The sequence below is a fragment of the Patella vulgata genome, chromosome 4 (genome assembly GCF_932274485.2).
Source record: "Patella vulgata chromosome 4, xgPatVulg1.2, whole genome shotgun sequence".
NCBI classification, from domain to species: Eukaryota; Metazoa; Mollusca; class Gastropoda; family Patellidae; genus Patella; species Patella vulgata.
The window spans coordinates 68708291-68769238 of NC_065882.2; the positions used below are offsets into that span (position 1 = coordinate 68708291).

Genomic DNA, 60948 nt, shown 5'->3' on the forward strand with positions numbered 1-60948 from the left:
AATCGGGTATAAATTGTAATTTTTGGTACACCCATGGTCCATAATCTAGGAGGTTACGGACCGATATGTGCGAATATGGAAAGAAACAAAAATCCGTGGAATATAGACATATATTTTAAGTTTGATCAAAATCGGATAAAAAAATTGTGACTTCTACAGTGTCCACAACCTTGGTATTATATACTTTTATACTATTTGCGAACGAGGAGCGGGCAGTTTCAATCCAATGTTCATGAAATTCAAACTCAACCATGGTGAGGGTGGAATGGTGATATGTTAGAACAGCTTTTAATATTGGATAAAATGCCAATATCGAAAGGAACCGCGTGTCCACAAATAAATTGTGGGCTGACAGGGGCGACTCAATACACGTCCAGTTGAAAATATGGGCGTACAAAAATAGCTCAGCATGATAAAACTTGGTTTTTGGAAGACTAAACAACTGATATCAAAGATTTTTATTTTAGAAATTAAAATGTTAAGTTATTTGATACTCCCACTGGCCGGTTAATAGTTGTCAACGCTTATGTAATTTATATTAGGGCAATGCTACTCAAGACGGACATGTTGTTTAGATAAAATCAGTGAACCGGACCAAACCCAAACATCCAAAATTTAGCACTTATTCCTAGATAGTCCTAGCACTAGATACACTTGTTTAGAATTAGTTTTGTTTTCTTCAATTTGTTTTAGAATGTGGTTTCGTTTTGTTGATTTTATCAATTTATTTTCTTCAGTACGGAGATTGTTGTATATTTGTCTGTTTATTTCAATTTTACTATTTCTCCATATTTTTTTCGCTGATTGCTTTTTACTTTTTATAACTAATATGTCCGTCGTAAACCATTGCTTGTTTGGTCGTTTTGTCAACAGTTTTGTTTGTTCAGGAGCATGTTTGTCATATATTGTAGCCAATTGTTTGTCATATTCCGAAATTTGATCGTCCAGATTACTTAGTTTGCTAAAATGCAAGAAAACGTCATTAATGTCACTTCTAAAACTGTCTATATTTATGTTCTTTGTATTCCTAAAAGTCAGTCTTTCTTTTACACTGCCAGGTTTGTTGAGCTTAAGGGAGGCACTGTGATGATCGGAGATACAGTGATCAAGAACATTTGTACCGGCTATATGTCATCAATATCTCTTGTAATAACTAGATCCAGAGTGTGGCCCTTTCCGTGAGTAGGAACTTGCACATGTTGTGTAAGGTTATATGAAGATAAAACATTAAGAAACTGAACAGATTTGCTATCACTGACATTGTCAATATGAAAATTGAAATCACCAACTATTAATAAATGACCTGTTGATGTCACTAAATTTTGCAGTAATTCAGAAAATTCGGCTATAAATTGATCAAATGTAACTTTGTTTTTAGGAGCTCGTGGAGGACGATATATAGATACAAGTCTAATATGTTAACTTTTGGTTGACAGTAATGTGTGTAATATTTCAAAAGTTTTGAAATCAGGATTTTTAATTTCAATTAATTTAATAGAATGTTTGTATATTATTGCAATACCCCCGCCAGTTCGCCCTTTTCGATTTGCAGTTGTACAGGAATAATTTGGAGGAACTAGTTGATTGATAGGAACACTGTCATTGTCTTTAAGCCAGGTTTCAGTCAGAGTTAGAATATCGATGTCATTATCGGTAATATATTCATGAATTTCGTCTGTTTTATTTTTGACAGATCGGACATTTAGTAAACAGAAACTGAATGTGTCTTTCGAGTCAAAATGTTTTTCTATGCAAGTGTTATTAGTATGGCTAGTATTAATTAGCCTCAAACTGCTGACACGATTTTGAACCCTCTCATTTATTGGTCTGGAATGTATTGTTATTTCAATATTATATACAGTTTCAGATGCATTTAACTGAACATGATTATTAGAATTTACACTAAAAGGGATATAAATGTTAACACCACAGGAAGAGTTAAGTGGGTTGTTCAGGAAACTGTTCATTAACAACACAGAGAATAGGAGAGTTATTTTGGGTTTTGTGACAATTCAGAGATTTCAGCTCACTGGTTTATTCCCATAACGCCGACTCACCGAGTTTTAGGGGGAAAATTTGGGTCGGTGTTAAGGGTCGACTGGCCAAGAACAATAGACCCAAGCTGGGGGATAAAACTAATTAAGCCGATAATTTTGGGAGCATTTATTTTTTACAAAAATTTATAACAATCTTTAACACATAACATTACAAATAATTTTAACTTTTGGCACGCATAAAATGTCCAACATAGTCCAAAAATTCTAACAAATTCAATCCTCCTTCTTCATATCTATGTTTTGCATCTTCGATCTTTCTGTTGATATCTGTGTATTTTTTCCGTTTAGGTGAAAGTCGCTGGCCACTCGAATACTGCAACAACTCAATTTCGATCGTCTTTTGCTCTTCTTTCAAAAATGCCATCACTTCAAAAATATTCGGATGAGCTTTTCCAATTAATTTTTTTAGACGCCCGTGCCACCCCTCTAAAGAATTGTTGGTTCTTCGCGTGGTTTGGTTGTGGTTCCATTGTACTTGAGTAAATTGACCGTCTAACCATTGGGTAACCATATAGTCGGCCAGTTGTTGAAATTTCTCATTATCTGGTACCTCGGCCATTATTTGGATCCATGCGTCATCAATCTGCAAATAAAAGAAAGATACATATAAATTATCTATATTTACAATATAGCTATATTTACAATATAGCTATATTTACAATATAGCTATATTAACAATATATCTATATTTACAATATAGCTATATTAACAATATATCTATATTAACAATATATCTATATTAACTATATACTTATATTAACTATATACTTATATTAACTATATACTTATATTAACTATTTACTATATATAATGAATACTTACATCAGTCACGGGCAGTAATGGTATCCCGATACACCGTCTAACGAATTTGCGTGTTTCTTCTTCTCGGTATGACGTTTGCAGACCCAGTTGTTGGACTTTTCTCCAAATACATTGACCATAGTGAAAATAACACCCTTTCCATTCTACCCCGGGAAAAACTGTCTCACTAGCATTCTTTGCGGCCAAATCAAAGTCCATCTAAAAAATAAGAAACACATTTAGGTCATACTACTATGTTATGGTTATACATGTAGATTACGATGTAGAATAAGATATTAATCGGTGTATTGTGCATTGATTAAAAATATTCTTACCTGAAAAATGGAAGGTTGAAGGTTGAATCCGTTTTCACTTGCCACTTGCTTCAAGAGACCAAAAGCTCTCCGGTATGTCGACTCTCTCTTGTCAGGTAAAAAGAAAATTACCAATGGAACAGGACGATCTTGGATCAGTGCGTGGATGGCGTATAGTTGATAAAAAATTCGTGGGCATATATAAAATGTTCCATCGCCAAAAAGTACATTCGAGTCACACAAAGATTCAAGATTCTGTCTTGTGGTAAATCCTAAAATTTTCTCATCGTCACCATCATTGATGAATAAAAACTGTTCTCCGCTATCTGTCTGTTGAAAAAGGTCGGGCACAACAATGTCACGTCGATGTTTAGGTAATGTGGGAAATTTCTTATTCCTGGCTCTATATAGGGTGCTCTTCTTGGAGTAAAAAGTTGGCATGTTGGCGATGGTGGTTCTATTGTCGTCTGTCCATTCACCATTCCGTTTACCGTTTATTTCTTCTTGGTAAAGTTGTGTAATCGGATTTGTCGTAGATTGGACCTTTTCCTTTAAGCACTGCATCATTTCTATGATCTATAAAAAAATAAGATTTATTTTATAATAACAATGAATAAATAGTAGAATATAAAATTAGAAGCTTACGACAGAAATTTAAAAAAAATGAGAATTCAAGTGTAATTTAAAAGATGCTTTTTATAACACAGTAACTTACTTGTATATCGGAATAGGCTGTTGGGTGGTTGTGGTCGACGTCTATTCTGCTAACTATATCGTTAATGGTAGATGCTGTAGCCCTTACATCCCTTGCTCTTTTCGCAGCACTGCCATATCACTAAGTCGTTATTCTTTCTCTTATTCATTCTATACTTAAAACCAGCAACACATAGGTAACTGCCACCTCTTGCTGTAGGAAGAAACTTAGATTGTAATTGTAATGTATATGAAATGTCTTGGGATTATTTACGTATTTATACTTATTTTGAGAAATAATCACAATGAACTGAATTTCGATCACTTGTCAGCTTCTTGTTGAACTGTCGTATATTATTTTATTAATTAATGAGTGGGTTGAATTTAAGTGAACTATATTAATAATCTGAACAAAGTAAAGTAAACTATAGATTAAGAAAACTATAGTTAGTGAGTTGAATTTAAGTGAACTATATTAATAATGACTGGTCCCTACCTCATTAACGCCTTTAATCCGTTCTTAACCCATCAAAGAGTGCCGCGGTCGACTTTCCAAACTCTGGTGAGTCGGCGTGATGGGAAGACACCAGCTCACTAACACTGTAGGTGATCATACTGATGATTACTATTCACCACGGTAGACTGTCAACTATATGCTATTTTCATCCAAAATACACATTTAAAATAAGAAAATCGTTAAAATAATTTTCAACAGGTATCCTTATACTATAAACCAAGTCCATGCAAAAACTAGCAAGTAATAATAACAGTTAAAACACATAAATTACAAATAACTAGCAGACAAGACACAGTGCAACCTCTTGGCAGGCATCTTATAAAGTAGCTTTTTTGTAAGGTTTATATTATTATTTCTTTTTACTCATTTTTCTTATGCTGTTTTTCATCCATGTTTGGCCTTTTGGCAAAACATGTGATTAGTGAAATTATTACTACATATATTTATAGAATTAGTGGCGATAAAATCGTCCCATTCCGTGGAGAACGCGCCCTGTCTCCGTCCTTCATACTTGGTATTTTTTATATTCCCAGATATTTCCATCTTGTTTTAGGTTTTGATAATGATAATTGACAGTACACGGGACAGTGGTCGCTACGAAAGTTGCCAAGGCATCCTGATTCAGTTGTAAAGCCCGAACAATAGGTTACAATCAAGTCAATTAACGATTTATTGCCTTTACTGTCATATATCACCTGATATATTGTAAGTTAATTTAAACAAAACGGTTAATGGCGTTATGTATAAAAGTGTTTTGTTTAAGACTCATATCAGTATTAAAATCACCCAAAATAAAACATTTATTTATATTATCATATACTGATCTTATTATTGATCAAACAATTTTATTATCGGTAGTTGAGGATTAAAGTAGACTACAATTCTTCTATTAACCCAATAATTCAGATTGTCAAATTTTAATCATCCTAATTTTAACCAGGAAGATAACTGAGACAGCAATCTATTTTATGACCACCACCCGGTATGTACTCGGTCATTCATTCATTGGTTTATACAAGAGGGTGGGTCCATTAAACAAGGGCTTTATGCGGGAACAAATCGTTAAAACACCACCTACTAGTGTACGGATGTAATGTCAGGGGCGGATCCAGGAATATTTGCAGGATGGGGTTTGCCAGGTGCCTGAGACAATGTATTCCCGCCCCTTCCCCCCACCCCCAAACCTTCGACCCTTATTATTATCGGTTTTAAAACCAAACAATGACATAAATAGTCTCAACACAATTCTTCCGACCTATAACATGTATCCTTTAGTGTATGGGGGGGATTGGATGGCCGAATGGTTAGCACGTGTGCGCGCTGTATCACACGGTCTGCCATAGAGTCAACTGTCGGGGTTTCGATTCCCCGGTTGTACGTGACAAGGAGTGGGGTCGTCTGTCCAACCTTGTGGGTTTTCTCCGGGTCCTCCGGTTTCCCCCCACTGCTAAAGACCCCTAGGCGCAAGCGAATTGTTGAAATAAAAAATTGAACCATGTGTTAGTCCCGAAATGACCTAGTTTATGTCGAGTGGACGTTGAACCCCATTTCTCTCTCTCCCCTTTAGCGTATCTATAAAATATCTCCTCAAAATAACTCATAATCGTCACCTATCCAATTCAACTGGGGTTTCAGGAATAAAAGTAGGCTCCGTTAATATATACACCTTAAAGATGCATTATGTATGAGCCAATTCAGATCTAGCGTTTGCCCTGAAATGCTATATAAATCATTAATAAGACATTTATTCACATACCAAGCCCATAATCAACTCGGATGGTTTTGATTTTCAACGGATTTAAACACGATAACCAGTTAATAATTTTATTACAAAATGGATAATCGAGGCTGTTTAGTATCTTGTTACTATTGACTTCATGAACGACAGGGAGACGCATTATCCTAAGAGGACGATTTAGCCCGAGATATGGGCATTATTGTAGATTTTTAAGCTTTATGTTTGTTTTGTATTAAACGATTATTGGAAATGAAATGAAATGAAATGGGGTTTAACGTTCTACTTTTCTGCACCGAACTGGGCTAATGAAGACGGGCAAACACCATACAATGTGCTATGAGGGAAATTTTGCCCGGACAGCGGCACTACGGCCTACGCTTATATCGAATTCCAACTGTCAAGGGATCTTTTACGTGCACGCCAATGTGTACACGGGACCTCGGTTTTTCGTCCCATCCAAACGACTAGACAGCTGTCCTGCATCACTGACAAGGGGGAGCCACGCCGGAAAATCTGGATGAACTTTCTCGGCCAATGCAGATATCGAACACCGACTTTCAGACTAGCAAGCCTGCGTCTTACCCATTTATGTAAAAACAGGGAATGTTTTATTGAAGATGAATTAAATGTGCTGAAATTATTCATAATCGTGTATCTCGAGTAAAAGCAAAACCCCTATTTTCATTGTTTTTATCTCCTTATTCTATTGTTATATATTTATAATTATTTAATCATATCAACCTAAAATTCAAGACACGAGGAAGAAATGATGATTAATTTCTTAATAAATGCGGTTCTCATAGAGGTAGTTGCACGCGTTGAAAGACTTAAAATAATGTTACGATCCACTGCATTATTAACACCCAACCTACCCACCGTCCCTTTAAATTTGTGCTTGAATAAACATGTTAGGGATTGCCATGGATTTATTTGAACACGTGATGATTCAAGTGATGTAAATATTTAAGTATGTATAGTATATACTGACATTTTCCTGGACGAATGTTTTATCCTGTTCAAAGCAAACACTGTGTTGCAATAATAGCTTTGGTAATGGTAATCAAAGATGTTACCATGGGGATAATGTTAGGTCACCGATTTTCGATTTATAATTCTATTTTGATCGTAGAGTTCTGAATCTATTAATACCCATATCGTCGGTGAAGATTTAGTGTCAAAAGGGTGTATCTCGGGAAATTAGTCAGATACACTTTTTTTGCATTTTTAAAATCTCCCAATTAAAATGCACATTTCTCTCTAAGCGGTGTATCTCTACGCCAATGCTGTTCTGGGTATCATGTGTCCAAAGTGTCAAAAGGGTGTATCTCGGGAAATTAGTCAGATACACTTTTTTGCATTTTTAAAATCTCCCAATTAAAATGCACATTTCTGTCTTAGCTGTGTTATCTCTACGCCAATGCTGTTCTGGGTATCATGTGTCCAAATGTTGTATCTTGATTTGTGGAAATTTTGAAATGCAAAAGGTTCTATTTCTTAATCTTTAGAAATCTTAGATACACCCTTTTGACACTTCACCGACGATATTTAGTTACAAAATTAATTTTTCCCTATACTTTATCAATTGACTGGGTATTAATACAATCCGTTCTATTTATTGTGACATTCAATGGTTCATATTAAGAGCTCTTAACAAAATTTATTCAATTATAGTTTAGGTTAATAAAACCATTGATGAACTGTAATCATACGGTTTATAATGTCTCAAGAATATGACGTTATCTTTCACGTCCAAGCTAAAGAAATAAATCTAGATAAGAAGTTTACTTCCTTCTTGTTTGTCGTACACACTTCACAACCAGGCTGTCTTCATTTGTATGTATTTAAGAATATGGTGTACAGATGTTCACTATGGATATACATGTATATAAAGTTGTTAGTATTTTATCAACAATAATAACCTGTTACTTTGGTAAGTTATATGTATACATGTATATAATGATAAGTCTTTGACCTAGTTATAGAAAGTACAGCTAATCACCAGGTAAAATGGGGTAAATATTTACCTATCGTATTTATCACTGTCCGGCTAATGAGATGGACGTGGGGGGGGGGGGGGTGCAGGAAAAATTTAATAATCTAATTGTTTCATGTAGCGTGCGGTAAACATTTCATATAAGGGGGAGAGGGATGGGGCAATGTTATGTCACTAAACCAAGAAATATAGCCAACTCGAACCATGACGTGAGATGGGGTCTTATCAATAACTGTATGATATGACAAATACTGATTTTGTAATATCATATTTGGTCTCTCCCCAGATTATCTATTTCGAATGAACTACGATAGTGACACATCACGAATACATTTCAGAGAAACTGTATCAACATTTTTTTAATTATCTTAACGATTAAATTTGTCTCATTCCGAAAATGGGCATTTTGTTTATTCCTACATAACGAAAACATGGTTATGAACCAGGACACGTATCTTTGTTTTTTTCCATGTAATAAATTTTATATTGTGTTTATCATACGGATACTCAGACAATTAAAGCCCTCAGATGTCCTTATCGCTTAAATACAAACACTGGTTAGAAAATAAAGAGGCGAAGTAAGGGTCCTTGGCGCTTAAAGGCTCAATACCACTCTTGTTGTAACTGAATAATATGTCCCAATCTTCATTCTGGTCAACAAAATGTACTATTTTACAATATTCCAATTAATTGATGATACAAATTTCATCTTAACACACTTAATTCAAAAAATTGGAAAAATTCAATTAAATGATTTGAAAAGCCTAACGTAAACCTTTTCAAATGTGACTTGGATTTAAAAATATTTTCGAACCCTCTGGACAAGTAAAGTAGGATGTAATGGATAATTTACACAACAGGTAGGACACTTAAACATCTAATACTTAGAATAAGGCTATTATTTATTTTCTGGAGCTGTCAAGCCAGCAAGGGTGTTATTGTCCCTTTATCGCTTCTAAACGAGTAGTCATGCGTTCGTCCTATTTTACTAAGTTTAGAGAGAGAGATAGAGAAATGGGGTTTAACGTCCACTCGACACAAACTAGGTCATTTCGGGACTAACATATGGTTCAATTTTATTTCAATAATTCGCTTGTGCGTAGGGGTCTTTAGCAGTGGGGGGAAACCGGAGGACCCGGAGGTTGGACAGGCGACCCTACTCCTTGTCACGTACAACCGGGGATTCGAAACCACGCCAGTTGACTCAATGACAGGCCTTATGATACAGCTCGCACTTGCTAACCATTCGGCCATCCACACCCTCTACTAAGTTTAGTTAAATTGCTTAATAAAGGAAGAAAAAAGAAATGAAAAGATAAAAATTTTGAGGCAAAGGTTTGAGCTAAAATATAAATTTTAAAACAATAACCAGTATCAATCCTATTCGTATTATGGTCCGTATTTTGACATTAAGAACCGTATTTTGACCCTTAAATCCCCCCACCCCACCCATTTACTTATTAGTGTTTAGCGCCATTCAACTTTATTTCATATTTCAAGGTATGTAAATATGATTGTGCCAGAAAATAATTTAAATTTTGAAAAGGTAAAGATACTTTCTTTACGGTGGTATTCAGGGTGATATTTGGAATTTCGTATATGGCCCGTATTTTGACATTAAATCTCCCTCCCCTCACATTTAATAGGGTTTATAGTTCTGCCAAACTTTGATCTTTCTTAGGTAATATAAATATGAATGTGCCATTACTTCAACCGTACATGTATTACTTAAAGACCCAAACTCGAAATGGACACAAATGGGTCGCAACGCATATGACAATGTAATATGAATGTATATAAACTGATTTACATTCAATCGTTTCTGTTTTTACTATAATTAATATCTAATCAGTTATGTTCGGCGAAATACGAGAAGAGTCAAAACTGAAGGGCATTCTTTGGCGTCTGGTTATTCTAATATTGTTTCTAAGGTTTTGCTCGGGTTCTGATATGATCAACCGTTCACAGATATTGGTTGAATTTTTATCGATGACAGAATTTGAAAGGTGGCCCATCACAGATACGTATGGTTGTTACATGGAAGTAATGTTTAGGTAATGGACGTCCTTTAAAATGGAAGGGAACTCTGCTGTGAGAAAAACGACTATCAACCATGTTTTCCTTAAAGATACATTATGTAAGATTTAGATAAAAAGCTGGCCGTTCATGCTGTAATAGTTCAAAATTAGATAATTCAAAATAAATACATTGGAAATCTCATTCAAATTACTTTATTCCGAGCCAAGTTATCACTGTTTGTAGTTTTGACAAGATGCGTGCATTGATTGTTTTTTATCGTAAACACGGTACTGGTATATTCGAGCCTTAGTCCACTTTTTCATTTTTTAAATTAAATCATTAATAAATGGCCGAACCGTTATAATCTTGTTAAAATCTCGAACATCCGATGGCATCGAGAGTTGATTATGACCGTTTCATTTTAATAAATGTCTAATTAACAATTTATATAACATTTAGGGCCTATAGAAAGACCTGCACTAGGTAAATGTATATGGTGAATAATGTATCTTTAATTTGAACCAGATTTAACACGCCTTGTCCAAAGAGCATATTGGAAGGAACAACCATCCACACCTTTGTGTTCTATTGCAGATCGTTCTTTTGGCTCCAAAGGTTATAAAAATTATCAACTCTCTAGAACATCGGATTGTTGTGAGTTTGGAAGGAGGGAAACAAGTTCGCCATTTAATAATTAAATTATAAATTGAATAATCAAGACTTTGTTTATTATCGTAACAACGGTAGCAATGAAAATCGAGATTACGCTATACTTCAAACAATCATAACCTTGCTCAGAATGTAGTAAATATGGCTGAATGTTTTAATATATTCCCATTTCATTATCTATTTATAAATATTGCGAGAACTGTCAGCTCTGATTCTACATCTTACATGATGCATATTTAATGATTTAATTTCGGTTTTAGTTATAGGGCTTGAATTCATGAACTGTTCTTGTACGACTATAAGCAATAATATGGATTTTATCGTTTTTTGTTTAGTTACCGCATAGGTTGAATACGTCTTACTGTACACATGAACGGCCTAAGAAAGACTTCCCATTGTGTATTTGCTACTAGAGTAATACAATAAAACCGTTTGATCGTACATGTTTGATTTCCATGTCCTTCATTAGCCTTTCTTCAGAGGATATATAGAGAATCACCTACGAGTCTTTTTTGATATCGAAAAATATCAACACAAGTCGATAAAGTATAAAAACCGAGGCTTTGTTGAGTTTTTTTTTTACTTTATCGTTACTATGTGTTGATAGTTTTTAATATCAAAAAGACGGGTAGGAGATTCTATTTATCACTCTACCCTTTCTTCCGCGCATAAAAACGTAGATATAATTCTTTGGTATAGATTTAATTTTACTGAACCTGGGGCCGTATTTATAAAAATTCTTAGAGTTTTCATAACTTTTACTCTAAGACATCCTAAAACAACATTTAGTTAAAAGTTACTCTTTAGAAATATTTATAAAGGGTCTTAGAGTTACTTTTAACTAAATGTAAGACTTGGGTCCTAACCAAACTCTTAGCGATGTAACCATGGGAAATCCGGGGATTCCCTGAAGTTATTTATAGCTCAGTGTTGATGTCCTGCAATCACTCTACTCACTGTAGGTTGACTGACGCCGAAATCGTCACCACTACACAGTTGCATTTTACCAGCAGCGAGGAAACGAAGCGTACTGGCGATCTTCATCTCAGCGTCGATTGAGAAATTTCGTTTAGTAGGACTCATAAGTAGATGCCGAACTAAATCTGTCACAAAAAGAATCCCACCCATGTCCATTCGATATCTCCTTATCAACTCGTCATTGTTGTACTCCACTAAGAAATCTCTTCTTGTTTTTAAACTCTCTTAGGCGGCGTACACGGACGGCCATGTTAACCAAGATAAGAGTACTTTTAACAAGTTAGGAGTGCTACAGGAGGACTCCTAAATATGTGTCATAGTTAGGAGTAATTCTTAAAGTAAAATGTTTTATAAATAGGTCTTAGGAAAATCTACAAAGTTAGGAGTAATTTTTGACAGTTAAGAGTTGGTTCCAACTCTTAGCATTTTTATAAATACCGCCCCTGATTACATAACGGCGTAGTGATACATGTATATCATTTTTTGACAGCACGTCACCTGATGCAAAGTCCTATATATTTACCCAGTGTTTCTTTTAAGGTTATGGGGAGAATTATAATTGTTTATAGTAATTGAGAACTTTTCTCCGACAATATTACTGGATCGAAAAAGTAGTTCCTTTTTAAATTAAAAAGTGTTCCTTTTTAATAAAAAGTGTTCCTTTTTAATAACAAAAAGTTGTTCCTGTTTAATTAGCCAATCAAATTTAGTAGATTATGAAAGTTATCACACAAGCGATATCTACTGTAGAATGTGTTATTGTGTGATAAAATGCAGTTGCACGTGTTCACCACATGGCAGCACATCCAAGTATTCAACAAATTTGGTGTACTGTCACAGATTTTGTCATCGTTACATATTGTAATATAATTCCGGGTAAGGTGGGTTACTAAATACATATATATTACAGAAGACGATTCACGTAATGTTTAGTTCAGTTGTTCTTAAGAAAGTTTATTTCACACCGTTATAAGTTCCATAAGACAAAACTGAAGCAAGGCTTTATCCAGATAAATGCCGGTAAAGGTTCCATTATCTTTTATCATCTTCAAATGTTCATCCAATAGTGTACATTTTATTTTCTCAAAAATCCCCATCACTGCTCAATATGTTTGCTCGAACCAGTTCAGTGGCCGTAAAGATCCATTAGTGTACATTTTATTTCCTCAAAAATCTCCACCATATATAGGTGTTGTTGGCATCTGGTCCATTCCGCCTAAGAGTTTTAATTCTTTGCAATTGCTGAATATGTGCATTTTCAGTTCTATTATCCTTACTGGACATCCATCATGAATTCTCATAACTTGTATTTATTGTAACTAGCCACAACTTTTGGATTGATATTAGTTAATATAAAGCTTTATCTGTACAACATAAAACCATGCAATTAGAAAAGTACAAAGTTGAAACAAATATATTAGATAGTACCAAAAGAAAACTGTTAGCTACTTGACCCTGTTATAGGACACCACCTCTAGTGACTGACATTTTGTCGTACAAACATGACCGGTCTAATGAGGACGGCATACGTCATCTAGTGTACTACTAATAAAAATTGTCCCCCGACATTAGCACCGCTGCGGGCTACTCTTGTTTAGAATTCCAACAGTCAAGGGTTATTCTACGCTCACCAGCGTGTATATTGTGTTTATATTTACAGCTTTAGATGTATGTAGAGATAACTCCAATGATTGTCAATCATGTGTTAATACAAGTTATCCAGTACCATTACCATACAGAGAGACATGTATGAAATCATGTAGTGTTTGTGCAGGTAATAATTATATGTATTAATAAGGGAACTGGGCTGGGGATTAGAAGAGTTCGGAATAAGCTGAGAAAATTTAGTTATATTCAAGTCCCAAGTACCACACAACTAATAGCACATAGTATCAGTCTAGAAAATCAGAGGGGCCAGAAAACTGCTGGTCTGGTTTACACATCAGCACTATTTGGGTTATGAGAATATGACAATTATACAGTATTGGTACCACTGTAACAATACAATACAATACCATTATCTATTGAAACTATTAAGTACCTATATATTAATCCCTCACTTAATGATTTGGAATATGTTATGTTAAATGCCAGTCATTCATTTCAGAGATAAATGTAGCCCTTGGTGAATCAACTGACCAGAGTTCGACAGGACATCCTTTTGGTCCTCCATCTAAAGCTGTAGATGGTAATACTAATGGCAATTTTAATACAGGCCAGTCATGTACTCTTACAAAAATGGGTACTCCTGGTTGGTGGTGTGTTGTTCTAGACCAGATATATAATATCAGTCGTATATTACTTTTTAACCGAGATAGTGGTAAGTATATAGCATCATAAATCCCGTTAAAACCTAACATATTGTAGATTATGGAAATATAGTCCACCTAATGTGTTTTGATGGATTATATATCTTCAATGTATGTGTAGGTTCCGAATTCAGGTGATGCCACACTGGCTCCCTTCGAGAAATTTAGACAATTAAGATGGCCGCCGTGAGGCATTGCCCTCGGTTTGAGGGTCGTTTCTAATAAGAACTCTACCAGCTAAATCCAATGAGCTTGCGTATTCCTCCCAAAACAAAAATGACGGCTAATAAGACTGATTGACTTAAGAAATAATTAATAGTGGTTGTAGATTAATTGTCTCTAGTTACACATTATTTTTGTTAACATTAAATACGAATGAGTTTAGATATATATATTACCACTTCTATCTTTATATAAGGAGGGGGGGGGGGGGTGGCTGTTGGTTTTGACAGAACTGGTTATTTGGCGGAACTCAGAAATTAACCGAGATACTCATTAAATCGCCTGTTGTCTATCCATCCTAAGGGCGAATATCATGCACGGACAAAATCTTACCATTTGGGCAAACAAACCTATAATTTATTTTAATTCTTTATATTTTAAAATACTATAACACGGTCTTTGAATAAACAAACCCATAATTTATTTAATCCCAGTTCTTTATATTTTACCATACTGTATGAAACTGTACTGTAATACTTCAGTCTTTAAGCAAACCCATAATCCAGGTTCTTTATTATATTTTACAATACTGTATGTAACTGTACTGTAACACTATCAGTTTATTCGAGACAGCCACTGGCACGGTGCAAGGTTAGATCAGGCGTTCAACGCCAAATGCAGAGTTCCCGCCTCGAAACCGACCCCCTTCGTCTTCAAGCCGAACTTCATCTCAGTTTGACTAAGCTGCATGAAATCGGGATTTTTATACACTTCGCCAAGTTCTCTACATTCTAACATCAATGAGACTGGCTAACGTTTTTTTTTATCAAGTATTATTGTCTAATTAACAGAACGTCTTGACCCACATTTATTTATGACTTACAATTAAATTCCATTTTATTTCATGCATTTTATTTATATCTATAGCATCAGAGAGATTGAGTGGATTTGTGATAAAGCTACTATCTGATGATCGGTGTAATGGACAAGGATTTACATCAGCTACATCATGTTATATAAATACACCACCAACAGTACAAGATGAATATACTATAGATAGATGTAATCAACAACCATCTACATCTTTATCTGCTAGAACAGTGTTTATCAGTGTTACTGATACACTTACATTGTGTGAGGTTAAAATAAACACAGGCATATTTTTTACATTAAGAAATATCTTTGTATGTTACAGATCAAGAAAGATTACAAGGATTTGAGATAAAGCTACAACCTGATGATCAGTGTAATGAACAAGGATTTATATCAGCTACATCATGCTATAAAGACACACCACCAACAGTACAAGGTCTATATACCATAAACGGTTGTAACCAACCTTCATCTGCATCTTTATCAACCAGAACATATTTTATCAGTGTTACTGGTATACTTATATTGTGTGAGGTCGAAATATACGCAGGCAAGTTTCATTACTTCACCAGCTAGAACAGGGTTTATCAAAGTTGCTGATGTACTTACATTGTTTAATATACACAGGAAATTGTAGTCTATTATCAGCTTATTTTTGCTAAAGTTAATCACAGGAAAGTAATATGACAGATGCATCAATAGCAGGGGTGTTATGGTCAATGATATCATATCTTGATAATGACTAGAGACGCCTCGGCAAAATGATACTCAGTAATAAGCACTTATAGTATTAGACAGAATTGTGACCAGTTTATTTCCAGATCAATGTATTTCAAGTACAGGTTCTAATTATACATATCATCTACATTTCAGTAAAATGTAATACAGGATACTATAGCACATCACATTCTACATGTGAACCATGTAATACATGTCTTGGTGATATATGTCATCATACTACCGGCGTTTGTACTGGAGATTGTAAAACGGGTTTTTATGGTACGAAATGTCAACAGATATGTGGTGCTGGTTGTTTAAACAACCAGTGTAATAAACTAAATGGGAGTTGTACATGTAAAGACACATACTATGGTGAACAATGCACGTCAAGATGTAGTAATAAATGTAAGAATAGTAGATGTTCTATTTTATCTGCATCACCACACTGTACAGAAGGTTGTATTGATGGTTATAAAGGTCCTTACTGTCAATCACCATGTCCTGGTAACTGTGCAAGATGTAATGAATCGTCGTGTTCCATCTGTAAATCTGATTGGTATGGTACAAACTGCGGTTCACCATGTTCCATTAATTGTAATGGAGGATGTGATATTGTTGATGGCAGATGTAATGGATGTAAATCTCACGCTGTTGGGTTGTTCTGTAATATAGAATGTGGAACTGAATGCCAGTTAGCTACAGGTGGATTAACAGAATGTGAACAAGACGAGGATTGTACCAGAATTTGCGGCGAATCAACTGTAGATGAGTCATCTAACATGGTGACGTTAAGTTGCTTGTATCGATGTATTGGGGGTAAGAAAGAAGCAGTTTGTTCAAAGAGTAAGTGAATAATAATTGAATCCATGCTATATTTACGAACACTGGCTATAGGAAATATTTTGATCATTCATTTATACCTAACCTAACTACAACTACTGTATCTGCTGTTTGTCTACGGGAGAGAGGGGGTGTATTTCGGGCAATCATCATATTATTACTAACATGACTTGAGTATAGAGGAAGGTAACCTCAGGCAGATCGTCTCAAACATTACCCGAATCGACGCATCCAACGAATAAGAAGGGTGTATCAAAATAACATTTTAAAGTTATAAAGGGTGGGATGTCAATATGAAATACACAGTAGCGTATGGGTAAGAATGAACAAACCAGAAGTACTCCCCTTTCCTTGCCGCGTTTCCTCCTGGGGACCTCGTTATAACCTTGCCAGCTCTTTATTTTATGAGCTTAGAATATGACAGATATTTCTATTATGACTAATTCAGCAGTCCTTTTTTGTCTTTCTGTTTGTGTCAGATGAAAAACGTCCAGTAACATCTGGTGAATTGGTTAGCCGCCCTGTGGCTGGAGTTATTGGTGCTTTGATTGGAATAGTTTTGACCTGGGCTGGCGTTATAGCATATTGTCTGTATGTAAAGCGGTAGGCGTTTTTGTTATTCAGTTTGATATATTATGATGTTTCAAATGAAGTTATTTCCATATAGATATTTTTCAATCAAAAATGTCCAAATCACACGCTGTTAAGTGAACTAGATAAAACATGCTTTATAAATTGGCCGAGGAAAAACTGGAGAGTGGTTATATACCCACCGCCAGGGTCCATGAGAGGAGCAGGGAGTCGGGGGGGGGGGGCTTGAGGTGCAGCTCGGACTATACCGAGTAATTTTTGTTTTAAAAATAAATAATTGTTTGTATAAATTAATCAGAAAATACACTGTTACTTGATCGCTAAGTAGAAGAAAACAAGTGATTTTTCTGTCAAAATCCTATACATCTGATTATTATTACATCCGTAAAACTAAAACGAAGTACATGTATTTGGTATGTTATATATTGTTGGGTTAAATCTCAGTTTCTGTGTTTTAGCAAACCTCCAGTTACCCCAGATATAGGCCAAAATGACAACAGAGATCGTGTTTCTTTCAAAAATTTTCGAGCCCAGTTGCTTGTTCCAGGGCCTGGCCCACGCCTAGCTATATTGTGTTATTGATAACTTTCAAACTGTTTACATTATGTAGAATTCCAAATCATCAGATTCTTCTACACGTGAAAAGTTAGCATATATGATGAATTCGTCCAGCAATATATTTATATAGATCATGCAAATGTTTTTTTTACAGACGAAAAGCAACAAAACAAAGAGAAAATGATTCTCAGTGTACCACAGAGACTGCAAATGTTGGACACCATAATTTATCCAACACCACCGATATTGTTTTGGGAAATCAATCAGATGACAACCAATCTGTTCGGTATGAAAACCAATCATTTCATCAACAAATTGCAGCTAATTTATATGATACATTAGAACATACATCGCCCGAAACGCGTAACATCTACAAATCATTAGAGTAAAGTAACTTGTCTATGAAAACCAACCAGTTCAACCACAAAACCCATTGGAACCATTTATCAACCCAATCTTTTGATTAAAATTGAAAAATAGTTTTCATTTAACAAATCTTGAACCAAACAAAATAGATGTATTATTAATTAAGCTAAATTCTGTGGAAAATTCACTATGACGATGAAAACTGTGCAAATAAAAAATGTCATGCTTTCTTTACCGAATTTATCGGTTATAGTTCCTATATAATGGAATGTTTAAGGTTTGGGGTTAGGGTTACTCTCCCACACCAATTCGACCGTAGCCAAAAATCTCGAATCCAACCGAGGAAATTGTTTCAATGGCATTTAGTAATTGAACTGGAATATACAGGTCAAAATTCTATGGAATACAGTTACTGCTTATTACAGAGCGAGATTTCGACTAGACTTCTTTATTCTTTATCAAGCAGAATTGTGACCTGTATAATCCAACATAGGAATCCAATCATTCCGAAGCAGCCAGTTACTATTTGCCGTACCACACCGCCCCCTCCCTTTGCACAAACTGATCGAGGTTATACACAAGATAGTCTTGTCAAGTGCCTACTACAAACTTATTTATTAATAATCTAGATGCTTTTACTTTTAACATTTATTTTTATTGATTCTATAAGATCTTGTGTTCTTATTTTATGTTTGGGGGGTTAGATGGCCGAATGGTTAGCACGTGCTGGCGTGGTTTCGAATCCCCGGTTTAGTATGGTCGCCAGCCCAACCTCGTGGGTTTTCCCAGGGTCCTCCGCTTTCCTCCCACTGCCAAAGACCCCTACGCGCAAGCGAATTGTTGAAATAAAATTAAACCATGTGTTAATCCCAAAATGACCTAGTTTGTGTCGAGTGGACGTTACCCCCCCCCCCCTCTCTCTCTCTCACGCTCCCTCCCTCTCTCTCTCTCTCTCTCTCATTCTCTCTCTCTCTCTCTCTCTCTTTATTTTATGTTTTTATATCATACAATTTGTATATCATATGTATTTTAGAATAACAACTCTGTAAATATATACCTTAGTTATCAACAAATAAAAGTCATACTCTCCTAACTGTTTCATAATCAGTTATTTCATTCAGTTTTAGAAAGTATATCTCTTGCTTATCCTAATCAGTTAATTACATCTAGGTTTATATAATTATCCCATATTATATTATAACTATCACGCTATTCTTATCTAGTTTTATATAGTATAATAGTCCAAGCCTTTTTTTAAAATCCATTTTCAGTAAATTATTTCTTACATTATAATTATTTGTTTTATCCAGTTTTATAAGTATTTTGGTGTATATTGATTGTTGTTACTAATTCTGTATTGTCCCTATTCTATTTATTAATTGTCACTGCTATGATTGAAATTTATGAATATTTATTTGCTTCGATATTTTATACTGGTACACAACCAAATGTACGGCTTAGAGGAAATATTGTTCCAATCTTTAAAATCAATGGGAGTAAATCCCAATAATGTTACTATCAACCATAGGGAAATTCTCAAATCTATACTCCCGTTGATATAAAAATCTTGCCGAACTCTCGATCTTAAATGAAGATCAAACTGTTTTTAGAGCTGACTATTAAGGATCTGATCATATATTTTCACTGTGTTCATTAAAGATACATTAGTTAAGAGTTTAATAAAGAGTTGGTCATTCTTGCTGTAATAATTCAAAAATAGATGATAAAAAAAAAAAAAAAATATTGAAAATTTCATTCAAATTACTTCATTCTCCGCCAAATTATCATTGTTTGTAGTTTTGACAAGATGTGTGCACAGTGGTAACCAGGGCAATGGTATAATCGGGACTTAGCCTCGCTTTCCCATTTTTAAATTAAATTTTTAAATGGCGAACCGTTTTAATCTAGTTAAAATCTCGAATATCCGATGCCATCGAGAGTCGATTATGATCTTGTTTTGTTAATAAATGTCTAATTAATAGTTTATATTACATTTCAGGTCTAAAGAAAGACCTGCAATAGGGAGATTTAGCTCTTGCATAGTGTATGTTTAATCGATTTTTGAAATCAAAAACTTGTTGTTTTATTGACTTTGAAATATGTTTGTCCTATATTATTCATAATACATGTACTGGGAAATCTAGGTTTTCAACCCATGTGAAATAGGTGTAAGACAAAAGTTGTCTCCCATTTTATTCTCAATACATGTATTTCTTAATGATATACAAGAATACGTAGAAAAGAAAAATATCACTAACATAAGTACCATAACAGATGAACCTGGAACAATGCTAAAATACCAGCAAATCAAAAATTATATTTTAAAAGTTGAAGTTCAAGGAAGTAGAGTCTTCTAAAAAAAAAAAACACCACACAAGATGTGATTCAAAGAGCAACCAATGGAATACAGTCTTTATTAAAAAAAAATTGCAGAAAAAAATATCAATCCATTTCTTGTCAAATTCAATTATTTGATACATGTAATTTTCCTTTGATAATCAAGATGTATGAACATGTAGATAAACAGGAAGAAATACAAACTTTTACACGACAATTCTAAATTTACGACAAACCATTCAAAATAGCATTATATACGCATAACTCGGAAAACTTCCAATACAAGTCCTTATTAAAATACAGATGATACAATATACATGTATAGATATTTAAACGGAAAACCGAGTATATAAACTTTTATTATATATAGTTCCAAATATAATATTGATATCAAATTGGGTTCTTTTCTGAAATATATTTTAAATGAAACCGGATTTTCCTACACACGGAACTGTCAAATACGTGGACTACTAAAAGAATTGAAACATCACTAATATTTACCCCCAAAAAAAATCAGCTGTGACCCGAATAATGTAGATTTATTAAAGTTATACTATAACAAAAGTTAATTCCACATAACGTTTTCTAGTACTCTCTACTTTATATAAACCACTATTGTTATTATTACTATTATTAATTATTTATTCGCACATACCATTTAAGTTTGCAACTTTAAATATAATTTTGCATTAGCACAATAGCTATATATATATATATATATATATATATATATATATATATTGGAGAATAAACAAGTTTATTTACTACCACTGTATGTAATTTCAGGATTTTAGGATCATTTTTATTCCTTATATATATATATATTAATGATATACTGAATAAATAGAACGTGTTCAGATAGAAGCAGGGCGTTTAATTTCTTCTGATAAATTCATTCATTCTGAAGTGGACCGGGAACAACTGTCTCAACGCAACTTGTGCATCTCTACCCCCCCCCCCCCCCCAACAAAAAAACCACAAAAAAACACCAAAAAACAAATAAACAAACAAAACAACCTTGAGTGTCAAAACAACACAAACCTGTGTTAAATTTTACCAAATAAAACAGGTTTTTGTTGAAATTTGTGTAAAAATTAACACATCACTTGTGCACATCACGTGTGTCAAAATTTAAGAAACTTGTGTTGTTTTATGGTAGAAATTGTGTTTACAAACATGTGTTGTATTTCGCCATTCTATATCCAGTACAGCAACATTTACCATGTTCCCGTGATTTACTCTCATTTAGTACTGGTTCCACTATAATGTTATACAACTAATATTGTAAGTGGTTTTTTTCATTTATTAAATTAATTAACACACCAATAATAAATCTAAATTGGAAAGGTTTCCTAATTGCATGCAATAACATTAAAAAGTCATTAAGTATAAAGTATGGAATGGGAAAATAATTGGTTTTTAAATTATTCAATAAAGGCTAAATAGCTGTGGTTTTATTCCCCGTCAAAGGAATTCGTAACACATCCTGACACAACTACAGTACTATTATCCATCGGATATGCTAAACCTGTCCTCACCTATTACCTGTTAAAAAGGACCCGAGACGATCTAGACCAATCACCCCCGTTCATTCGCCTAGTGCGTTACGGACAGAATAGAGATTCGGAAATTAATAACCAATGAGACCATCGGTTTTGATTCGAAAATTTGATGGGTCTGTATGGTGATGTATTGATTGATTAACGAGTAGCCATTTGACTTTCTCGAGGGTTATCAATGTAGTAATGCATGGGTTATAACTATCATATATGTGTTAATGGTGTCAGGGGTGGAGCCTTTTGGGTTTGACAAATATTTCTGAAGGATCCGATGTAATGCTATAGGGGTTATTTTAGTTCTATGAAAGGTGCTCTGTTTAATATATTGAAGTGGTTAAACAAATGGGTGACAACAAGAAATCGGCTCAGTAGGTATTTTGCAAGATTCAACTTTCTTATACACTCTCACAGACAGTCCCTGTCATCATCAATTGCTGAAAGTAGGTTACTATAGTCCAGGCATCTGGTGCACATATTATGCATGTTATAAAGATATAAAAACATAGTTAACCAACAAAGTGTTCCAGAGCCAATTGATCCTTGAAGTTTTATACACAACGTGAAGTCAAGTTAGTTCCTAAATGACTGTAATGTTACACCAGATCTTTCGATATGGAGGTCATTAGATTATGTCGCGGAGGTTACAAACAAAAGGCGCAATAGATGATGGGTGTCCTTTTCAAATTTTAACAGATCCAAGGTCGGAATTTTCAAAAGCAAGTTGTTGAACGGCTAATGTTAAGTAGGGAAATATTTGTATCAGCGAATTTAATGTCCATGGGATCGATATACACCAACAGTAAACAACTATTTGGTTGATTTATAGTGATGATACCGCAGACAAGTTGTCTTATTTTATTATGCTTAGCGTACGAGCATGTTTTTTTTCCTGGGATCGAAATATCGACCGCAAACCAGAGGTGACCGACCAGCTAGACCGCTAGGCCACCTCAACCCCCAACTTAACTATAAAATCAGATCATGGTACAATTTATAACCCCAACCCCTAGGGGGGTTCTGGGTAACCGAGACTAATTTGATATACATGTACGCATTTGATGTTTATTGTTTGTAACGTCTGTGTATGTTTTGTGTCTGGCAATGTCGGAGATCTACCATCATCACAATGATTTCATGAATGTTTCTGTTTACCGTTTCTCTAGTAATTTCAGCAGTACAGAGGCTGACATACCTTCAGGGCTCAATATTGCCGATCGATGTAATTTTAACAGAATTTAATACCATTCTATTTTTGTGAAGATTACACGGCCTCTTTGTATTGTTAATTAGAAAAGCAGCATACTAGGCGTTACGTTTATTGTAAAATATTGGTAGCAGAGCGAAATTTTCGTTGACAGTTGTGAGCATCCACGACTGTTTGGTCCCCAGGCGAATTATGATACGCGGAAGAACTAAATTTGTATCTAAACGAGGACGACAGAATCCAGCAAGAAGAAACATGCGCGTGGAGTAACGCCCTCTTTCCAAGGTAAAGCTAGGGAAAGGGCCTTAAAAATCCCGGCTGATGATTTTAATCGGACTTCAAACTTTATTATACAAATTGGATAAATCATTTCTAAGGGGAGACAAAGGCGTGACATACGACGCTTTATCGCTATTTGACAGTTATAAGCCATTTGGATAAGCAGCTGGATAATGCGTGAGTGACTATGAAAGAGCGCCAGTAAACTCTAACTAGGCTAACCTTAGAACGTTTTTTCACTGAAGCCAAAGAACAAAAAACATTCAGTTGAAGATTGTGGTTACATCACACAGATTGTTTCCAGGATACAATGCACCAATCCGAAAAGGACAAATTTACCGAACAAATTTCGACAAGGACAAGATGTCTCATTATGTCAATCAACACACCAACAACTCTTTCGTAGCTGAAACTGATGAACCAAATGAAGCCTCAAGTAAACTGTAATATAACACTATTTACCAAGAAATTGCGTACTGAAATAGTATGATTTGATTTGGTTCAACCATACCGAATACAGTCTGTACCAGAATTGTTTGGGGAACCGATTAGATGGAAACTCACTGAACCTGGACACCCCTGGATCATCCTCGGTATCCCCAGTGGTCTCATTCTGTTCTACTCCACTAACCCCTGGGTTAATCCATAGGGTTTCCACGATTTCAAATTATTGATTGTAGCTAAAGTCTACGAACCAATCAAAAATCAGTTTATAAAACCAGTGGTTTCGCGTTCCTTTTCATAAGGGTAGATAACGATATTCATGTCCATTTACTGAATGATTTATGTATATAATGTATATATTTCTAATTCATTTATATTTAATTGTATTATCCAAATTTGTAGTATGTTTTTCAGACTTCAAATCGTATAATATCTATATGTTTGACTTGTGTTATTATTATCACTATTCGTTCTTTGTCCGAAATGTTTCATTCTATTATGTTTTTTGTGGCTAGGTGGTTAAGACGTCGGCTTGCTAGCCTGGAGGTCGGGTGTTCGATCCATGCATTTGCCGAGAAAGTTCAATTGGATTTTTCGACGTGGTTTCCCCTTGTCAGTGGTGCAGAACGGGGGGCCTGACAAGGACAGCTGTCTAGTCCCTTGGATGAGACGAAAAACCGAGGTCCCGTGTATACATTGGAATGCACGTAAAAGATCCCTTGGCAGTTGGAATTCGATATAAGAGTAGGTGATAGTGCCGCTGCCCGGGCAAAATTTCCCTCACAGCACACTGTATGGCGTATGCCCGTCTTCATTAGGCCAGTATAGGAGCAGAACAGTAGGACGTTAAACCAAATTTCATTTCATTTCATTTCATATTATGTTTATTACGCTCGTATTATTGAATACGCTCCTTGCCACGTACAACCGGGGAATCGAATCTACGCCAGTTGACTCAGTAGCAGACTTTATGATACAGCGCGCACGTGCTAACCATTCAGCCCCCCCCCCCGATTCTCATTAAAACTCTTGAACCTACATATATGTAGACGTCCGGTCTTCATACGCGCCTGAACAGTATAAATTTATGAATTTGTTTACTTGTCCTGCATCTACACAGGCCTAAGGAACGAGCGAGGACGAACAGTTCAGTATCGTTTCAGCATATATTGTCAGTTATTATAGCAAGTCTCCGGGTCAAGGTCTAAAATAATACGTGGCGTGATCATGAAATGAAATGTGGTTTAACGTCTTACATTTCTGCTCCGGTCTACTCTTATTTCGAATTCTAACGGTCAGGAGTTCTTTTACGTGTACCCCAATGTGTACAAGGGACCCCGGTTTTCCGTACCATCCAAACGACTAGACCCTCCGTCCCACATCACTAAAAAGAGAAAATCTCACCGGAAAATCAGACAAAGCAGCATATGTCCACGCTTTTATAGATTACTCTTCCATTAAACCGACATTATCACAGTCACTCGCCTATTTTCGAACATCAACGCTACCTTGAATATCTAATTATCATTATTATTGTCAAGTAACCATTGGGTTATGTAATAGTCGTTCAAACAATCAGCTTTATCGGTTGGATGAAAAAAATGTTCCCTCGTCCAGTGTCACACTGTTCAGCAGTGAATATTCGCTAGGCCCCTACAATCACTGATAAGGATAACATCGATGCGACTTAAAGATACATTATGGGAGATTCGATAACGAGTTGGCAGTTCTCACTATAATATTTAAAAACTATATAATGTAAAGGCAATTTGCTGAAAATTTCATTCAAATTTATCCACTATGAACCGAGAACTAAGCGATTGAAATTTCTGCCTCATAATCCACTGAAGATCGCAGGCTAGCGATGCCGTCTAGAGTTGATTATGGTCTGGATAAGTTAATTAATGTCTAAATAATTTAGATAACATTTCAGGCCTAAAGAAAGACCTGCGATAGACAGATTTAGCTCTTGCATAATGAGCCCCAAATATTAACTTTTTTCCTCCGACAAATTAAATTCTGAAACATTTTTTGTGCAGTAGAAATTTAAATAAAGACGTATGAAGTATTTGTAGGTAAAGATTATTTCCTATTTTGTGTAAATTGGTATTAAAATAAGCAAAAGGCACCATTCTGTCCGAACCAGTAACGTCTTATGCACCCGCCATTGAGCCAATGATTGGAGCCGCGTGATGTGACGTCACGTGTTGAAGACAGTCATCTTTTACATCTAATATTATTAGAAGACTTTCGTAATCTTCTTTACAGATTGGTCCAGTGGGGGTGGGGGGTATTCACTAATGTCTGATGTGTCTTTTGTTGCTATAATTTTCCTTATTAAATATGTAATCAATTTTTTCAGAATATTTGTGTTTGCATTTTCTTATAAAATCAATATAATTATTTCTAATAGTTCTGAATTCTGCCAGGTTATATTCGAGTCTTCCTTTATAGTATCAACACATGCGATTGAACTATTACCAATACGTACTGCATTAGTTTTTAAATTGTATTTATTAAAGCGGTTTGAAAATCTTATAACTTCGGTCTTGTCGTCATTCAGTTTTAATAGATTGGGTTTCATCCAGGTTTTAATATCTAAAATACATTGTTCTAGAATAGTCATTTTCACAGTTTCAGAATGTTCATTTACAGCAACATAGAGTTGGGTGTCATCGGCGTACAACTGGTAGTCTAATCCATGATCTCGAATGACATCACCAAGAGGAGCTGTGTAGGCTGTGAAAAGCAATGGGCCCAATACGGAGCCTTGCGGTACTCCGTATTTTAATTCTTTTGGTTGAGACGAAACGCCGTGTATTGATACTTTTTGACATCTTAATTTTAGATATGATTCGAACCACGCATGAGCACATCCGTTATTTCGGATCTGGATTTGAGGCGTGTGAGTGGAATCTCCTGGTCGATTGTGTCAAAAACGGCACTTAAATCTAGTAGAATCAGGAAGACACATTTTTTACCAGCTAATGAAGACACTACATCGTTGTGAACCCTTAAAAGAGCTGTTTCAGTGCGGTGCTTCGTTTTGTAAGCTGATTGAAAAGGTTCCTCCAGTCTGGATTGTTTCAGATGGCTACGAAAACGGACGGCTACAGTTTTTTCAATTACTTTCGACAGAAAAGATAAATTGGAGACAGGCCTATAGTTTTTTAAGATTTCAGGGTCCAGAGTAGGTTTTTTTAGTAAAGGGTTTACAATAGCTTGTTTCAATATGGGAGATACATAACCAGTTTGTAAGGAAGTATTTACAATCTGTTTGATAATCCACAGTAGATCTGGTAAAGATAATTTTAATAGCCATGTTGGAACTGGATCAAGACTACAGGATTTACTAGGTGATGCCATGATGGTTTGTTTACGTTCATCCTCAGTTACAAATGTAAATGTGTTAAGATCGGTATCATTAGCCACAGAATTATTAATATGCGTATGATTTAACAGAATGTCACTTTCTAATTCATTTCGTATTTCGGCTACTTTGTTGGTGAAGAAACACGAAAATCTTTCTGAAAGTTGGACATTGTCAGGAATTGATGGTAGCTGACTTTGATTACTTTGTTTAAGCAGACTATTCACAATACGATACACTTGTTTAGAATTAGTTTTGTTTTCTTCAATTTGTTTTAGAATGTGGTTTCGTTTTGTTAATTTTATCAATTTATTTTCTTCAGTACGGAGATTGTTGTATATTTGTCTGTTTATTTCAATTTTACTATTTCTCCATATTGTTTTCGCTGATTGCTTTTTATTTTTTATAACTAATATGTCCGTCGTAAACCATTGCTTGTTTGGTCGTTTTGTCAACAGTTTTGTTTGTTCAGGAGCATGTTTGTCATATATTGTAGCCAATTGTTTGTCATATTCCGAAATTTGATCGTCCAGATTACTTAGTTTGCTAAAATGCAAGAAAACGTCATTAATGTCACTTCTAAAACTGTCTATATTTATGTTCTTTGTATTCCTAAAAGTCAGTCTTTCTTTTACACTGCCAGGTTTGTTGAGCTTAAGGGAGGCACTTTGATGATCGGAGATACAGTGATCAAGAACATTTGTACCGGCTATATGTCATCAATATCTCTTGTAATAACTAGATCCAGAGTGTGGCCCTTTCCGTGAGTAGGAACTTGCACATGTTGTGTAAGGTTATATGAAGATAAAACATTAAGAAACTGAACAGATTTGCTATCACTGACATTGTCAATATGAAAATTGAAATCACCAACTATTAATAAATGACCTGTTGATGTAACTAAATTTTGCAGTAATTCAGAAAATTCGGCTATAAATTGATCAAATGTAACTTTGTTTTTAGGAGATCGTGGAGGACGATATATAGATACAAGTCTGATATGTTAACTTTTGGTTGACAGTAATGTGTGTAATATTTCAAAAGTTTTGAAATCAGGATTTTTAATTTCAATTAATTTAATAGAATGTTTGTATATTATTGCAATACCCCCGCCAGTTCGCCCTTTTCGATTTGCAGTTGTACAGGAATAATTTGGAGGAACTAGCTGATTGATAGGAACACTGTCATTGTCTTTAAGCCAGGTTTCAGTCAGAGTTAGAATATCGATGTCATTATCGGTAATATATTCATGAATTTCGTCTGTTTTATTTTTGACAGATCGGACATTTAGTAAACAGAAACTGAATGTGTCTTTCGAGTCAAAATGTTTTTCTATGCAAGTGTTATTAGTATGGCTAGTATTAATTAGCCTCAAACTGCTGACACGATTTTGAACCCTCTCATTTATTGGTCTGGAATGTATTGTTATTTCAATATTTTATACAGTTTCAGGTGCATTTAACTGAACATGATTATTAGAATTTACACTAAAAGGGATATAATTGTTAACACCACAGGAAGAGTTAAGTGGGTTGTTGTCTGCTGATATAAGTTCAGGAAACTGTTCATTAGCAACACAGAGAATGGGAGAGTTATTTTGGGTTTTGTGACAATTCCGAGATTTCAGCTCACTGGTTTATTCCCATAACGCCGACTCACCGAGTTTTAGGGGAAACAATTTGGTCAGTGTTAAGGGGTCGACTGGCCAAGAACAATAGACCCAAGCTGGGGGATAAAACTAATTAAGCCGATAATTTTGGGAGCATTTATTTTTTACAAAAATTTATAACAATCTTTAACACATAACATTACAAATAATTTTAACTTTTGGCACGCATAAAATGTCCAACATAGTCCAAAAATTATAACAAATTCAATCCTCCTTCTTCATATCTATGTTTTGCATCTTCGATCTTTCTGTTGATATCTGTGTATTTTTTCCGTTTAGGTGAAAGTCGCTGGCCACTCGAACTTTCCAAAATGCCATCACTTCAAAAATATTCGGATGAGCTTTTCCAATTAATTTTTTTAGACGCCCGTGCCACCCCTCTAAAGAATTGTTGGTTCTTCGCGTGGTTTGGTTGTGGTTCCATTGTACTTGAGTAAATTGACCGTCTAACCATTGGGTAACCATATAGTCGGCCAGTTGTTGAAATTTCTTATTATCTGGTACCTCGGCCATTATTTGGATCCATGCGTCATCAATCTGCAAATAAAAGAAAGATACATATAAATTATCTATATTTACAATATATCTATATTTACAATATATCTATATTTACAATATATCTATATTTACAATATATCTATATTAACTATATACTTATATTAACTATATACTTATATTAACTATATATTTATATTAACTATTTACTAAATATAATGAATACTTACATCAGTCACGGGCAGTAATGGTATCCCGATACACCGTCTAACGAATTTGCGTGTTTCTTCTTCTCGGTATGACGTTTGCAGACCCAGTTGTTGGACTTTTCTCCAAATACATTGACCATAGTGAAAATAACACCCTTTCCATTCTACCCCGGGAAAAACTGTCTCACTAGCATTCTTTGCGGCCAACTCAAAGTCCATCTAAAAAATAAGAAACACATTTAGGTCATACTACTATGTTATGGTTATACATGTAGATTACGATGTAGAATAAGATATTAATCGGTGTATTGTGCATTGATTAAAAATATTCTTACCTGAATAATGGAAGGTTGAAGGTTGAATCCGTTTTCACTTGCCACTTGCTTCAAGAGACCAAAAGCTCTCCGGTATGTCGACTCTCTCTTGTCAGGTAAAAAGAAAATTACCAATGGAACAGGACGATCTTGGATCAGTGCGTGGATGGCGTATAGTTGATAAAAAATTCGTGGGCATATATAAAATGTTCCATCGCCAAAAAGTACATTCGAGTCACACAAAGATTCAAGATTCTGTCTTGTGGTAAATCCTAAAATTTTCTCATCGTCACCATCATTGATGAATAAAAACTGTTCTCCGCTATCTGTCTGTTGAAAAAGGTCGGGCACAACAATGTCACGTCGATGTTTAGGTAATTTGGGAAATTTCTGGCTCTATATAGGGTTCTCTTCTTGGAGTAAAAAGTTGGCATGTTGGCGATGGTGGTTCTATTGTCGTCTGTCCATTCACCATTCCGTTTACCGTTTATTTCTTCTTGGTAAAGTTGTGTAATCGGATTTGTCGTAGATTGGACCTTTTCCTTTAAGCACTGCATCATTTCTGTGATCTATAAAAAATAAGATTTATTTTATAATAACAATGAATAAATAGTAGAATATAAAATTAGAAGCTTACGACAGAAATTTTAAAAAAATGAGAATTCAAGTGTGATTTAAAAGATGCTTTTTATAACACAGTAATTTACTTGTATATCGGAATAGGCTGTTGGGTGGTTGTGGTCGACGTCTATTCTGCTAACTATATCGTTAATGGTAGATGCTGTAGCCCTTACATCCCTTGCTCTTTTCGCAGCACTGCCATATCACTAAGTCGTTATTCTTTCTCTTATTCATTCTATACTTAAAACCAGCAACACATAGGTAACTGCCACCTCTTGCTGTAGGAAGAAACTTAGATTGTAATTGTAATTGTAATGTATATGAAATGTCTTGGGATTATTTACGTATTTATACTTATTTTGAGAAATAATCACAATGAACTGAATTTCGATCACTTGTCAGCTTCTTGTTGAAACGTCGTATATTATTTTATTAATTAATGAGTGGGTTGAATTTAAGTGAACTATATTAATAATCTGAACAAAGTAAAGTAAACTATAGATTAAGAAAACTATAGTTAGTGAGTTGAATTTAAGTGAACTATATTAATAATGACTGGTCCCTACCTCATTAACGCCTTTAATCCGTTCTTAACCCATCAAAGAGTGCCGCGGTCGACTTTCCAAACTCTGGTGAGTCGGCGTTATGGGAAGACACCAGCTCACTAACACTGTAGGTGATCATACTGATGATTACTATTCACCACGGTAGACTGTCAACTATATGCTATTTTCATCCAAAATACACATTTAAAATAAGAAAATCGTTAAAATAATTTTCAACAGGTATCCTTATACTATAAACCAAGTCCATGCAAAAACTAGCAAGTAATAGTTAAAACACATAAATTACAAATAACTAGCAGACAAGACACAGTGCAACCTCTTGGCAGGCATCTTATAAAGTAGCTTTTTTGTAAGGTTTATATTATTATTTCTTTTTACTCATTTTTCTTATGCTGTTTTTCATCCATGTTTGGCCTTTTGGCAAAACATGTGATTAGTGAAATTATTACTACATATATTTATAGAATTAGTGGCGATAAAATCGTCCCATTCCGTGGAGAACGCGCCCTGTCTCCGTCCTTCATACTTGGTATTTTTTATATTCCCAGATATTTCCATCTTGTTTTAGGTTTTGATAATGATAATTGACAGTACACGGGACAGTGGTCGCTACGAAAGTTGCCAAGGCATCCTGATTCAGTTGTAAAGCCCGAACAATAGGTTACAATCAAGTCAATTAACGATTTATTGCCTTTACTGTCATATATCACCTGATATATTGTAAGTTAATTTAAACAAAACGGTTAATGGCGTTATGTATAAAAGTGTTTTGTTTAAGACTCATATCAGTATTAAAATCACCCAAAATAAAACATTTATTTATATTATTATATACTGATCTTATTATTGATCAAACAATTTTATTATCGGTGGTCGAGGATTAAAGTAGACTACAATTCTTCTATTAACCCAATAATTCAGATTGTCAAATTTTAATCATCCTAATTTTAACCAGGAAGATAACTGAGACAGCAATCTATTTCATGACCACCACCCGGTATGTACTCGGTCATTCATTCATTGGTTTATACAAGAGGGTGAGTCCATTAAACAAGGGCTTTATACGGGAACAAATCGTTAAAACACCACCTACTAGTGTACGGATGTAATGTCAGGGGCGGATCCAGGAATATTTGCAGGATGGGGTTTGCCAGGTGCCTGAGACAATGTATTCCCGCCCCTTCCCCCCACCCCCAAACCTTCGACCCTTATTATTATCGGTTTTAAAACCAAACAATGACATAAATAGTCTCAACACAATTCTTCCGACCTATAACATGTTTCCTTTAGTGTATGGGGGGGGGGGATTGGATGGCCGAATGGTTAGCACGTGTGCGCGCTGTATCACACGGTCTGCCATAGAGTCAACTGTCGGGGTTTCGATTCCCCGGTTGTACGTGACAAGGAGTGGGGTCGTCTGTCCAACCTTGTGGGTTTTCTCCGGGTCCTCCGGTTTCCCCCCACTGCTAAAGACCCCTAGGCGCAAGCGAATTGTTGAAATAAAAAATTGAACCATGTGTTAGTCCCGAAATGACCTAGTTTATGTCGATTGGACGTTGAACCCCATTTCTCTCTCTCCCCTTTAGCGTATCTATAAAATATCTCCTCAAAATAACTCATAATCGTCACCTATCCAATTCAACTGGGGTTTCAGGAATAAAAGTAGGCTCCGTTAATATATACACCTTAAAGATGCATTATGTATGAGCCAATTCAGATCTAGCGTTTGCCCTGAAATGCTATATAAATCATTAATAAGACATTTATTCACATACCAAGCCCATAATCAACTCGGATGGTTTTGATTTTCAACGGATTTAAACACGATAACCAGTTAATAATTTTATTACAAAATGGATAATCGAGGCTGTATAGTATCTTGTTACTATTGACTTCATGAACGACAGGGAGACGCAATATCCTAAGAGGACGATTTAGCCCGAGATATGGACATTATTGTAGATTTTTAAGCTTTATGTTTGTTTTGTATTAAACGATTATTGGAAATGAAATGAAATGAAATGGGGTTTAACGTTCTACTTTTCTGCACCGAACTGGGCTAATGAAGACGGGCATACACCATACAATGTGCTATGAGGGAAATTTTGCCCGGACAGCGGCACTACGGCCTACGCTTATATAGAATTCCAACTGTCAAGGGATCTTTTACGTGCACGCCAATGTGTACACGGGACCTCGGTTTTTCGTCCCATCCAAACGACTAGACAGCTGTCCTGCATCACTGACAAGGGGGAGCCACACCGGAAAATCTGGATGAACTTTCTCGGCCAATGCAGATATCGAACACCGACTTTCAGACTAGCAAGCCTGCGTCTTACCCATTTATGTAAAAACAGGGAATGTTTTATTGAAGATGAATTAAATGTGCTCAAATTATTCATAATCGTGTATCTCGAGTAAAAGCAAAACCCCTATTTTCATTGTTTTTATCTCCTTATTCTATTGTTATATATTTATAATTATTTAATCATATCAACCTAAAATTCAAGACACGAGGAAGAAATGAAGATTAATTTCTTAATAAATGCGGTTCTCATAGACGTATTTGCACGCGTTGAAAGACTTAAAATAATGTTACGATCCATTGCATTATTAACACCCAACCTACCCACCGTCCCTTTAAATTTGTGCTTGAATAAACATGTTAGGGATTGCCATGGATTTATTTCAACACGTGATGATTCAAGTCATGTAAATATTTAAGTATGTATAGTATATACTGACATTTTCCTGGACGAATGTTTTATCCTGTTCAAAGCAAACACTGTGTTGCAATAATAGCTTTGGTAATGGTAATCAAAGATGTTACCATGGGGATAATGTTAGGTCACCGATTTTCGATTTATAATTCTATTTCGATCGTAGAGTTCTGAATCTATTAATACCCATATCGTCGGTGAAGATTTAGTGTCAAAAGGGTGTATCTCGGGAAATTAGTCGATACACTTTTTTGCATCTTTAAAATCTCCCAATTAAAATGCACATTTCTCCCTAAGCGGTGTATCTCTACGCCAATGCTGTTCTGGGTATCATTTGTCCAAAGTGTCAAAAGGGTGTATCTCGGGAAATTAGTCAGATACACTTTTTTGCATTTTTAAAATCTCCCAATTAAAATGCACATTTCTGTCTAAGCTGTGTTATCTCTACGCCAATGCTGTTCTGGGTATCATGTGTCCAAACGTTGTATCTTGATATGTGGAAATTTTTCAATGCAAAAGGTTCTATTTTTTAATCTTTACAAATCTTAGATACACCCTTTTGACACTTCACCGACGATATTTAGTTACAAAATTCATTTTTCCCTATACTTTATCAATTGACTGGGTATTAATACAAACCGCTCTATTTATTGTGACATTCAATGATTCATATTAAGAGCTCTTAACAAAATTTATTCAATTATAGTTTAGGTTAATAAAACCATTGATGAACTGTAATCATACGGTTTATAATGTCTCAAGAAAATGGCGTTATCTTTAACGTCCAAGCTAAAGAAAAAAATCTAGATAAGAAGTTTACTTCCTTCTTGTTTGTCGTACACACTTCACAACCAGGCAGTCTTCATTTGTATGTATTGAAGAATATGGTGTACAGATGTTCAGTATGGATATACATGTATATAAAGTTGTTAGTATTTTATCAACAATAATAACCTGTTACTTTGGTAAGTTATATGTATACATGTATATAATGATAAGTCTTTGACCTAGTTATAGAAAGTACAGCTAATCACCAGGTAAAATGGGGTAAATATTTACCTATCGTATTTATCACTGTCCGGCTAATGAGATGGACGTGGGGGGGGGGGGGGTGCAGGAAAAATTTAATAATCTAATTGTTTCATGTAGCGTGCGGTAAACATTTCATATAAGGGGGAGAGGGATGGGGCAATGTTATGTCACTAAACCAAGAAATATAGCCAACTCGAACCATGACAAGTAAAGTAGGATGTAATGGATAATTTACACAACAGGTAGGACACTTAAACATCTAATACTTAGAATAAGGCTATTATTTATTTTCTGGAGCTGTCAAGCCAGCAAGGGTGTTATTGTCCCTTTATCGCTTCTAAACGAGTAGTCATGCGTTCGTCCTATTTTACTAAGTTTAGAGAGAGAGATAGAGAAATGGGGTTTAACGTCCACTCGACACAAACTAGGTCATTTCGGGACTAACATATGGTTCAATTTTATTTCAATAATTCGCTTGTGCGTAGGGGTCTTTAGCAGTGGGGGGAAACCGGAGGACCCGGAGGTTGGACAGGCGACCCTACTCCTTGTCACGTACAACCGGGGATTCGAAACCACGCCAGTTGACTCAATGACAGGCCTTATGATACAGCTCGCACTTGCTAACCATTCGGCCATCCACACCCTCTACTAAGTTTAGTTAAATTGCTTAATAAAGGAAGAAAAAAGAAATGAAAAGATAAAAATTTTGAGGCAAAGGTTTGAGCTAAAATATAAATTTTAAAACAATAACCAGTATCAATCCTATTCGTATTATGGTCCGTATTTTGACATTAAGAACCGTATTTTGACCCTTAAATCCCCCACCCCACCCATTTACTTATTAGTGTTTAGCGCCATTCAACTTTATTTCATATTTCAAGGTATGTAAATATGATTGTGCCAGAAAATAATTTAAATTTTGAAAAGGTAAAGATACTTTCTTTACGGTGGTATTCAGGGTGATATTTGGAATTTCGTATATGGCCCGTATTTTGACATTAAATCTCCCTCCCCTCACATTTAATAGGGTTTATAGTTCTGCCAAACTTTGATCTTTCTTAGGTAATATAAATATGAATGTGCCATTACTTCAACCGTACATGTATTACTTAAAGACCCAAACTCGAAATGGACACAAATGGGTCGCAACGCATATGACAATGTAATATGAATGTATATAAACTGATTTACATTCAATCGTTTCTGTTTTTACTATAATTAATATCTAATCAGTTATGTTCGGCGAAATACGAGAAGAGTCAAAACTGAAGGGCATTTTTTGGCGTCTGGTTATTCTAATATTGTTTCTAAGGTTTTGCTCGGGTTCTGATATGATCAACCGTTCACAGATATTGGTTGAATTTTTATCGATGACAGAATTTGAAAGGTGGCCCATCACAGATACGTATGGTTGTTACATGGAAGTAATGTTTAGGTAATGGACGTCCTTTAAAATGGAAGGGAACTCTGCTGTGAGAAAAACGACTATCAACCATGTTTTCCTTAAAGATACATTATGTAAGATTTAGATAAAAAGCTGGCCGTTCATGCTGTAATAGTTCAAAATTAGATAATTCAAAATAAATACATTGGAAATCTCATTCAAATTACTTTATTCCGAGCCAAGTTATCACTGTTTGTAGTTTTGACAAGATGCGTGCATTGATTGTTTATTATCGTAAACACGGTACTGGTATATTCGAGCCTTAGTCCACTTTTTCATTTTTTAAATTAAATCATTAATAAATGGCCGAACCGTTATAATCTTGTTAAAATCTCGAACATCCGATGGCATCGAGAGTTGATTATGACCGTTTCATTTTAATAAATGTCTAATTAACAATTTATATAACATTTAGGGCCTATAGAAAGACCTGCACTAGGTAAATGTATATGGTGAATAATGTATCTTTAATTTGAACCAGATTTAACACGCCTTGTCCAAAGAGCATATTGGAAGGAACAACCATCCACACCTTTGTGTTCTATTGCAGATCGTTCGTTTGGCTCCAAAGGTTATAAAAATTATCAACTCTCTAGAACATCGGATTGTTGTGAGTTTGGAAGGAGGGAAACAAGTTCGCCATTTAATAATTAAATTATAAATTGAATAATCAAGACTTTGTTTATTATCGTAACAACGGTAGCAATGAAAATCGAGATTACGCTATACTTCAAACAATCATAACCTTGCTCAGAATGTAGTAAATATGGCTGAATGTTTTAATATATTCCCATTTCATTATCTATTTATAAATATTGCGAGAACTGTCAGCTCTGATTCTACATCTTACATGATGCATATTTAATGATTTAATTTCGGTTTTAGTTATAGGGCTTGAATTCATGAACTGTTCTTGTACGACTATAAGCAATAATATGGATTTTATCGTTTTTTGTTTAGTTACCGCATAGGTTGAATACGTCTTACTGTACACATGAACGGCCTAAGAAAGACTTCCCATTGTGTATTTGCTACTAGAGTAATACAATAAAACCGTTTGATCGTACATGTTTGATTTCCATGTCCTTCATTAGCCTTTCTTCAGAGGATATATAGAGAATCACCTACGAGTCTTTTTTGATATCGAAAAATATCAACACAAGTCGATAAAGTATAAAAACCGAGGCTTTGTTGAGTTTTTTTTTACATTATCGTTACTATGTGTTGATAGTTTTTAATATCAAAAAGACGGGTAGGAGATTCTATTTATCACTCTACCCTTTCTTGCGCGCATAAAAACGTAGATATAATTCTTTGGTATAGATTTAATTTTACTGAACCTGGGGCCGTATTTATAAAAATTCTTAGAGTTTTCATAACTTTTACTCTAAGACATCCTAAAACAACATTTAGTTAAAAGTTACTCTTTAGAAATATTTATAAAGGGTCTTAGAGTTACTTTTAACTAAATGTAAGACTTGGGTCCTAACCAAACTCTTAGCGATGTAACCATGGGAAATCCGGGGATTCCCTGAAGTTATTTATAGCTCAGTGTTGATGTCATGCAATCACTCTACTCACTGTAGGTTGACTGACGCCGAAATCGTCACCACTACACAGTTGCATTTTACCAGCAGCGAGGAAACGAAGCGTACTGGCGATCTTCATCTCAGCGTCGATTGAGAAATTTCGTTTAGTAGGACTCATAAAAAGATGCCAAACTAAATCTGTCACAAAAAGAATCCCACCCATGTCCATTCGATATCTCCTTATCAACTCGTCATTGTTGTACTCCACTAAGAAATCTCTTCTTGTTTTAAACTCTCTTAGGCGGCGTACACGGACGGCCATGTTAACCAAGATAAGAGTACTTTTAACAAGTTAGGAGTGCTACAGGAGGACTCCTAAATATGTGTCATAGTTAGGAGTAATTCTTAAAGTAAAATGTTTTATAAATAGGTCTTAGGAAAATCTACAAAGTTAGGAGTAATTTTTGACAGTTAAGAGTTGGTTCCAACTCTTAGCATTTTTATAAATACCGCCCCTGATTACATAACGGCGTAGTGATACATGTATATCATTTTTGACAGCACGTCACCTGATGCAAAGTCCTATATATTTACCCAGTGTTTCTTTTAAGGTTATGGGGAGAATTATAATTGTTTATAGTAATTGAGAACTTTTCTCCGACAATATTACTGGATCGAAAAAGTAGTTCCTTTTTAAATTAAAAAGTGTTCCTTTTTATTAACAAAAAGTTGTTCCTGTTTAATTAGCCAATCAAATTTAGTAGATTATGAAAGTTATCACACAAGCGATATCTACTGTAGAATGTGTTATTGTGTGATAAAATGCAGTTGCACGTGTTCACCACATGGCAGCACATCCAAGTATTCAACAAATTTGGTGTACTGTCACAGATTTTGTCATCGTTATATATTGTAATATAATTCCGGGTAAGGTGGGTTACTAAATACATATATATTACAGAAGACGATTCACGTAATGTTTAGTTCAGTTGTTCTTAAGAAAGTTTATTTCACACCTTTATAAGTTCCATAAGACAAAACTGAAGCAAGGCTTTATCCAGATAAATGCCGGTAAAGGTTCCATTATCTTTTATCATCTTCAAATGTTCATCCAATAGTGTACATTTTATTTTCTCAAAAATCCCCATCACTGCTCAATATGTTTGCTCGAACCAGTTCAGTGGCCGTAAAGATCCATTAGTGTACATTTTATTTCCTCAAAAATCTCCACATAGGTGTTGTTGGCATCTGGTCCATTCCGCCTAAGAGTTTTAATTCTTTGCAATTGCTGAATATGTGCATTTTCAGTTCTATTATCCTTACTGGACATCCATCATGAATTCTCATAACTTGTATTTATTGTAACTAGCCACAACTTTTGGATTGATATTAGTTAATATAAAGCTTTATCTGTACAACATAAAACCATGCAATTAGAAAAGTACAAAGTTGAAACAAATATATTAGATAGTACCAAAAGAAAACTGTTAGCTACTTGACCCTGTTATAGGACACCACCTCTAGTGACTGACATTTTGTCGTACAAACATGACCGGTCTAATGAGGACGGCATACGTCATCTAGTGTACTACTAATAAAAATTGTCCCCAGACATTAGCACCGCTGAGGGCTACTCTTGTTTAGAATTCCAACAGTCAAGGGTTATTCTACGCTCACCAGCGTGTATATTGTGTTTATATTTACAGCTTTAGATGTATGTAGAGATAACTCCAATGGTTGTCAATCATGTGTTAATACAAGTTATCCGGTACCATTACCATACAGAGAGACATGTATGAAATCATGTAGTGTTTGTGCAGGTAATAATTATATGTATTAATAAGGGAACTGGGCTGGGGATTAGAAGAGTTCGGAATAAGCTGAGAAAATTTAGTTATATTCAAGTCCCAAGTACCACACAACTAATAGCACATAGTATCAGTCTAGAAAATCAGAGGGGCCAGAAAACTGCTGGTCTGGTTTACACATCAGCACTATTTGGGTTATGAGAATATGACAATTATACAGTATTGGTACCACTGTAACAATACAATACAATACCATTATCTATTGAAACTATTAAGTACCTATATATTAATCCCTCACTTAATGATTTGGAATATGTTATGTTAAATGCCAGTCATTCATTTCAGAGATAAATGTAGCCCTTGGTGAATCAACTGACCAGAGTTCGACAGGACATCCTTTTGGTCCTCCATCTAAAGCTGTAGATGGTAATACTAATGGCAATTTTAATACAGGCCAGTCATGTACTCATACAAATAAGGGTACTCCTGGTTGGTGGTGTGTTGCTCTAGACCAGATATATAATATCAGTCGTATATTACTTTTTAACCGAGATAGTGGTAAGTATACAGCATCATAAATCCCGTTAAAACCTAACATATTGTAGATTATGGAAATATAGTCCACCTAATGTGTTTTGATGGATTATATATCTTCAATGTATGTGTAGGTTCCGAATTCAGGTGATGCCACACTGGCTCCCTTCGAGAAATTTAGACAATTAAGATGGCCGCCGTGAGGCATTGCCCTCGGTTTGAGGGTCGTTTCTAATAAGAACTCTACCAGCTAAATCCAATGAGCTTGCGTATTCCTCCCAAAACAAAAATGACGGCTAATAAGACTGATTGACTTAAGAAATAATTAATAATGGTTGTAGATTAATTGTCTCTAGTTACACATTATTTTTGTTTACATTAAATACGAATAAGTTTAGATATATATATTACCACTTCTATCTTTATATAAGGAGGGGGGGGGGCTGTTGGTTTTGACAGAACTGGTTATTTGGCGGAACTCAGAAATTAACCGAGATACTCATTAAATCGCCTGTTGTCTATCCATCCTAAGGGCGAATATCATGCACGGACAAAATCTTACCATTTGGGCAAACAAACCTATAATTTATTTTAATTCTTTATATTTTAAAATACTATAACACGGTCTTTGAATAAACAAACCCATAATTTATTTAATCCCAGTTCTTTATATTTTACCATACTGTATGAAACTGTACTGTAATACTTCAGTCATTAAGCAAACCCATAATCCAGGTTCTTTATTATATTTTACAATACTGTATGTAACTGTACTGTAACACTATCAGTTTATTCGAGACAGCCACTGGCACGGTGCAAGGTTAGATCAGGCGTTCAACGCCAAATGCAGAGTTCCCGCCTCGAAACCGACCCCCTTCGTCTTCAAGCCGAACTTCATCTCAGTTTGACTAAGCTGCATGAAATCAGGATTTTTATACACTTCGCCAAGTTCTCTACATTCTAACATCAATGAGACTGGCTAACGTTTTTTTTTATCAAGTATTATTGTCTAATTAACAGAACGTCTTGACCCACATTTATTTATGACTTACAATTAAATTCCATTTTATTTCATGCATTTTATTTATATCTATAGCATCAGAGAGATTGAGTGGATTTGTGATAAAGCTACTATCTGATGATCGGTGTAATGGACAAGGATTTACATCAGCTACATCATGTTATATAAATACACCACCAACAGTACAAGATGAATATACTATAGATAGATCTAATCAACAACCATCTACATCTTTATCTGCTAGAACAGTGTTTATCAGTGTTACTGATACACTTACATTGTGTGAGGTTAAAATAAACACAGGCATATTTTTTACATTAAGAAATATCTTTGTATGTTACAGATCAAGAAAGATTACAAGGATTTGAGATAAAGCTACGACCTGATGATCAGTGTAATAAACAAGGATTTATATCAGCTACATCATGTTATGAAGACACAACAGCAACAGTACAAGGTCTATATACCATAAACGGTTGTAACCAACCTTCATCTGCATCTTTATCAACCAGAACATATTTTATCAATGTTACTGATGTACTTACATTGTGTGAGGTCGAAATATACGCAGGCAAGTTTTATTGCTTTATCAGCTAGAACAGGGTTTATCAAAGTTGCTGATGTACTTACATTGTTTAATATACACAGGAAATTGTAGTCTATTACCAGCTTATTTTTGCTAAAGTTAATCACAGGAAAGTAATATGACAGATGCATCAATAGCAGGGGTGTTATGGTCAATGATATCATATCTTGATAATGACTAGAGACGCCTCGGCAAAATGATACTCAGTAATAAGCACTTATAGTATTAGACAGAATTGTGACCAGTTTATTTCCAGATCAATGTATTTCAAGTACAGGTTCTAATTATAAATATCATCTACATTTCAGTAAAATGTAATACAGGATACTATAGCACATCACATTCTACATGTGAACCATGTAATACATGTCTTGGTGATGTATGTCATCATACTACCGGCGTTTGTACTGGAGATTGTAAAACGGGTTTTTATGGTACGAAATGTCAACAGATATGTGGTGTTGGTTGTTTAAACAACCAGTGTAATAAACTAAATGGGAGTTGTACATGTAAAGACACATACTATGGTGAACAATGCACGTCAATATGTAGTAGAAAATGTAAGAATAGTAGATGTTCTATTTTATCTGCATCACCACACTGTACAGAAGGTTGTATTGATGGTTATAAAGGTCCTTACTGTCAATCACCATGTCCTGGTAACTGTGCAAGATGTAATGAATCGTCGTGTTCCATCTGTAAATCTGATTGGTATGGTACAAACTGCGGTTCACCATGTTCCATTAATTGTAATGGAGGATGTGATATTGTTGATGGCAGATGTAATAGATGTAAATCTCACGCTGTTGGGTTGTTCTGTAATATAGAATGTGGAACTGAATGCCAATTAGCTACAGGTGGATTAACAGAATGTGAACAAGACGAAGCTTGTACCAAAAACTGTAGTGAATCAACTGTAGATGAGTCATCGAACATGGTGAAGTTAAGTTGCTTATATCGATGTATTGGGGGTAAGAAAGAAGCAGTTTGTTCAAAGGGTAAGTAAACGATAACTAAATTCTCAGTATGAAAAGAACTTAAAGATACATTCTTTAAATCTGCCTATTGCATTTCTTTATTTTGGCTTCAAATGTAATATAACTATTATTTAAACATTTATTAACATGACAAAATCTACAATTAACTTTCTATTAGAACACACTCGAGATAAACAATAAATGGGTAATCGAGACCAAATTCTTTTTATCGCGTCAGTTGAAGTTTTACGTCGGTTTATGCCTGTCTTGGTTTGAATTTCCTTCAGAATATGAGGCGCCAATTGATGGTACCGACAACACAGTTATAATATCTGTTGTGATGGTAATATTGGTTTTAGTCATAGCTGCTATTTCTACTTTTTTGGTATTCAGATACAGAAGGTAAGAAACGTTTTGTTGGCTTCTGAATCAGAACAAATTTAATTAGAATTTTCTAGTCTTGGACGTTCGAGATACATATTGAATTGTAATATGTTTAGGAACGTTTTGGGTTTTAATCCGTTTGATAAATAACAGATTTGTACACATTTAAGTTTATATATTCGTGCAGTTGTTTCGCATAAAAAATGGAATGGAAAGTGGGTTAATGTTTCGTAAACATAATGCTTCTGAGATTGTGAGACAAACATAATATGGTAATTGTTTATTTGTATGTTTACATGCGGAATGCCAGGTAGGAAACTTTAGCCTGGATAGCGGCGTTTCTGTTTTAGATCCCGAACGATCACTGGTTCATTATCTTCACACCAATGTGCATATGGATGGACTTTGGTTTTTCTTCGCTACCCCCTCCCATGACAAGCGAAGACCCGTTTAAGAATTTCTGAAGGTTCCTCTCAGCCCCCATCATGATTGGAACCAGGCATATACTTGTCCAGTACTCTAATCACTCGACTACCACGACCCCTAATCTGATGGGAAACGACACTCTATTACAAATTTCTGTTTTTTATTTATTTAGCAGGAGACGCAATGCTAATGCTCAACAAAACTCCAAAGTTTCTTATGTTACACCAACGAATATTGATGATATACCAGCCTCTGCTGACACAACACAGATTTCCATAGGTTTTAGATTATATATTTAAATTTTTGTTTTCAATAATTACAAAATGTGAACATTATTTCGGCCAGAAACTCTTTCCAATAAGATTTCCGGTATCGCTTTGGTTAGGCTTAAGAATCTGTCCACCAGCATGATAGACGTGATCATCCAGGTTAAAGATCCAGTAATGCTTAGTTCTAGACAAAATTGGCGGAGAGGTTTTGTAATCACTCTTATTAAATTACAAACCAATAGTACTAAAGAAATAAAATAATGCTAGGCCTTGTCGTGATCAGTAAATGTCAGATCTAGGTTTACGATAATACTTCTCGGAAGTAATCACAACAATCGTACTAAAAGTTAATTGATGAAATGAAATGAGGTTTAATGTCTTACTGCTCTGCATGAACCGGATGCAGTGTGCTATGAGTGATAATTTGTCGTGACAGTGGCACTATGGTCTCTTATTTCGAATTCAAACTATAACCTATAAATGGCACCTCGGTTTTTTGCCAAGCCCTCCGTCCTATATGCCATTGAGAAACGGAAGCCACGCTGTAGAATCTCGACTAACATATGGTACATTTTTTTTACCTCGACAATTCGCATGCGCGTTTGGGCCTTTGTCCTTGGCAACTGAAGGTTACGGAGAAAACCCACGAAGTTGGACAGGCGCACTCACTCATTGTCACATGCGGGATTGAAACAACGGAACATGAATCAATGACAGACCCAATGAACACATTAGACCATTCGACTCCACCCCCCCCCCCTCCACACACAAACTCACTCACTCTCTACCACCTGGAACAGGGCTTTAAAGAAAACTGTAATAAATAAATTGATTTTATTTATAAATAGTATAATATATACATAGCTGTCATTCCTATTCTAGCAAAGACACCAACAATTGAAAATTCAGTTTATGTCAACGTATCAGGTGATGACGTATACGAGATAGGAGAAGAATCATCAAGAATTTCTTTGAAAAACTTACTGAAATATATTAAAGATAAGAAGATAAAATCTGCGTATGAAAAGGAATATAAGGTTTTCATTTTTACTTCCAGCCTGTGTAATACATATTAATCTCTACATGTCTGTGTTAAAATGACACGTGTTGGTCTTTCAAGATGCATTGTCGCGATCTATAATGTCTTTACTTAGATTCACTTCTAGTTTAAGTTTATATTCAAGGAAAATGTTGTGTTTTTTTTAAATACATTAGTACAATAAGTTTTTATATAGAGCATTTGTTAGTTATGTGAACATTCCATAAATTGGAACATCCAAATTCGAAGTAAAAAAAAAGCTAATAATGTAAACGTGATAATTGGTAGAATGGTACTTTATACTTTGTCAAATTACATGTGGTTTCCTATAAAGAAGGGATTACGTTAATTTTCCGAAAGAAAATTTCTGTTAAATTTCCTAAAGAAGAATTTTATGTCAAACGTTCCTAAAGTAGAATTTATGTTAACTTTTCCTAAAGAAGGGATATCTTAAATTATTTATTACGTTGAAAGATAATGTTTATATATTGTAGGAATTACCAAGTGGTTTGTGTTCTTCGTATGATTATTGTATGAATGCTGTAAATAAACCTAAAAACAGATATAAAAATATTTGTGCTTGTAAGTAAATTAATTCGTCAGTACAACGGGTTTTACAAATTATCTCATTTTTGCACCGTCGTTCGTAATTTTTCGGATAGATATTGCCCCTGTAATCGACACCTTCGCATGTACATGAAAATGCGCAAGATTGTTAATCCTCTCGCTGTTGCCTCTTGTTTTCTGGCGAGTCTAGTTCCGTGCTATATTTACAACGTTTTAGGTCTGCGCTCCATATCAGATTGGCAGCAATAATCTGTAACCGTTCTTTCAAATATTTCTCTATCGTGTGAATTTACCGACATTGTCTGCGATATCACCTCGGTGGAAGCGGACGTAAAATACAACTAACTAACAACATTTAGCGACATGGCAAACTAGGATTCTAACATAAAACCTGAATAGTTATTATCATTGAGGTTAATTTTACCAAATAGACGACAAACGTATCCTCCCAAATCGTTAGGAATATACCAGTATTAAGTAATAGCTTTAAAATAAATGTTTTGTTAATTCCTAATTATGATTTAAATACGACCGTAGGGGTGGTGTTTATACGAATGGTTTAGAAATGTGGACGACTCTTCGGTTTCTAAATGACATTGGTCCTATTAAACCTCGTTGGCAAATTTAATTTCAGTTGATCATTCAAGAGTTAAACTAGACATAATGAATGGTGATCCTAATTCCGATTACATTAATGCTTGCTATATTACGGTAAGTTTAAGAAATTGAAATGAAATTGGGTAACTTTGTGTTGATAGCAATAGATTATGATATATGAATATAAGATAATAGTACACGCGTAAAAAAATATAAAAATGACGCACAGAATACCTTAATTTAAGACTGTGTGCAAGGCCCTTTCGTAGACATCTTTAGTTGTCTTACTACATTAATTTTGATAACCACCACCATCTCCCTATAGCGGATAGGGAATACTGTTAAATTAATGTTAAATTAATTATATTTAGAAGAATCGGTATTATCTATAATATGATTTACTTTCAATTTAAGACCATTAAGATTAAACCAATTATTTTTTCAGGGCTATGGTGATCATAAAAATAAATATGTTGCTTCTCAGGGTAAGTATGTGCTATATTTATATTGTTTTAGATAATACGTCAGTGTTGTAGCGAAGATTGGGGAAAGGGATCAACGACTGAAAATATATAGTCCACAGGCAGTCACATAACAAACCAACCCGCATACAAACGCCGAAATCAGACTGTCGCAATCGTGTTTCTTGGCATTTCAATTTAGTTTTTTGTCTGTGAGGGAATGTCCAAATACTCCACTGAAAACAGTATTATGGACTGAAGATCAACAAATATATATCTGAACAGCAATACTATTAATTGATTTTTGTTGATTTTCAATGATTATTTATTAGCTATAGTATACTTGTATACAAGTCGTTTATGTGGCTGATTACTAATACAAAAAAATGTATTTCATTAATGCACGAGTATTTTCTTCAGCTTGGATAGCTATAACAGGATTTACTGAATTATCATGGCGGTTGTAGTCGTTGTTGTGCACTATGCATGGTATGCACACTCGAGTTACTGTCTTTTTTCATAAACACTATTCAGAAACTGAGGGGATTGGGGCATAGGCTATATAAACCTACATGTAGCTACGAGAACGTAGCTAAAAAAGTTGAGATGTACTGATGTGCTTGTTTTTAGCTACGATTGGTTGCCTTTAGTTTCATTATTAATGCATGTAACATCTTGAAAATAAGTTAATTTTATACTATTAGAAATTACTACACATACACACCCCACTCTAGTGAAACACCTTTGGTTTATCTGCAAATATTGTCATTAAAATAAATCAAGTGTTGTTTTTATCAAAATTGATACGGACATCCATAATTACAGTGTATTATTCCTGCGCAACTCGTATCAGGTTAATACTTTGATTGGCTGTTGTACACAACGCCCTGCCTTCATGACGTGAAAGATGTCAAATTTAAAATGCCGGAGAATCAGGCTATTATCGCTTCGATTTAAAAAGACATGATTTGTACCTATATCAGAAAGGATTATATGCTGAATTGTAGTTGAACGTGACAGAAATGTTATGAATAACAATAATCAATCGTTGTTTTGATGAAAAATGTTGCCAATTCTCCTTACTGAGTCCCGATGTGATCCCCGTCGGGTTTTGCCAGATGGAACTATATAGCACCATCTCTTATCCCGAAACACGGAGGGTTGAGAGATGAGGTTTCTTATCTAATATAAACCTGTCTCCTCGTTTTTGAACATTTCTACCATTTTTGTTGTATCCAAAGTATTTAAATTATAATAAAATTCTGCCGGACTTCTGGTATGTTTATTCCATACGGATTATTATGATTTTCATTCCCTATTGCAATATATTATCCCTTTTTGTGCGCAGCGCAGCTATGTATAGTTTAATACAAATTTTCTAATATAAAAATCATTATCTTTTAAATTAAAGTAGGAAACGAACAATCGATGCCCAATTGTCCAAGGAATGAGCGTGTCAAGTGTCATGTCGATCCCTCCTGAATTGGTGGTGCGATAGGCGTTTTGTCGCCTCTTAGAGGAAAAAGAAAATAATGTTTAGCATTTGAGGACACCTAGTTCCTGGCACAAAACATAACTATGAACGCCGGACTGTTTCATATTTGAAATACAATAATTAATGATTTTTGTCATGTTTGCAGGCCCAGTTGTTGATATTGTTAATGAATTCTGGCGAATGATATGGATTGTAGAAACAGGAAAGATAATTATGTTGACTAACCTTGTAGAAATAGGAGTGGTAAGCCAAATGAACGGATTAAGTATATTAAAATCTCTAATCTTCATCTCTTTAAGAGATTATCAGTCAAAAAATAGACCCATTCCGTTCAGTATATACCAGTTTAAGATAAACTAAAAATTTGTCAACATCCAGCATCCCCTACTGTTGATATAAACGGAATTTTATCAAAGCAAGCCAATTAGCATAGATGCCGTGAAACATTTGATTTTGCCAGAGAAATGCCATGCCGAAGGTTATTTCTTGTATGGTTACCTGGCTGCTTTGCCATAGCACGTCTTTTTGGCATATTATTGGGTCTAAAATGTTCTATTCTATGGACGACAGGTAGTGTAATTAATCAGATATATTTAGCCTGGTGTTCTATAGTCACGGGTCTTGTTACCACATATCACTGGATTCAACCACTTGTACAATGTGGGTGGATTGAGATCAAAGGTAGATAACTGACGTCTCATAAAAAGAATGTTATAATAAGTATTTTCGTATATGTTTTCAGCACAAATGTTTTAGATATTGGCCAACGCTTGGCAAAGAGAAAACATTTGGGGAAATATCAGTCAGAATGACGAAAGAAGATACATATGCTAACTTTACCGTTCGAACACTTCAAGTTAACAAAGTGAGTGTTTTATTACGGCTTTATATTTAAATTTTACTTCAGAGAGGATTATCCAGACCAAACTTAAACAAACCCAGGGTCATATTCTCGAATGGTGGGGGGTTGGTTGTTGAGCAACTGACTATATGAAATATTCTAAAAGTCAACACTACATTAAAGATGCTAGGAATTATTTTTCAGGACAATTAAACAAATATATCATTCACGAACTAAATTTTATAGAAAAAAGATGATACAATATTAGATAGAATATATTTTACAGAGTGAAATGGGGATTGTTGGGTGCGGGTGGGGTGGGTTGTTCAAACTGGAAATACACTAGATTGTACATGTATTTAAATACATTCTTCAGGGCGACAGTAGATCTAGAACCATTAAACAGTACCATTATACATCTTGGCCTGATAAAGGTGTTCCTACTGATACAGCATCATTGGTAGAATTCAGAAACAAAGTTCTAACATCAAACACTGCCCATTTAGGACCAATGGTTATACATTGCAGGTAAAAACTTCAACCATTTACTTTATATTATATAAGCAGAAGAAAGAGACACACAACTGTAATCAACATGAATAGATTTTCTTTGTGCATTACAACTGTCGACCATGATTTTTCGGCGTGGTTTTCCTTTTGTCAGTGGTGCCGAATGGAGGGTCTGACGGGAACAGCTGTCTGGTCGTTCAGGTGGGACGAAAAACAGAGGACCCGTGTGTAGATTGGCGTGCACGTAAAAGATCTCTTAGCAGTTAGAATTCGATATAAGAGTAGGCCATAGAGCGGCTGTCCGGGCAAAATTTCCCTCATAGCACACTGTATGGCGTATGCCCCTCTTCATTAGCCCAGTATAGGAGCAGAACAGTAGGACGTTAAACCTCATTTCATTTCAATTCTTTGAAAGACTCTGAAATATCCTTCAACACCTCGATTTTTAGGATTATTATATCAGATGAATTGCGTGATGTTTGCGATCCCGATGCTTTGTCGACTAGGCCTGAAGTAGGCCCACCGTCATCAACAACTCTTGTTAACTCTATCTGTACAATATACGACTATACAGAATATATCCCACATCCATCGGTACTACCGGTATTGTAAAATACATTATTTACAAGTCATCTTCATGAAGTTCTGTTGTAACTGGCATTAAAACACCCCAAAGTTTAGTGTTCTTTGTTTTCAATACCGGTATGTTTCATTTTCTGACCAAGAAAGGTCTTCACATAGGACATTTAAATGTTAATGTTCTTCATTTTATAAACAAAGTAGTGGAACTCAAATTACTTTTTGAAGATTTTGATATATTTTTGGTTTTAATGAAACACATTTATCCAACTCTGTAAATGATGGTTCAATTATTTGTCCTGGCTTTCATTCGCCATTTAGAAGAGATAATAGTACATTTAGCTTTCCTGGCACTCTGTTATATCTATTAATTGTAAAAGAAGAACTGATTTGGAGCACTGATACTCTTGAAGTCATTTGGATTGATATTAACATAAAAAAATACATCATCTATTTTAAGGTTGTTTATACAGAAACCCAGCATCTAATGCTAAATGGCATGATAAATTTAGATGATGGATTCTGCATGGAATCAAGGAGGTGAATTTATCATTTTTCTGTGACGTAAAGAAAGGTTTAATTAATATTCACGTTGTGTTTTAGTGCTGGTATTGGAAGAACAGGGACTTTTATAGCCATAGATTTTCTAATAGAGGAGGCTAAAGCAACAGGTTCAGTAGATATGTATGAATGTGTTAAACAGCTGCGATATGAACGGGTTAGCATGGTTCAAACTTTGGTAATTATTAAACTTTCAACTTATTACAAATATTCACACAGAAATTTGAAATTGTAATGACCAGTTTATAGAACAATACATAAAAGATGCTTTATCTAAGAACTTAATCTGCCTATCGTGGCTCTTTATTCTAGCTTGAAATATATAAATATTATCCACATTACAAGTCAATAATTGACTCTCTAGACTGTTGGATGGCTGAGGTATTAATGTATCAGAAATCCGCGCCATATAATCGTTAAAATGAACAATCGAGGCGACGTTTATTATCGCAGCACTCTTTCTTGGCAATCGAGACGATTTAGGTCAAATGTTGTCAAAACTTTAAACATTCAGAATAAAATAAAGTAATGTTCGCGATTTTGAATGGGTGGAAACACGATCGCAATTTAATAATTTAATTTAAAAATGGATAATCCAAATTTATTATCGTAACAACGGTAGCAATGAAAATCAGGACCTACGCTATTCTTCAAACATTCACAAGGTCCGATCCCTATAAAGTAATTTGGTTGAAATTTTCAATATATGCATATTCTATTTATAAACTATCATGGCATGAACGACAAGCTCTTTGTCTAAATCTTACATAATGCAAGGGATAGCGGCCCAGGTCCTACTTTAAATTTGAATTTATTAATTTTCATGCATCATAGGTTTATGTAGATTTCTAAATTTTTATGGTAAAATACTAGTAATCTACATTCCATTACAACATCTTCCATTACTATACATGTCAAATTTGAAAGAGAGAGTTGGGTATATTGGACTGGATCTCTATTGATAGCTGAAATTAACATTATAATATATTTTATAGGAACAATATGCATTTCTCCACGATGCTATAGCTGAATGGTATATAGCTGGCAATATGTCTTTCCCGGTGACTGCATATCAAGTCGAGTACAAAAAACTACTAAAAGTCAATGGTTCAACTGGCAAATCAGAACTCCAGGAACAGTTTGAGGTAAGTAGGACTTATGTAATGGAAGTTCCAGGAGAGTATAACGTGTTCAGCTACATGTATTAGTGGATTTAAAGAACTTCTTGATTTTTGCTGGGGTTTTTCGATATAAATAGTCATATTGCTTCCCGTTCGATTTTGATTCTGGAAATCAGTACAAACGATTAATAAACTCAATGCATAAAAGAACAGAATCATTGTGTAGAGGCGGGAGTCTGAACTACTTTTAAAAGAAAACAGACATGTACCTGTATCAGGACTTGTGGTAATAGAGGTTTAGAAAATATGAGCCCTTTGTAGGAAAAATACTGTATTGACAAAATACCTAATACTTATTTCAAAGAAAGTATCTTTCTCTATTTATAATCTCTATTTTATAATTTTAGATGCTTGAAGATATTTGTCCTTCCTTAAATACAGAAGATTTTTCAGTTGCTTTGTTGGAAGAAAACAGAACAAAGAATAGAGACATGACAGTCCTAGCATGTAAGTATTGTACAAGAAAATAAACAGAAATTAAATGAAATGGGGTTTAACGTCCTACTGTTCTGCTAATGACGACGGGCATACGCCATACAGTGTGCTATGGGGTAAATTTTGCCTCGACAGCGGCCCTACTGTCGAGGGATCTTTTACGTGCACGCCAATGTGTACACGGGACTTCGGTTTTTCGTATCATCCGAATGACTAGACAGCTGTCCTTGCCAGGCCCTCCGTCCTGCATCACTGACAACAAGGGGGACCACGCCAGAAAATCTGGATGAACTTTCACAGCCAATGCAGGGATCTAACACCCGACCTCCAGGCTAGCGAGCCAGCGTCTTACCCACTTAGGCACCGTGACTCCCGAAAATAAACAGATGTGTAGTGATGCGAATGTTATGAATCAAGATTGCAAAGACCTACAAACAGCGCGTGTCGTCAGATCGAATTCCTCCCCTTGGCCCTTATTCACGAAAACTTAAACTAAGATACAATCGAAATTTTAAGAAATACTGCAATTCGATTGGCTGACCAATATGCAAATTGGATATATGCAAATTGATTTTAATGGTCAGCCAATCGAATTGCAGTATTCTTAAAATTTCGATTGTTTCTTAGTTTAAGTTTTCGTGAATAAGGGCCCCGGCATTATTAATTTTCTCTTGCATTGTTTATTGACAATAAATTACCTTAAAACACTACATTACTCTTGTCCGTGTTGAGCCATGTGGGGGCTAACGCTTATTAACAATAAATTACCTTAAAACCCTACTCTTCTCTTGTCCGCGTTAAGCCCTGTGGGGCTAAAAAACATTGGATAAACGGAAAAGCGGGACTGTCAATACAGAGTAGTACACGAAGGCAGTTTGGTTTCAGTTGCTGATCTGTCGACCCTTTCATGTATCATGGGTCCACATCATTCCAATAACGTTGTTTAGTCAACTGTTTGATTGAGCACCGTGGAATTGAATATATATCCATCACTCGAAAGGTGTCAATCGAGTTAACCCGGGAATTTTAGCAGTCAAGGTATTCGCGTTAGTTTGGTGGTACCACGTTTTTACTCTCCTCATAATTTGTTATCAGGTGTAGCAGAACTGTCACAGGACTCAATTGCAAGTCCACCAATTTCCATTTCAATTTATTAATAAAGATACAACAACCATTAATAAAGGGGCAACAACCATTAATAAAGATACAACAACCATTAATAAAGGCTCAACAACCATTTATAATGGAATACGACAACCATTCATAAAGATACAACAATCGCTAAATACTAGTCTAGGATTGCAATTTGTAAAATGGAAGCATTGCCATTGAACATTCATACAATATATTACTCTGTTTATTCCAGCTGATACAACAAGAATATGTTTATTTAAGAGAGAAACCGACTCATCTGACTATATTAATGCTGTATTTCTACCGGTAAGATAAATAACAATGGCTATTAGTACTCGTAAAATTGACGATTTATCTTATCAGAAAATTACAAATTCAGATATTCAGCATTTGGAAATTATCGCTGGATTTCAGGTATCGCTGGATTTCAAACTAAACAATATAATTCGAATTAAACAGTTTCATTCACTAAAATGTATATGTGATCGTTCGTTTAATGTATACATGAATATATCAGAGAAATAGATGTTTTAATACAATAAATACCATTTTATCCTAGAGTTACAGATGGAAAAAAGCTTATATATTAACTCAAACACCATTACCAAATACCATCATAGATTTCTGGAGAATGGTTTTAGAACGAAATGTTACTATTATAATCAACATGGACTCTACTGAAAAATCAGCGGTAATTATTACCAATAATTAAATCTACATGTAGCTATTTGAAATATTAGTATGGTGGGTTTTGTTTGTTGTTTGAAGCACGTGTACAACACTGGGGTGATGATTTGCTGTATTATCAATAAAAGGTCTCGTTGGGGAGTAAATAAAAAGAATTCTGTCGATTTTCAAAATTTTCAGATCGCATATATATTACAGTCGCTGGTATTGTATTGTCTTACTAAATTGATTTCTTTCACCGAACCTCTGCACGATCTACTTTGTACAAATAGGAAAAAATTAACTGCCTGGTTGTTTTTATTATTTTTAGTTAAAGTAGCTAAGTCTCTAACTCAGTATCATCAAAAATCTTCGACATTGAAAACATGAATTATTATTTGTCAATTCAAATCAACATTGGTCTTGTGATCTTACAGGGCAAAGATGAGCTTCTGATATCCAATATTCAAGACAAAATAAACATTTTATACCATTGGTACACGAATCGTGTACCATAATGCGTTTCAGCGCCATTTGGAACAAGGGACTCAAAGAACAGGGCTAGACATATTCCACAAGTCATGTCAAATGATGACGCAATATTCTTCTCCAGAGAGCATGCGCAATAAATACCATCGGTGTAGACTGGAAAAACCAGACGCTAAAGATTGCCATTTGATTGAGACTTCTGGCGTAAATCAGTTTATATACATTCATATTACATTACTATATGCGTTGCGACCCATTTTTATCAATTTCTAGGTCCCAAATATTAGCGATTGGGCTCCTTTAAAACTAATAACATCCCTGTCTTGCAGGATATAGGTCATTTTCTCCCAACCAAAGGTGAACTAGTTTGTGGACCATTTATAATTACTATAGAAGATGAAATAACACAAGATGGCGATTATTATAACATTGTTACGTGTTTGATTAGAGACGGAAGTGACGTAAGTAATAAGATTTCATAATTATTAAGTTATTATAATACATGCTTCGATATAATTTAGGCAGTTTGGGGAAATTCTACAATAATCGTTTCGTAACCCGTATCTCATAGCAGATATATTTCGCAAACATTGAACTTTTGGGTTTACTTAAATTAACTTGTGCCATAGTTATGTCGCGGGGGGCTGAATGGTTAGCACGTGGTCGCTGCACCATAAAGTCTATTATTGAGTCAACTGGCGTGGTTTTGATTCTCAGGTTGTACGTGACAAGGAGTAGGGTCGCCTGCCCAACCTCGTGGGTTTTCTCCGGGTCCTCCGGTTTCCTCCCACTGCTAAAGACCCCTCTACGCGGAAGCGAATTATGGAAATAAAATTGAACCATATGTTAGTCCGGAAATGACCTGGATTGTGTCGAGTGGATGTTAAACCCAATTTCTCCCTCTCTCGGTTATGTCGCGGGTAAGGTACCGGTATCACAAAAGAATAGTATTCTTAATTTATGGTTTTACATACATTAATTCCTGTCATAGTAACGTTAGTGTCGCTGACAAGAATCACAAAAGAGGTCTTATTTTGACCCTTTTTGTTCTAGCATAGGCATTTTTCAAAAATTATTATTAATGAAGATTAAAATATTATTTTACCTGAAACAGTCTAAAATACAGAATCGTATGTATAGCAACCGTATCTTTTTGAGTGGGAATCGATTCAACGTAAACAACTGTTTATGATTGGTCGGCACAAAAGACAGTAATCATCTGGCCATACCAAAAAAAACCCCAAAAACAGGTTTATCGTTTAGAATATATGGTAAATATTTAGAACAGGAACTGGTTCTATTGTTGTTCGTTTTCTTTTGCGTGGGGGGGGGGGGGACACTCTTTGCAAAAAAAGTTTAAGGATCCGCCAATTCACGTATGATCGACATGAAACTTGACATGCTTGTTCGTTGGACAAATATGCATCGATTGCGATTTTTGATATGACACCAAAATTATCATCTCTAAAAACAAGTACAAGCGTCTTATGTTGATGGGTCAAAATATTTTGCTTCTAATTCAAGATATGGAAGACCATAAGACAAGGATAACATCTCATTGCTATTTCTTTTAGTGTCATTTTAATAATTGCTATCACAGGGTAACTCGGAGAAGAAAATAAAGGTTTATCGGTGCAACTTCTGGGACACAAAGAAGAAAATACCGAAATCTGCAAATCCTATCTTCGAAATCCTTGACGATATAAAATCATGGTCTAAGAACGATGAAGATGGTCCCCTCTTAGTTCATTGTCTGTAAGTAATAAATACGTATTTGCTAATAGAGAAATTGTGTAATGATCATGACATGGAGGAAAATTATTAACGTTTCAATGAAAAATGAAATGAAAAGAAATGGGGGGGGGGTGCCCGGACATCGGCGCTAAGGCCTACTCTTATATCGAATTCCAACTGCCAAGGGATCGTTAACGTGCACGCCAATGGGTACACGGAAACTCGGTTTTTCGTTCCCCCGTCCTGCACCACTGACAAGAGGAAACCTCGTCGGAAAATCCCGTAGGCCAACCAAGGGAGCGAGTCAGTGTCTTCCTTTCATAACACATTGTGTATTTGTTGAGAAGAAACATATATGGGATGATATGTTATTTTTTGTATAGCAATGGTGTAGAGAAATCGGGTGTATTCTGTGTTCTAGCTGCTTTATTAGAAAGATTAACCATAGAACAAGATGTCAGTATTTTACAGACTTTAGTTCAATTACGATTTTCTAGACCTCAGATTATGGCATCGTATGTAAGTATACATGTATAATAATTTATCTTGTTTAATTCCCAGTTAGACTTTCATAATAATTGACTCTTGTGTTTGTCTGGAAGACATTCAATTTTAAACATACACATACCTTAATAATGTGATCATTACGGAGCCTGTTATTAGTTATAAAATAATTTAACGAATTCCTAGTAAAATTGCAATCAACAAAATACTGGCAGCAAAACATTGTAAATCATCTGTTTAGTTAGGGGAAAATATTATTCATGCATAAAAAGACTTTAAATTTAATCAAATTGAAGTTAGCTTTTTGAACTACAAACCTTGGTAAAGCTCTTATAAATCTTGTATATACAAATGAAATACTAGTATACATCATCAATACTTTTATATTTTATAGGAGCAAGTTAAGTTTTGTTTTGATGCTGTTGGAGTTTACTTAGATGAATTTTCTTCTTATGCAAATTCTTGTTTATAATATTCATTTACATCCAAATATATTTTTATACACACACATTTTCATGCGATCGTATTTTGTCGAAGCCCCAGTCCGTCCGTCCCGTCCGCCACATTTGGCTGTGGACACTCTACAGGTCGGTCACAGTTTTTATCCGATTTTGACGAGACTTGAAATATAGGTTTATATCCCAAAGATCTTATTTCCTTTCTCTCGGCTCCTTTTTAGCTTGTGGACACTTCTAGACATCTCCGGAAGGTTCAATTAGAATTATGTACATAGACGTTTTGTTCATGTTATATTATTCAAAATGATGTTATCATAATTTGGTTACATAATCTTTTTGTATACATTTTCTGTACTATTGGAGAGAGGTAATATCTGCCTAGCCTGGTCCTCAGTCATTTTCTGAGTATAAACAATTGTTTATATAAAAAAGGAAAAAAAAAAGAAGTCACAATTTTTATTCGATTTTCATGAAACTTAAATGTATGTTTATAACGCATAGATCTCGGCCCCTGTCAATATTGACGCATATCGGACCGCAACTTTGTGGATTAAGGCCCCTGATTATACGAAAAATCGCGTTTTTAGTTTGTGGGCGCTCTATAGGTCACAATTTTTATTTCATTTTCAAAACCGTTCAAATATATAACCGTTACACCATGAGTTCCAATTTGGTGAAAATCGGACTGAAACTACCCGACAAAATGACCGCTCCCCTCTACGTAAATTGTGTTAAAGTATGCAATAGCAAGGTTCTGGACTCTCTAGAGGTCGCAATTTTTATCCGATTTTAATGAACTTAAAATGTATGTTTATATATCCCAAAGATCTATATTCCTTTCGATATATACTGCATATTACTTTTTGTATATTATTCTATAACTTGTTATTTGAAATCTTTATTTATACAAGACAAACTTTTATTTTCTTATATATGTAATTAGGTGAAATATTTTCATAGCTTGTTAAGCCAAGAAATACCTCAGATCTCGGTCCCTGTCAATATTTCAGCATTTCAGACCGTAACTTTCAGGATTAATGCCACTGATTGTACGAAAAATTCCGTTTTAGCTTATGGATGCTCTATAGGTCACAATTTTTATTGAAATTTCAAAATAGTGTAAAAGTATGTAATACCAAATCGTACAAATATAATGACGGCTGAGTTCGAATTTCTTGAAAATCGGACCGAAACTGCCCGACAAAATGACTGCTCCTCTGAACAAAAATAGTGTAAAAGTATGTAATACCAAATCGTACAAATATAATGACGGCTGAGTTCGAATTTCGTGAAAATCGGACCGAAACTGCCCAACAAAATGACCGCTCCCCTGTACGCAAATAGTGTAAAAGTATGTAATACCAACGTTGTAGACCTTCTATAGAGGTCACAATTTTTATCCGCTTTTGATGAAACTTTAAATGTATGTTTATATCCCAATGATCTATATTCCTGTCGATATTGGCTCATCTCGAACCGTAACATCCTGGATTATGGCCCCTGATCTCTTGCAAAATATAGGCGTATCTTGCATGATAACCGCTTTTTATATTTTATATGAATTATATAAACTATTTTTATATCCATGTATTTATACTTATTTCCACTCAACAAATACTGTATATTACTATTTGTATATTATTCTATAACTTGTTATTTGAAATCTTTATTTATACAAGACAAACTTTTATTTTCTTATATATGTAATTAGATGAAATATTAGCATAGCTTGTTAAGCCTAGCAATAAGGCACCTTTCAGACATTGCCAAGTACAAATTCAGCAGCATTCTTTCTGTGTGTTCATTGATATTAGTACTACATATCCGCCGCAACGTTCAACATGTCATGGATCAGAACATTAGTGTCTGACATTTTGTCAGGTACAACTTTTAATACTTCTTCTTTCCAGACTTATAAACTGTGATTTTCAAGACTGTTTAAATAATGGGTCTGCTGAATGTCGGGGAGGGGGGGGGGGGGTGTCTGCAATGAATATGCTTCACTCAAAATGAACATAATGGGTCTGCTGAATGTCGGGGAGGGGGGGGGGGGGTCTGCAATGAATATGCTTCACTCAAAATACTCAGAAGATATACAATCAAGGACTTTTAGATAGTATTCGATATGATTCTAACACTTTTGAGCCTCTGAAAAATACATAAACGTAGCTATGAATATTTTAAATACAAAATTTGGACATAGCCACGTTTTAGAAAAAATAAACTGTGCACTGAGTACAAGAAACACGTAATGCAACCGATCTTGGAGGTAGTCTTCTGCCGAATGACGTCTCTTGAAGGCGCATTCTGCACACAGAGAACTATCTACGCTATTTCAAGAATAGATCTCTGCCCTAAATGGCTACCATATCCAAGAATTAGGATACTGTTTTGAAATGTGGTTTTTGTCGTACCGACTTTAGTAATGATGACCGAGGCTATGCGGAACTTTCGATCGCTTATTTCTCGGTTCATAGTGAATCAATTTGACTGCAATTTTCAGCAAATTGCCTTTACATTATTTAGTTTTTAACTATTATAGTGAGAACTGCCAATTCGTTATCGAATCTCCCATAATGTATCTTTAAGAAAGTATTACTTATTATATGATTATTAGACACGGCTTTCCCTACAGGTGGTTACTAGAAGTTACCTTTTATTACCCAATGAGACATTAAAACATTCTTCTGTTCTATAACTTTCAATATACATTGATATTATGATATCTACATTGTTATTTTATTTAATTATTACATAATTACATAGCTACATGTATGATTATTATTTACATATTTAATATTTTCATATTTCACAATTATTTTCATATTTCACAATTATTTACATATTTAATATTTTTATATATTCATATTTCATAACCATTTTCAAATTTAATAATTATTAATTATATAATTATTAATTTCATGATTGAATAATAACTATATGCATAACCAACGTTTATTATTAACTTAAACATACATTATGCAAGAGCTAAATCTGTCTATTGTCGGTAGGCCCGAAATGTTATCTAAATTAATAATTAACTTATCCAGACCATAATCAACTCTCGATGCCATCGCTAGCCTGCGATGTTTATTGGATTTGGTTCTGATTTGCTGTTTGGCTTCCTCTCATGATTTAATCCTGAAATGGATAATCGAGACTATGGGTTTTTTTATCGTACCTACTTTACTAATGATGATCGAGGCTAGGCCCAAAACTAAGTCGCTAAATACTCGGTTCAGGGTGGATCAATTTGACTGAAAATTTTCAGCAAGTTCCCTTTACATTATCTAGTTTTTTACTATTATACTGAGAACTACCGGCTCTTTATTTAATCTTCCATGATGTATCTTTAAGCAATTTGTGAGTATTAGGTGCCAGTGAAAAGGACACGATTTGACATAAATAGGGACTTCAGTGCTCTTTATATAGTGATCTAGATGCCATTTTGACCTCGATCTTCCAAGACAGAAATGAATTATTGTTCAGTAAACGACTACCTTACTACTAACTTTAATTGGCCATAACTTCCGTCACGACTGGTCGATTTGCATTATTCTTTGGATCAATATGAATATGACTTTTGGTAATATATACTATGCTTTGCCCAAGATCAGAAAGTCTGTAGGCTATAATTGATTTATAGTCTGCATTATTGTACCTTTAAATTAAACTGGCGAAAATTTGAAAGTTGTCATGTAC

The 60948-nt window shown here is 34.9% G+C and overlaps 1 protein-coding gene and 3 long non-coding RNA genes across 4 annotated transcripts; 3 read left to right on the forward strand and 1 right to left on the reverse strand.

Moving 5' to 3' along the window:
- Nucleotides 1-2179: 2179 nt before the first annotated feature.
- LOC126818437 (uncharacterized) lies at nt 2180-3059 on the reverse strand. Its single transcript, XR_007679237.2, has 2 exons — nt 2880-3059; nt 2180-2640 (listed from the first exon to the last, which is right to left on the reverse strand). It is a non-coding gene; the product is annotated as an uncharacterized LOC126818437 (long non-coding RNA).
- Nucleotides 3060-42604: 39545 nt separating this feature from the next.
- On the forward strand, nt 42605-44239 carry LOC126818438 (uncharacterized). Its single transcript, XR_007679238.2, has 3 exons — nt 42605-42937; nt 43204-43318; nt 43899-44239. It is a non-coding gene; the product is annotated as an uncharacterized LOC126818438 (long non-coding RNA).
- A 660-nt stretch (nt 44240-44899) lies between these two features.
- On the forward strand, nt 44900-53710 carry LOC126818036 (receptor-type tyrosine-protein phosphatase kappa). Its single transcript, XM_056100293.1, has 11 exons — nt 44900-45032; nt 45529-45616; nt 46236-46312; nt 46641-46683; nt 48300-48397; nt 48897-49019; nt 49372-49523; nt 50688-50823; nt 51641-51790; nt 52174-52273; nt 53628-53710. The coding sequence occupies exons 2-11, from the start codon at nt 45568-45570 to the stop codon at nt 53708-53710; spliced, it is 1011 nt and encodes a 336-aa protein (XP_055956268.1). The 5' UTR covers nt 44900-45032; nt 45529-45567.
- Nucleotides 53711-53954: 244 nt separating this feature from the next.
- On the forward strand, nt 53955-57457 carry LOC126818436 (uncharacterized). The gene is made up of 5 exons (XR_007679236.2): nt 53955-54086; nt 54880-55011; nt 56151-56305; nt 56668-56803; nt 57183-57457. It is a non-coding gene; the product is annotated as an uncharacterized LOC126818436 (long non-coding RNA).
- The last annotated feature ends 3491 nt before the right edge of the window (nt 57458-60948 follow it).

What these genes read in the sequence shown, in the direction of transcription:
- LOC126818036 (XM_056100293.1), top strand. Translation starts at nt 45,568, where the DNA reads ATGAATGCTGTAAATAAACCTAAAAACAGATATAAAAATATTTGTGCT. An exon ending in CCAATGGTTATACATTGCAG is followed by an intron (nt 49,524 to 50,687) that starts GTAAAAACTTCA and finishes GTTGTGTTTTAG; the next exon opens with TGCTGGTATTGGAAGAACAG. An exon ending in TTAGCATGGTTCAAACTTTG is followed by an intron (nt 50,824 to 51,640) that starts GTAATTATTAAA and finishes TATATTTTATAG; the next exon opens with GAACAATATGCATTTCTCCA.